The following is a 68157-nucleotide window of genomic DNA, read 5'->3' on the forward strand; positions in this document are numbered from 1 at the left end:
CGCCCCCAAATCTCCGCGGTTTTGCCCCAAACTGCCCCAAAAGCGGCGCCGGATCCTCCCCCCGGTCCCAGCTCGGCTGTTCCGGCTGAAATTTTGGTTCTTTTCCTCTTTAGAAAAATCCCTTTTCGCTTCAGCCCAAAGCTCAGCTCCTTCTGGGGCAGGGAGTGACGGGACACAGAGGCAGCGCCCCCAAATCTCCGCGTTTTTCCCCAAAAGCGGCGCCGGATCCTCCCCCAGTCCCAGCTCGGCTGTTCCAGCTGAAATTTTGCTGGTTTTTAAATTTTTCAATCTCTTTTCACCTTCCGGAGGTAACTCAGCCCAAAGCGCGGCTCCTTTTTGGGGCAGGGAGTGACGGACACAGAGGCGGCGGCCCCAAATCTCCGCGTTTTTTCCCCCAAACCGCCCCAAAAGCAGCCCCAGGTCCCCCCCCTGTCCCAGCTTTGCCGCTGTGCCTGAAATTTTGCTGATTTTCATTTTTTTGAACTCCTTTTCTTCTCCCGGTGCAACTCAGCCCAAAGCGCGGCTCCTTTTGGGGCCAAGAGTGAGAGAGGCAGCGCCCCCAAACCCCAGCGTTTTTCTGGAAACCACCCCAAAAGCGGCGCCGGATCCTCCCCCGGTCCCAGCTCGGCTGTTCCGGCTGAAATTTTCTGCATTTTAAACATTTAAATCTCTTTTCTCCTTTTGGTGCAGCCAAGCCCAAAGCTCAGCTCCTTTTTGGGGCTCATTTCCCTCTCCTCGTTTCCTTTCCCTTTTTGGGGCTCATTTCCCTTCCCTTGTTTCCTTTTCGGGATTCGTTTCCCTTCCCTTGTTTCCTTTTTGGGGTCTATTTCCCTCTCCTCGTTTCCTTTTTGGGGTTCATTTCCCTTCCCTTGTTTCCTTTTTGGGGCTCGTTTCTCTTTCCTTCTTTCCTTTTTGCCTTTTCTCCCCCTTTTTTTCCCCTCCCCAGTGCCGGACCAACTTTTCCCCTTTTTTATTGAATTTTCCCCCCCAAAAAAATAATAACAAAAAAAACCAACCCGGACCCCAACCCGGCCACCCCCAAACCTCGCCGTTCTCTCTTTCCCCCGCAAACATTTTTGTGCTTTTTTCCCCCAAATCCCCCAGCCCGAACCCTCCCAGACGCTTTAATTAAACTCCTGCAAGTCAGACACATTCATTAAGGCCGCCTGTAATTACACCCAACAAATCATTTACAGCTCCGGCCCGCGCCGGCCGCTCCCTGACAGCCCCAATTTGGGGTCCCCCCCTTTTTTTTTCCCATTTTCAGCTCTTTTTGCAATGCAGAATTTGAATTATTTGAATTATTTGAATTATTCGGCGGGATTTGGATTCCGGCCGCCTTTTTGGAGGGAACTGGGACTCGGTGGGAAAGTTTTTGGTGGGTTTTTATTTTGGGGCAGAAGCGCCTGGATTTGGGTGTTTTGTGCAAAAAAAAAAAAAAAAAATAGAAAGAGAGGGAGAGAAAGGGGGGAGTGTGGGGCACCCCCCGAGCCCTGGAAATGATCGAGGAGGGAAAGGAAAGGGCGGAAGAGCCCCCGGCAACTTCCCCCGAACTTTTCAGAGAGGAGGAAAACCGGGATTTTCTGGTTTAAAAATTAAAAAAAAAACAAAAAAAAAACACAACAAAAAAGGAACAAAACAGACAAAAAAAGGAACAAAACAGACAAAAAAAAAGGAACAAAACAAAACAAAAACCACACACAAAAAAAAATATTGAAAATAAACTACCTTAGTGGAGCTTTCAGGGAGGGCCCGGCCGTTGGTAGCGCTCGATATTTATAATTTATTGAGGAATTTGGGGACTTTGTCCCGGAGCTGCTGCAGAGATGAAAGCGCCAACCCCAGCCCGGCTTTTTTTTTTTGTTTTATTTTTTATTTTTTAATTCTCATTTTTCAATCCCTGAACTCGCCGCGCGCTGGGCCCGGCGGGGCCCCGAGGGCGCTTTCGGGGGCTCCCAGCGCGGATTTCCCGAGGTTTCTCCATCCTCATCCTCGCCCATCCAGGGCGGGGTTTGGGGTTGGTTTTGGGCTCTTTTTGGGGTGGGTTTGGGGTTCGGGGAGGGCAGGGGGGGTTTAGGGCTCGGTTCCGTGTGGGTGTTTGTGACCCGTGTTCGTGCTCGTGTTTCTGTCTGTGCTGTGGCTTTTGGATTCCTATTTTGAATAAATTTTTTTTTTTGGTAAATTTTTAAAAGAAAAGGAAAAAAAAAAAAAAAGTTTTTTGAAGAGTTCTGCGGTTGGCAGTGGCTGGAAAAAAAAATAACGAAAAAAAAAATTTTAAAAAGTCGAAATCAACTCCTCCAGTTGGCTCCGTGCGCGGAATTCGGACTCTGAGGCTTTCGAGGGGTTCCGGGCTGGGGAGAGGGGGCGAAAAAAGCAGGAAAAAGCCCCAAATTTGTGCATTTGTGCCGCAGTTTATCGGGAGGAACCAGCCCGAATCTGTTCCCTCGCTCCGGGGAAGTTTTATCAGCGGGGCCGGGGCCGCAGCGATTGCGAAACGGCCCCGGGTTTGCAGCTCTGGAAACCGCTCCGGCTGATTTTCTTTTTTCTGGGTTTTTTCCTGGTTTTTTCCTGGTTTTTTCCTGGTTTTTTCCTGTTTTTTTTCCTGTTTTTTTCTCTATTTTTTCCTTCCCCTCCCTCCGCCATCCCCAGATAAAACCCGCGGAGCTGCGCTGAAATTTCCGCCCCTCCAAAGCCTCTCAAAAAGGGTTAAAAAACCTCCCCCAAAAAAACCTCCCAAAAACTGAAATCATCTCCCCCCATCGAAAGGAAAGCAGAGCTGAAGGGTTTCGGGCAATTCTCCCCAAATTTGTTTCGTTTTTGGGGTTTTTTTGGGGTTTTTCTCGTGTAAAACTTTCCAGCCCCGAGCTGCTCCCAAATTTAACCCTCCCGCTGCCGGAGGGGCCGCGGCTCCACCCAACTTCGCTCCGGCTTTCAAACCCAGCAGCAAAATTAAAATAAAATTTCAATTTCCGAGGCGTTTGAGCTGCGGCCGGCGGGGAGATTTCTCTAAATGCTGATTTATTAAAATAATAATTAAAAAAAAAAAAAAGGGATTAAATGAATCCGAACGGGCGGGAGACGCGGTTTGAGCCGGGCGGGATTTCCCGGGTGGGTTCGGTTCCCCTCGCGTCCCCAGCGGAGCCCGAATTTGCCCAAATCCTCCTCGTTTTCATTTCCAGACGCGTTTTCCGCGAGTTCCTCGATGTTTTCGCGACCCCATCGGCCACGGGGATTTAGGAGCGGGTTTTGCTCACTTTCCTTAGAGTCGTGCTGAAGAGCGGATATTTTTAAGATGATGAGGTTCTTTGAGAATAGAGTGGAAGATGGTAGCTGATTTTATTAGGAAATACTCTTAAAAAAAAAATAAAAAAAAAAAAAAAGAGAAAATGTTGGAAAATTTTTGTTTGTTTTCTGTAGCATCAGCCCGGATGTATTTTCCAGAGATGTTTTAATGCTCCAGAATAAAAACCGGTTTTAGAACAACGAGCCGCGCTCTGTCTTTGTGTTCCTCACCCCAAAGCCCGGGATTGTTCCCGCCGTGGTTTTTCCTCCTTTTCATTTTTGGGTTCAGATCGCCGAAATTCAGCCCAGGAGAAGCGGAGACAATTCCAGAACGATCCCGCTCGGGCGTTTGCTGCTCCCACCCAAACTCGCAGCGCCCCGAATGTTCCCGAATCGAAATTGTTGATTTGATCTTGAATTCCGGCACCCGAGGCTGGGGCCGCCTTTCCCCCCTTTTCGCGGTTTAATCAATTTTTATATTTTTATTTTTTGGAGCTTTCCTCTCTTTATTCCCGCCCCAGCCTGTGTGGAAAAGGCTCAGCGTGGATTTTCTGCCTCTCCTCGCTTTATTCGCCTCTCGCCCACGGAAAAACTTTTCCCGAAAAGATTAAAAAACCCCCAAAAAAACCCCCAAAAAGCCCCAAAACCTCCCCAAAACCCCAGCCCGTCTCCCCGCTCGGCGTCACCTCGGCTTTGACGCGCGGTTCCTTTTCCAGGGGCGATTCCTGCGATTCCCTCCCGAAATTCCTTTGACCTCGCTCACGGAGCCCCGCCAGTGCCTGGAGAGCGGTTTTATATTAAAAACCAATTAAAATAATAACAACGATTTAAAAGCGCCCGACAAGCCCCGCTGGCCCCGCAGGAAACGGGGAGCGAGGAGCAGAACCCAGAATCTCCTTCCCGCTAAATTTTAACAAAATGGGCCGCTCCAAAGGGCAATATTTCACTTCTTAAGGGGGGGAAAAAAAGGGGAACAACAACAACAACAAAAAATCTCCATTCTTTGGGGCAGCTCTGAAAAGAAAACAAAAGAAGAAGAAAAGAAGAAGGAAGATTTTTGAGATTTTTGGAGCTCGCGGAGGGAAGGGAGAGAAAGGGAAGGAACTTGTCATAAAGAAAGGAAAATTCAGTGCAGTGCGCGGCCATAAAAGAATATGACCGCTATAAAACTTTATAGGGTATAAATTTCTGAAGGTTAAGGAACTGAGCGGCTGTAAAGGAAACAGCGCAAGAAAACTTTCAGGAACTCCTAAATTACTGCGAGGAGCGGGAGCGCGGGGAAGCCCCGCGCGGGAAAGCGCGCGGGCTGCTTCCCCTCCTTTTGCTTTATTTTTATTTTATTTTCCTTTTATTTTCTTTTCATTTTCTTTTTCTTTTTCTTTTTTTTTTTTTTTCCTGAGGGACGGGCAGCTCTAAAAAAAAAATCAGAATTGGGAAGGGGAGAGAAAAAAAAAAAGAAAAGCTTGGGAGGGACTTTCGCTAATTTATTCTTCTCTTGCAGATGCCGTGAAAATCCAGCGCTCGGGACGATTCCCTTTGTTCTTTTTTTTTTTTTCCTTTCCTTTTTTTAAACCTTTTTTTCTTTTTTTTTTTTTTTTCTTTTTTTCTTCTTTTTTTTTTTTCCCCCTTTAAAGCAATTCCAGGCCTGCACACAACAACAACACGGCACGCACAGAAGGCAGCCCCAGCGCTCGCACACTCCAAGTTCTGGCGAGACGTCTGGGCTGGGGAAGCTCTTTATGACTTTACAGCCCCGGCCGTGCCCCCCCTCGCCTCCCGGGCAGCAGAATGACCGATTGTTTAGTCTCGGGATTTGAAACAATAGCGCGTTTCAAAAGCGAACCCACTTCGCCTCTTTTTTCTTTTGAAATTTTATTTTTTTATTGCCGCACTTTGAGGAAACTCCAGCGAGGCGAAGAGGAGACAAAAACCCCTCATTCTCGCTTTCCTCCTCTCTTCCTCCCTCTCCTCCTGGCCTTTTTGTGGTTTTTTGCGCTGTTTCATCCTCCCAGCGAGGACGAAATTCTTTATTTTGATGTTTTTTCCCCTTTTTTCGGGATTTCCACCCCGCCGGGCGGGCTCCGGCTGCAGTTCCGCGCGCGGCCGCGAGGTGGCGCCGTTGCTCCACGCTAGAGGCGCCCCCCGGGCGCGAGCACCTTGATCCCCACGAGGTAAAAGATTGGGTTAATTATCGCTGCTCTGCCCATTTCATCGCCTACATCTCCTCTTTTCTTCCCATCCGCGCTAAATTATCTGAGGCTGGCAAGGGGAAAAACACCGCGGCAAGGCGGCGGCGGAGCTGCGGCGAGAGCCGGGGCGCGCATCTCCGCTAAATGTTGGTTGCAAAGGGAATAAAAAAGCGCCGGGTTTTGTTTTCCGCCGCTCTGGAGGTGGGAGGACAGCTGAAATTACCCCAAGCCCGCAGATTTACGTTGGCGGGGTTGAAAAAAGAGAGAGGCTCGAAGATTTCGGGGGGTCGGGACAATATTTTTCCTCTCGGCCATTAGGATGATCTGCGCTTTCCCCGCTCGATATTTTATGTGTTTTATAATCCCAGCAACCGCAGGACCAAAAAGAAAGAAATAAATAAAATAAAAAAAGCCCCAACTCAAGCATGCAACCAAACAAGAGCATTTGTTTTGTTCCAGAAGTTGAACCACTCATTTCTGGCGTGGCCGCCCCATCTTTTGGCGCTGCTGATGCTCTTCGCTTGGATTCTTCACTTTAACAGCTTCAGAAATTTTTTTTTTTCTCAATGCCACAAACGAGCAAATGAACCCAAAATGCTCTTAAACCACGGCGGTTTGGGGCACATGTAAAGACACCCCCGATGCGGCGGCAATAATGTCAACTTTTAACTCCGCCAGTTCACTTTGATTTTGGCCTTTGATTCCTCAGAATTACGAGGCAAAAAAAAAAAAAAAAATTACTCAGATGTTGTAAATTCTTCCGCTACAAACGGCGGCAATAATTTCAAGATGGGTTTTCTTTCAAATCGGTACAAACGGGGATTTTTTTCCCCGACTGAGAATTGCTCCCAAGTTCCACCAGAAACCGCTCCAAAAAAACAAATCAGGATTTGGGGTGAGGGCGGAACAATTCCAACCCACGCGCGGCAGCGCAGGGTGGGAAATCTGATTTTAAGAGGCAAAGTTTCGGCATCTCGAGGCTCCGTTTCACGGCCACGACGTGAAATACGAGCGCAAACAGAAATAAATGAGCGAAATGAAGAAAAATCTCGCCCCTGTGCATTGGGCGAGAGGCAGAGCGGAGCAAACTTGAGGTTTAGCGAGGAAAGGATTTGAGGCTCTTTCATTTCTTTATTATTATTTTTTTTTTTCCCTATGAATTCCCAATAAATCTTTCCCTCCGCCGGGTGTTTATAAATTATCTCTCCCCGACACCCACCCCGCGCACTCGCTGGGTTTTCCTTGGAATGGAAACGTTTTCCTTTCATCGGGAGCCGGCGATGATTTAGGATCAGCCATTGATTCCTGGGCTTTGCTGCGCTCCCGGAGCGCCCGAACCCTCCCGCGCTTGGGCAAAATGTTCCACGCCCGGCCCAAATTCCCAATTCCTGCCCCTTTCCCCCTTCCCAAACTTCGGGCGCGCGCGGGAGGAGAAACTTCGGAATTCCCTTCCCTCCGCCCCATTTTCATTTATTTTTTTTCCTCCCCTGAATATTCCAGAGTCTCCCCTTTGGTTCCAAAGCTCTGTTGACTTCTCCGCACCATTTTCGGGGCTTTTTTAAAAATTTTTTTAAATTTTTTTTATGAAACCCAAACCTGCTCAATGGGCAATAAAAGTGGGGGGGAAAAAGAAAACGCGAACTCGTCTTTGAGAGGGGCGAGCGAAGCTTTAATTATAGCGCTGCAAGTGCTCCGGCAGCAATAATTACCGGGAAAGGCTCTTAGGCTCGGCTGGAATTATCCCTGCACAAAATAAAGGAAGCGGATTTACTTAAATTATTTCTCTGAGGACGCCTTTAAAGTTTTATTCCGTTGCTATCTCGGTTTTCTTTCTTTTTTTTCCCTCCTGCTCCTCTCTGCCTTCCTTCGCTCCCTGCCTTTCCCCACTGAGGATTTTTAATTTTTGGTTTTAAACCAAGGTAGAAAAACTGAAATATTTCGACTTTTCCCTCTTTTTTTTCCGTGCGGGGGAGGTTGAGTTTTGTCCTCCCAAAATTCAGGTTTTGCCTCCAGCCCCGCTCGGGCGGAGGCGATGGGGAAACAACACAAACCCAGGCGGGGCAAAGCGGGGAAAAAAAAAAACCCAAATGGAGGCGGAAAAGAGAGGCTGGAAAGGCTGGAAAACCCAGCTGGGATTGCGGGGGGCTCTGGGGTTGGGATCGTTATTAACTGAGAAACGCCTGGGTGATATTTGCTGAGTGCGAGAAATGAATTTCCAAATCTACCCCCTGTGTGTTCCGGCGCTGCGAAATTGCAGCGCTGGCATCCGAGGGGCAACTTCGGCTCCGCTGTTACCAAACGCCAATAAAAGAGAAAATTTCTACGCTCTCCCCTCTCCCCACACGCGCCCCCCTCTCCTCGGGTTTTACCCTGGGAAGGATGGGGGAAAAAAATGAAATAAATAAAGATGAAATAAATTTTAAAAAATGAAATAAATAAAGATGAAATAAATAAAATAAATGAAATAAATAAAGATGAAATAAATTTAAAAAAATGAAATAAATAAAATAGAATGAAATGAAAAAAAGAATGAAATAAAAGAATGAAATTAAAAAATAATGAAATAAAAAAAGAATGAAATGAAAAAAGAATGAAATGAAAAAGAATGAAATAAATAAAAATGAAATGAAAAAGAATGATATGAAAAATAATGAAATAAAAAAAAAGAAATAAAAATGAAATGAAAAAGAGTGAAATAAAAAGAATGAAATTTTAAAAATGAAATAAGAAAGAATGAAATGAAATAAAAAAGATTGAAATAAAAAAGAATGAAATAAAAAAGAATGAAATAAAAAAGAATGAAATGGAGGATGATGAAATGAAGAAGTGGAAGTTGTGGGGGCGCGGCGGGGTTGGAGGGGAGGGGGCGATCGGAGCCCCAGATTTGGAGTTTTGAGTCAGCCCCGAGCGCGTCTCCAGCGAGGAGGAGGAGGAGGAGGAGGAGGAGGAGGAGGAGGAGGCAGCGAGGCCGGCGCTGCAGATGAAAAACGGCGCTGATTTCAATTCAATCTCGGCACCTCCGCGGCCGCGCAAGGCTGCGCTGCGCAGCGCGGGGTTTATGGCGCTGGAGGAGCGGACTCGTAAAAGCCGAGCGGCTTTTATGGAGTGCGGCATAAACAACAACAACAGCCCCGGCTTGATGGCGCTTGATCGTTTGTTAAGCAGTTTACGGCCTTTTTTGGGGCTATTACAAACGCAATTCCCTCCGTGCGATAGTTAAACCTTTATCAATAATAAGGAAATTGATCATTAAAATGTTAAATATGACTACCTCGTTTGTTTTAAAATATGTTTAGGATAAGAAGCTGTATGATTTGATAACTTGTATTAAAATACCAATTACATTTATAGGACCTTTTAAAACTGGTAGCAATTAAATCGTGTTCTTTTACAGTTTTCCAAAGCGACCCTGACATTTAAAAAGGCTCAAACTGCCTCGTTAAAATTTCCAAATTAACGACTGCGAGCGCTCCTCTTTAATTTTCCAGCACTCCCCAAAAATCAATCTTTGGGGTGGTCCGGGTGCGTGATTTGTCGCGAGGCGAGCGGTACCTCATTAATGGAGGTAGTTAAACATATTTAATCCGTATATTCACCCCACCTCCTTCTCCCTTCCCCTCTCCCTCCCTCTCCCTCGCTCGCTCCCCCTCGCTCGCTTTTCCTCCTTTATTCTCCCACACTCTTCCTCTCACAATCATGCGGTGCGGAGTCCGTGTGGAGTAAGGAGAAGCCAATAGGATGAGGTTTTGGTAATAGATGCAAATGATCATGAAAAGACACTGCAAAATATGAAACAACTCATTTGCGCCGAAGTAAATCACTGAAAACTGTTTATGAACTGGCATCTCTTCTTGGAAATGTAAAGCGAGAACTCTTTAAGTGGCGATTTTTTTTTTTTTTTTTTTTTTTAGGGGTGGGGGGGGAGGAAAGAATTCAATATCATGCAGGCTTAGAGTTTTGATTATATCCTCCTTTTATATTCCTGGAAATCACAAACTGTCGTTGCTTAGCATCTTAGCGCTTTCTTTTTTTGCTAATAGATTCTCGCGCTCTGGTTTGTTTGTTGTGGGGGCGATTATTTTTTTTTTTTAATATTTTTTTGTGATTTTTTTTTTCTCTCTCTCTCTCCGCCTGCTCAGAAAAAAAAGGGAAAAAAAAAGGACGAGGAAAAAAAATAACCATAGATTTTTTTTTTTTTTTTTTGCTATTAGATTCTCGTGGTCTGGTTTGTTGTGGGGGTGATTTTTTTTTTAATTTTAAATTTTTTTTTCCGCCTGCTCAAAAAACAACAACAAAAAAAGAAAGAAAGAAAGAAGGAGGAAAAGAAAAAAAAAAAAAAAAAACAAAAAACAAACAAAACGACCCGCAATTGAAATTAAAATGAGCTCCTATTTTGTCAACTCACTCTTCTCCAAATACAAAACCGGCGACTCCCTGCGCCCCAATTACTATGACTGTGGCTTCGCGCAGGATCTGGGGGGCAGACCCACCGTGGTGTACGGCCCCGGCGCGGGGGGCACCTTCCAGCCCCCGCCGCAGCTGCAGGACTTCTACCACGGCGCCTCGTCGCTCTCGGGCTCCCCGTACCAGCAGAGCCCGTGCGCCGCCGTGCCGTGCCATGGCGAGCCGGGCAACTTCTACGGCTACGAGCCCCTGCAGCGGCAGAGCCTGTTCGGGCCGCAGGAGCCCGAGCTGGTGCAGTACGCGGACTGCAAACTGGCCGGCGGCCTCGCCGAGGAGGCGGAGAGCTCGGAGCAGAGCCCTTCTCCCACCCAGCTCTTCCCCTGGATGCGGCCGCAAGGTGAGCCCCCAGCTCCCCGCCCGCCCCTCGGGTTTGTCTCGTTTTTTGGTGGTGTTGTCGTATTTTGCTTTTCTCTCCGTCCCCGTCCTTTCTCTTGGCTGCCTCTCTCTTTTATTTCGGGTTTTACTGCTTGATGGGGGTAAACTTTTGCACTTGTAAATTGCTTTATAGTTTAATTACCCTGAAGGAGACCTTTTCTTCTGGGGGCTGAGCGAGCCGGGCTTTCTGTGGGAGGAAGCGTCCTTAAAGTTTATGGCACTTTTATAGCCTTCAAAAGCCCCCTCGCTTCTGTTCGCCGCTCGCTCCGGGCTCTCGGCCGCGCTGCCGCCTCTCTCCGGGCTGCAGATCTTTAATTATTTGAATTTTTGGGGGTTTTTTTTGGGGGCGGCCGGGGGTGAGAATCAATGCGCAAAGCGCAGCCCCAGCCGGGCTGCCGGGGCGGGCTGAGCGTGACCCCCTCCCTTCCCCTCCTCTCCGTCCCCTTTGCCTTCTTCCCTTCCCTTCCCCGAGCGCCATCTCCCCCCTGGAACTCGGAATTCCCTCTCCTGCCCTTCCCGGCGCTGCCGCCGCCTCCGCCCGAGCCTGGTTTATGTTTTTCTCAAGCTCCTTCTCTCGTTCCCCCCCCTTCTCCCACCCCAACCTTTGCCATCCCCCAGCAGCCGCCGGACGCAGGAGGGGGAGGCAAACCTACAGCCGCTACCAGACGCTGGAACTGGAGAAGGAATTTCTATTTAATCCCTACCTGACCCGCAAACGGAGGATCGAGGTCTCGCATGCCCTGGGATTGACAGAGAGGCAGGTCAAAATCTGGTTCCAGAACAGGAGGATGAAGTGGAAAAAGGAGAACAACAAAGACAAGTTTCCCAGCAGCAAATGCGAGCAGGAGGAACTGGAAAAGCAGAAAATGGAAAGGGCCCAGGAGGTGGACGAGGAAGGGGAAGCACAGAAGGCGGACAAGAAGTAAAGGGGGTTTTGAGGACTGAAAGGCGAGCGCGGCTGGGGTGGAGGAGCCCCCGAGCCCCCCGTTAATGGCAGTTGGTGTGAGGGAGGGCTGGGGGGGACCCCCACACACACACACAGAGAAACAACAAACCAGAAAAACAAAGCCTAGAAAAGAGAAAAGGGGGAAAAAAAAACACAAAAAAAGAAAAAAAAAAGAGAAAAAAAAAAAAGAGAAAACCCACAAAAAAACCCCAACCCCGACCCCTTTTATTGCTGTCAAACAATAAAAACAAAATCGCTGCGAGCAGCACCTCGCCCGCGCCCCGCGTACAATGAGCGGCAGGCGGGAGGCACCGGGAGCTCTCGGCTGCCTTTGGCCAGTTATTAACTAGCGGTAGTGGAACGCAATAGCTTCTGTAAAACATGACTGTGAAATAAATCCCCGCTCTCTCTCTCTCTCCCTCTCTCTGTCCTTCTCTCTGTCTCTCTCTTCTTTCCGGGGGCCTGGCGGGTGGGTTGGTTACCATAGCTTTCAGCGCTAGACGAGTTATGTGATATTACATTCGTGCACTTTTTTTATTACCTTTTTTTTTTTTAATTTTAATTTCAATTCGAGTTGATTTCCCAGCCCTGCTTTTTGTTGTGGTTTATCTGTATGTACTGGAGGTAGCTATTGAGACAAACATCCCAACAACATGAAACTGCCTATTTATGCTATAGTTATCTCTCTCTTTCTCTCTCCTCTTCTTTGCCTTGGTTAGGGTTTGGTGGTTTTTTTTTTCCTTTTTTTTTTTTTTCCCAATTTTTCAATGTCTCTTCCATAAGGAAAAAAAAAAAAAAAAAGGGAAAAAAAAAAGCAAAAAAAAAAAAAAAAAGCGTTTTTCTCTCCTTTAGTTAGCATGCGCACAGTGAAGCAAGTTGTAAAGTGATCTTTAGGTTAACTGTGAAAAAGAATGTATACTGTATACGTGAATTACTTTATTGGGGGAACTAATGCTATATTTTGTTGTTCTTTCACCACTTTGTTCTATTGTCTAAACCTGGAAGCGGCGGAAGAAAAGTTACAATAAAGTTTACAAGCGAGCATTCCCTGACCTCGTTCCTTTCGCCCCGCTCCGCTTCCTCCCGCTCCGCTCGCACAGAAAGGAAATAAAAACCCAAAATTTGTGCGCGGACAAAAAGGCGAAAGCTCGGCCGGGCCGGGCAGGGCAGCGCTGGGGCCGGCAGGGGAAGGGCCCGGGGAGCTCCTGCTCCTCTTCCTCCCCTTCCTCCCCTTCCTCGCGGCTGCTGGCAGCTCCCGGACGCCCCCGCCGCAGGTAACCTCCCGTCAATTCGCGGCGGGGTTTTTCTTTTGGGGGGGGGGGGGGGATTTTTGTGGCTTTTTTTCGGCTTTTTTTCCCTTTTCTGCTGCGCCCGCCCTCCCCCGGCAGCCCGGGGCGCTCCTGGGGCCGCATTGTGAGGAGCGCAGCTGAGCCGGGGATGCTCGTAACCTTGGGGAAGGGGAGAGCAGCGCCGAGCCCGCACCATTGTCTGCTTTTCCTGCCTCGCTCGGTGCCTGCGGATTTCTCCCCGCGCCCCCCTCCCCAGCCCAGCCCAGCCCAGCCCAGCCGGGGCCGCCGCCTCCTCGCCCAGAATTTAAAAAAAATAATAATAAAAAAGATTTAAAATAAGAGGGAGATCTTTGGGTTTGGGCGGTGTGCGCGCCTGTCCTGCGGGAATTGAAGCGGGGGCCCCGCGCCCCGCGGGACCGCGGACACGCGGAACGAGCCGTCCCAGCGCTCTTGATTTCCTTTATTTCCCCCGACAAGAGCAGCAAATGCCGGCTCGGTGCGCGGCTCCCAGCCCGTGGCGCTGGAATAAATCAGCTCTGGAGCTGAATGGCATTTGGGGGCCGGATAAAAAAAAGGGACGCCTGGAACTATTAGGGATCAATGAGACATTTGTCTTTTTTTCTTTTTTTTTTTTTTTCTTTTTTTTTTTTGGGGGGGGGTGAGGAGGGGGCGAGGGTCAGGGGGGGAGGGGAGGGAGGGAATTATGGACGAGTCCGCAGAAAAAGAGAAAAAGAGAAAAAGAGAAAAAGAGAAAAAGAGAAGAAGTAGCTCCGAGCCGAGGGAATGGTGCGAAGGAGGGAAATTGAGACGGGATCAATAAAGGGATAAATAGAACTCCCTTCCCTTTCCTCCAGCAGAGAGAGACCGAGAGAGCCTCGCTGCTTTGGCAGCACAACGTGCTTGTAACCCCCTCCCCTTTTCCGTGTATTTTCTTTTTTTTTTTTTCCTTTTTTTTTTTTTTTCCCCCCTCTCTTTCTCCCTCGCTCCGAGCCGAAAACTGATTACAGGTTGCTTATCGACTCCAGCACGGTTTCACCCCTTCCAGCGGCGATCGCGCGGGGTTTTATACGGCATCAATTATTTATCATATTTTATAAACCCAGCCGCACAGTCCCGTGCCCCCGAGGAGGGGGCGGCCGGCGATTGGCGCCGGAGCGGCCACGTGCCCGCGCGTCACCGGGGCCGGGAGGAAAAAGGCTCCTTTTTGGTGTAAATCTGGACTCTAATTCCGTAATATATCACGGTACCTCGTAAAACCGACACTAAAACGTCCCGACCTACAAATCACCCGGCCAAATTATGAGTTCATTGTATTATGCGAACGCTTTATTTTCTAAATATCAAGCCGCAAGTTCGGTTTTCCCATCCGGAGTCTTCCCCGAGCAAACTTCTTGCGCTTTCGCCTCCAACAGCCAACGCGCGGGCTATGGGGCCGCATCCACGCCTCCCTTCGCCGCCTCCATGCCCGGCCTCTACTCCGGGGGCAGCTCCGTGCACCCGCAGCCCCCCAGCGTGTACCCCTCGGGCTACGGGCTGGAGCCCGGCTCCTTCAACGTGCACTGCTCGCCCTTCGAGCAGAGCCTGCCCGTGATGTGCCCGGCAGACGCCTCCAAGCAGAGCTGCGGCAAAGCGGAGCAGAGGGACCCGGAGCTGCCCGGCGACGGCAACTTCCGAATCTACCCCTGGATGAGGAGCACAGGTAGGGCCGGGGAGGGGGCTGGGGCTCGCCGAGGAGGGGGAGGACCCCGAGAGGGGTTTGGGGGTGGGGGGAGTGTGAGTTATTCGCCGGAGGAGGAGGAGGAGGGTGCTGGTGGTGCTGGTGGGTGGGGGGGGGGGGGGGTCGTCCCCAGCTCCTTTCGTGACGTTTCACTCTCGGAAAGGGAGGGGGGGGCAGGGCCGCACCCCCCACCCCCCTCCTGTGCTCGCCCCCCCCGCCCCAAAGCCGCGCTCAGCTGTGAATATTCATCCGGGCTGCGTCTGTTTGTCTGCGGAGGGACAGACGGAGCCGCAGCGGCCGCGGCCAACCCCTCCTGCTGCCGCTGCCGTGCGCGCAGGCCGGGGCCGTGCGGATGGACAGAGGGACTCGGGGGCCAAGCTCCGCACGGGGGGCGCTCCGAGGGCTCGGCGCGCTTCACTCGGGGCGGCCGGGAGCCCCCGGCGGTGTCCCGGGCAGCAGAGCGGCGCCTCAATCCCCGCTCCCCTGTGAAAACCCCGAGCGGTGACAGCCCGGCCAGGACCGGGACGGACAGAGGGACGGACGGATGCATGGAGGGATGGATGGATGGATGGATGGATGGATGGATGGATGGATGGATGGATGGATGGATGGATGGATGGATGGATGGATGCAGGGATGCAGGGATGGATGGAGGGATGGATGTCAGATAAAGGGGGACGCGTTCTGCCCCCAAACCCCCGTGGAAAACCCTTAAATCCCTTTTGGAGCTGGGGGCGCTCCGGGGGCGGCCCCGCGCCCGTCCCGACCCTCGGGAGCCTCCAGGGCCCCGCGTGCTCCGGCTCGGGGCGTTACCGTCAATTAACGATTCATAAATATCCCTTTCATTAATTACTATCCCTTTCATTAATTACTATCCCTTTCATTAATTACTATCCCTTTCATTAATTAATGTCCCTTTCATTAATTAATGTCCCTTTGCCCCGCGCGGGCCCGGGCCCGGGCAGGGCGCTCCCCCCGGCTGGCACTGCCCGTTCCGTGCCCGCCGTCACTCCCGGGCCAGTCACGGTGTCCGTGGTCACCCCTCGGGCCAGTCAGGGTGTCCATGGTCACTCCCGGGCCAGTCACGGTGTCCATGGTCACCCCTCGGGCCAGTCACGGTGTCCATGGTCACTCATGGGGTCGGTCATGGTGTCTGTGGTCACTCATGGGGCTGGTCAGGGTCTCCATGGTCACTCATGGGGCTGGTCAGGGTGTCCGTGGTCACTCATGGGACCAGTCCATGTCACAGTGTCCATGGTCACTCATTGAGCTGGCCATGGTGTCTGTGGTCACTCATGGGGTGGTCACAGTGTCTGTGGTCACTCATGGGGCTGATCACAGTGTCCGTGGTCACTCATGGGACCGGTCAGGGTGTCCATGGTCACTCATGGGGCTGGTCAGGGTCTCCATGGTCACTCCTGGTCACAATGTCCGTGGTCACTCATGGGGCTGATCACAGTGTCCGTGGTCACCCCTCGGGCTGGTCACAGTGTCCGTGGTCACTCATGGGGCTCGTCAGGATGTGAGTGGTCACTCATGGGGCCGGTCACGGTGCCCGCTGTCACTCCTGGGGTCAGTCACTGTGTCCACGGTCCCTGTGTCCATGGTTCCTCCTGGGGCCGGTCACTCTGTCCACAGTCACTCGTGGGTCCGGTCACGGTGTCTCTGGTCCCTCCTGGGTCCGCTCACGGTGTCCGTGGTCACTCCTGGGGCCGATCACGGTGTCCGTGGTCCCTCCTGGGTCCGGTCACGGTGTCCGCGGTCACTCGTGGGCCGGTCACGGTGTCCGGGGCTCCTCACGCCCCTGGGATGCCCAGAAGGGGTCCCAGGGGTCCCGCCTGGGAGCAGCACGGGTGGGACACGAGGCTCGGGCTCCCTTTCCAGCCACAGCTCCCGAGCACCATCCCCGCTCCGCGGCGGCGGAAAATCCGCGGCGGGGCCGGTGCGGAGCGCCGGGGGCCGGGGGGAGCGGGAGAGCAGCGCGGCCGCCGGGGCAGGGCGGGCAGGAGCTCCCCTCGCTCTCATTTGGTGCTCACCTCTTCCCGTTACCTGCTCCATCACTCACCCGCTTTTACAGTTGATTTATCAAAGCCCAAATATTTCTGCTCGTAAACACTTCATCCGTGCTTTTATCCCGCCTCAGATTTAAGGAGCCCCCGCCTCTCTCACTCCTCTGTCAGCTCCGAGGATCAGCCCTGGAGAGGCTTTGGAGAGAAACAGCAAATCTCAAAATAAAACCCCCCCAAAACCAGGATGTTCTGGGATCAGCTGAGCCCAAAAGCAGAAAATCTCCAAATCTCCACGTGGGGTGTAAGACGGGGGCTGCCGCCCTCGCAGCCCCCCCTTCCCTGCCGCTGCCGGTGGCCGGGCTGCGATCCCGCTGCTGGAACTCTGGAATTCCATCCCCGAGCAGGGATAGAGTTGTCATCCCCATTCAGCCTTTATGGCTCTCGCTCCTCAGCGGATTTTACAACCCCGCATTCCACGACCTGCACATTTTTACTTTACAGCTTAGCCAGGGCTATTTTCCCCTTTTTTTTTTTCCTTTTTTTTTTCTTTTTTCCTTTTCCTTTTCATGCCTGGATCTTTTATTGTTAAACAAGAAAAAACACAAAAAGGAAAAGGGAAAAAAGAAAAACCCGGTTGGGTTTTGTGGGGGAAAGGGGAGAAGAAGCAGAAGAAGCGGAGCGCGGGGGCCGCTGCCCGGGGGAAGAGCACGTTCCGAGCAGAGTTTACACCCCGCGATCACAAACACCAGATTGTAGAATAATTCCCCATCAGGAATCCAGGAAATGTCGGGTGGAGGGGAAAATCAGGAGCTGGGCCCTTTCCAAGGCAGCGGGGCCGGCGGCCAAGGCGGGCCGGGAGCTGAGGCTCTGCCCAGCCTCGCACCCCAAAAAAGAGCGGCCTGGGCGGGGAGAAACCGCCCGAAAAGGGCCCGAAATACCCCAAAACATCCCCCGGAATGACTCAAAGTACCTCGCACCTTCCGGGGGGATGAGGGGCAGAACAAACACCGGGATTTGCGGGGGCAGCCGCGGTCTCCCCCTGTTTGTCCCTCTCCTCTCTCTGCCCGGCTGCTCCCGCACCCATTTCCCCTCCAAACCACCCCGAATTCCCGGGCTCTGCATGGAAACCGAGGCAGGAAAGCGGAGCCTGGGAGGGCAGAGAACTTTGTGAACTCTGTTCTTGGCTCGGGGGCTGCGCTGGCACCCAGGTGGAGGCAAATTAAATTTGGGGGCGTTTGGGGGGTGGGGAAAGCCTCGAGCAGCAGGAAAAAAATTTAATTAAAAAAACCCCCTCAAAATTAAAGGAAATTCTGGCCAGGGCTGTGATTTTGGGTGGCACAGCAGAGGAGCAACAACACCAAAAAAAAAACCAAAAAAAAACAAACAAAAAAAAAAACAAAACCAAAACGCCCCGAGCTGACCCAAATCTGCGTTTTTTCGCCAGGGACGGACAGAAAACGCGGCAGACAGACGTACACGCGCTACCAGACGCTGGAGCTGGAGAAGGAGTTCCACTACAACCGGTACCTGACGCGGCGGAGGCGCATCGAGATCGCCCACGCGCTGTGCCTGAGCGAGCGCCAGATCAAGATCTGGTTCCAGAACCGGAGGATGAAGTGGAAGAAGGAGAACAAAAGCGCCTGCCCCGGCTCCGCAGCGCAGGAAAAGGCAGAGGCCGAGGAGGACGAGGAGGAGTGAGGTGGATGCAGGAAGCGAGAGAGAGAGAAAGGGGGGAAAAAAAGGGGGGAAACCCGCAAAAAAACCGCATTAAAAACGGACTACGGATAAAAAGAAACGAGAAACGCCTCGATATTGAACCCCTAGGAGCGATACCTTGTGTTTGATGACACTGAGAAATAAATACTACCTATATTAGAGCCTCTTTTTTTTTTTTTTTGGTTTATTTTATTTTTGCTTTTTGTACGATAGGATATCTACCTATTAAATGTGGCTTTAGAGTCGGGATAGGCGCATTTCTCCTGTGTGAGCCTCCCTCTAGCAGCAGTAATTTGTAAATCGCTGTCCTTTGTACTTTGGCTGTGTACCGGGGGTTTTTGGGGGGGGTTATGCAGTAACGTGGTCGTGTTTAGCACCTTTAATTTAGAAAATGTGGCCCGAAAAGCCCGAACGCAAATGACATTTAGCGCGTAGAGTCTCTCCTGTACATAATAGGAATTATTATCCCTCCTTCCTCCCCGGAACCTCGGCCGTTCTTTTCGCCTTGCGATGCTCTTTTGTCTGTGGATATTTTTACCTTCGTCGTTCGAGCCTCTATGGGGAGGGGGAAGAAAAAAAAAAATTAAAAACACAAAAAAAAAAGAGAAAAAAAAAGCAGAGGAATTAATATTGTGCCACGTCAAATGTTGTATATCAAAGTAGCAAATTTTATTTAATGGCGGCGCCTTGCTTTTTTTTTGTTATTACTAATAATAATAATTATTATTATTATTGTTATTTTCCTCCGTCTGTGATTATTATTCTTGGAAATAAAAAGGAGATCTCCAGCAATCCGCAGCGCCTCGGGTGCCTCCCTCTTTACCTCGTTAAACCCCCACGTTTTTTGAAATAAAGGTGGTGAAATTTCCCTTTAGCCCGGTTTTACCACCTGAATTTCTCCCCTTTTCCTTGGCGCAGCCAATCCCGCCGAGATCTGGGTGTTTTGCCGCGGGTTTGCTCAGGATCCTGAGCAAGATTTGATTCTCGGGGCTCTGGGGGCGCGGGCTGGGCTCTGGCCCCTCGCTCCCCCTGTTCCTGGGGTTATCCCTGAGGAAAGGAAAAGCAGAAAGAAAAAAAGGGAAAAAAAAGGAATTGAAAGAACCCGGACTGGCCCCAAACACTCCCCCCGCTCCCCGCTTCCATTCTCTGCCTCTCCGAGCCCATTTGCGCTCCATTCCGCCGCGCCTTTGGCCATTTTATTTATTTCTTATTTTCTTCTTTAAGCTTCTCCCTCCGCCCTTCAATTACTTCAGCGCGGACTGGAACTCTTTCATTAGCACCAAATAACGCCGGGCATCAAAGCGCGCATAAAATAAATTAAAGCAATTAAAGGCGCGCGGGGGAAGAAGGGGAGAGAGAGAAAGAGAAAAAAAAAATATATTTAAAAAATCAACAAGGCAAAACAAAAGGCGAGGAAATTGGAAATTGAAGCATTTGCGCCTCGGCCGCGCTCTGCCCCTTCCCCGCCTTCTTCTTTTAATTTTATTTTTTTATTTTTTTAATTTATTAATTTATTTATTTCTTTATTTCCGCCTCGCGTTAAGGCGCGGAGGCTCGGCGGGATTTTTTGCTCGGCGAGATGCGGAGGGAAGGGGATTTTTAAAAAATAAAAAAATAAAAATAAATAAAATTAAAATAATCGTGAAAGGAGCAAAATAAACGCCAAATTCAGGGGGCTCGGGGAGGAGCTGGCGGTGGCAGCCCCGCACCTTCCTCCTCCTTCCTCTTCCTCCCCTCGCTCCTTTTCCACCTCCCACCACCCCCGGGTGATTTCGTGCCCCGCCGCATCCTCGGCCACGTTTGATTTTTAATTTTTTTTTTTTTTTAATTTTTTTCCCCCCAAAATCCGGCGCCACCTCAGGGAGCTGCGCGCCCCCAGATTCGCTGCTGGCCCTAATTATGGAAATCCCGTAATTAAGAAATGAATAAAGGATCCGCCCGCCCGCTTTTCCCCCCAGATTCCCGTCTGGAGGGGAAAATCCGGGGAAAATCAGGGGAAAAATCCGGGGGAAATCAAGGGAAAAATCCGGGGAAAATGAGGGAAAAATTCGGGGAAAATCACGGAAAAATCCGGGGAAAATGAGGGGAAAATCGAGGGGAAATGAGAGGAAAATCGAGGGGAAATGAGGGGAAAATCCAGGGGAAATGAGGGGAAAATCCAGGGGAAATGAGGGGAAAATCCAGGGAAAATGAGGGGAAAATCCAGGGGAAATTAGGGAAAAATCCAGGGGAAATTAGGGAAAAATCCGGGGAAAATCAGGGACAAATCCCCTTTTTCCGCAGCAGCGCTGGGTGCAGAGCCAGGCTGGGCTGTGGGGGTGAAATAAATAAAAAACGGAGCCATTCCAGAATTTTCTGGCCCCTCTGCTGCTCCCGGAGCCCCCCCCCCTCCCGGGGCGAGCGGGAATTGAGGCCAATTCCAGGCAAAAAGGGCAAATCCGGCCTGGGGGCGGCCCGGGACACCCCAAAATCCCCCCGGGGACGGCGGGGGCGCAGGGCGGGGTCCGGGGGGTTCGGAGCCCCCCAGGCGCCGCTCCCGAGGCTTTTCCTGCCTCCCTTTCACCCCCCCGGGCTCCTTTCAGCCCCTCTCAGCCCCCGAGGTGCCAATTGCGACCCAAAAAAGGGGAAACGAGCCCAAAATCGCCAGCCCCGCTGTTTTACTGCGCCTGTCCCCGCTCCCGTCCCTCCCAAAGCTGCAGCTCTTTATTCTGGGGGGGTTTTATTGTTCGGGAATTTCAGGCGCTGTTTCATTTTATTTTATTTTTATTTTTTTTTTCTGTCCCAAACGATCCCCCCCCATACCCAAGCCAAGTTTGGGGTGACGGGGGGGGGGGTGAAAAAAAATAAAAAATAAAACAAAAATTCCCTTTTTTGCCCTTTTTTGATAATTTTTTTTTCCTTTTAATATTTTTTTTTGTGTTAAAAAAAAAAAAAAAGAAAAAAAAGATGGCGGCTAAGAAAAAGCCTGCTGTTAAACCGGTCATGAAGAAATGCAATAAATTCCTTGTTGTTTTATGAAAATTTACAACTTTGTGATAGAACTTTATGAGTGGCTGGGTTCTGGGATTGGCCAGAGCCGGTCATGTGGACTGCTAACCGTGAACATGAACTTTTTATTATTTCCCATGTGGCTATATTGCACCATTCTTCTGTCCGCTGCACCTTGGGTCGGATCAGTGTCCTCCGTAGGGCTCTCGCCCTCTCTCTTTGCGTTTTTTTGCTCTCGCGTGCGCGCTCGGCGGGGCCGGAGCGGGGCAGAGGCGCGGGGGGGCCCCCGGAGCCGCTCGCACCCCCGGGCTCCCCCCTCGGCTCCATCCCAGCACCTCCGGCCAATTCCGCTTTTTTAGTATTTTTGTTTTCTCCCTTAATTATTACCACCGCTTTCCCCGCTATTTTTAATATCATTCTTTAAATATTTTAATTTTTTTTCTCTAATTTTTTTTTCTCTAATTTTTTTTTTAATTTTAATTTTCAAATCCCACCGCCCCCCCCCACACCCACCATCCCCACACCCACCCTGAGTTTCCCCCGCTGCTTTTGGGATCTCGGTGCTCACGGAAGGGCAGAGGCGACTCTGCGGCACCGCCAGCGCTTTTTGCTCCTTTTTCCGCGCAAGTGACGGGAAAATGCGAGCGGCCCCGAGGAGCCCGGGGGGCGACGGACGGCGCTCAGCTCGGGACAAGCCTTGGCAGCCGCCAGATAAGCCCAGGCTTATCTGGGCTGGCCCAAAATCCCCACCCCTGCCGCAGGAAAGGACGGCAAAAGGTAAGGGCAGAATGCGTTTCTCTTCCTTTATTGTGATGTATATAACTCTATGTGGTTTATATTTTAATTTTTCCAATGTAAAAATGGTTTTGTCGAGATGCTTTTATGTTTGTTTTTCCTGTTTTGGTCCTCATCTCCTGCCTGGGGAGGAGGTGTTGGAGGGGGGGGATGGAAAAGGGTGGGGTGGTGAAGAAGGGAGGAATGAAAGGCTTTGGAAATTTTTGGAAATCTGCTCCAGCGACAATTGCAGCCGGGGGGAAAAAAAAGAGCGGAGATTAGAGGTGAGGAAAAGAGAGAAATAAAGGTGGAAAAATAAAAATTAAAAAAAAAAAAAGGGAAAAAATCATCGAGAGAGAAATAAAGGTGGGGGGAAAAAAAAATTGAAAAAATAATCGAGAGAGAAATAAAGGTGGGGGAAAAAAAAATTGAAAAAATAATCGAGAGATAAATAAAGGTGGGAAAAAAAAGGGAAAAATTAATCGAGAGAGAAATAAAGGTGGGGGAAAAAAAAGGGGGGGAAAGAAAGAAACCGAGGGGAGGAAAGGAAGAAATAATGGGGGAAAAAAAAGGAAAAATAAAACGAGGAATGAAAGGGGGAGGAAAAACGAAGAAAAGAAACAGAAAATAGGAAGGGAAAGGCAACGAGGGGCTGGGAGGAGGAGCAGGAGCCGGGCGAGGGCACCTGGAGGCAGCGGCCGAGCGAGGCTGGGCTCGCTGGGCAGGGCTCGGACCCTGCCCCGACCCTTGGTGCCACTGGTGGCGTTCGCTCGGTTCTGTCGCTCTGGGCTTGGTTTGGGGTTTGGGTTTTTGTTTTTCCCTCCCCCTGGCAGAATCCGGCGCCAGTTCCGCCGTCTCGGGGCGGGTTTGGCGGAGGTTCCGCGGGAGCCGCTCGGGGTTTGCGCGGCTCTCCAGGGGCGTTCGTTGTGCGCGTGGTTTTCCCTTCGAGGAGAGGGCGGCTGGCGGAAACCTGGAAAATCAGCCTGGGGAAAATAAAAACAAACCGAAACAACAACAACAACAAAAAAAAATTAAATAAAAACAACGAAAAAAGGAGGGGGAAGGAGAAAAAAAAAAGGGAGGAGGAAAAGAATTAAGAATGGAGGAATGGAGGCAGCGCAGAGCGCAGCGCTCTCATTATTGTGATTTCTCTTTTCCTCTCCCCAAGCCCCAGATGAAGCTGACGTTGGGAAGCAATTAAAGCTCCTCGGGTTTTAATTGCGTTCTGCAGCTCGAAGGCGCCTTCGGGGCCGGGGTTCAGCCCCGGCTCTTGCGGGGCTTCCCCTTCCCCGCCAGGTTCCGCGCAGGTCGCGCTCTCCTCCCGCGCCCCAATCCCCGCTGCTCTTCCAGGGGAAAATTCGCCCCGAGGAGATGCCGGGTTCAACCTCATTCATTTCATTGGCTCCCCTCGGCATTTCGAGGGTGCGTTGTGAAATATCCGCGTGGAGGTGGCTGTGAGAGGGGATAATGAAGGAGCGGGAGGGAGGGAGGGGGAGCGGATCCGCGATTTCAGCCGAAACCGCCCCGTGAGGCGAGGGTGGATCTCAGCCCCGCCGCGATGTCGTGCGCGAGGGGTCAGCGATGGCGATAAACACAAAGACGGTTTTAAAGGCGATTTCTCCCCCGAACCTGTTCCGTTTTTAAAAGCGATTTCTCCCCCGAACCTGTTCCGTCTTTAAAAGCGATTTCTCCCCCGAACCTGTTCCGTTTTTCATCAATCCCCGGCCGAGGGGGGCAGAAAAAAAACCCCACGAGGGTTCAACCTCCTGCCCTCCCTTTTCCCCCCCCCATCTTTTCCCTGCGGTGCTTTTGTTTCTTCCCGTTCGCGCAGGGGACGGGAAACCAAATGAGAAACAAATAACTGAAGGCAGGAATCTGGATTTTTATGCCGATTCTTCCACACCTCGCGTGGGCAACCACTTGTGGAACCCCGAAGGATTTTCAACCATTTCCCAGCGGAGCCGAGCGAGACCAAACCCCGGGGCTGGAGGAGGGGGGATTTGGGGGTGATCCGGGGGTGATCCGGGGGTGTCCCCGCCGGTTCATTTGGGGAGAAGTGAATTCAACGTCCCGCGGGGGCCCCGGTGCGCGGCTCGCCCATTCCCCGCCGTCTGCTGCCATCTACCGTCGGCGGCCGCGGGCACGGGGGGCACCGGGGGCACCGGGGGGGCTCGGGGAGCTCTCGGGAGGCTCCCCCAGCACCGAGACCCCTCCCGGGGGGTCCCCACCCCGCCCGGCCCCGCCCGGCCCCGCCCGGCCCCGGGGGGCGCGGAGCGTTCGCCTCCGCCCGGAGCCCCCGCGGGTTTTGTTCCGCCTGGAGCGGGCGGGAATTCGGATTGGGAGCGAGCTGAGGATTTTCTCTGTCGCGACAGCCCCGAAGGTGCGCGCGGCGATGGGAAATCCCGCCGGGATGGCGGCGCTCCGTGCGCGGGTGCGGAGGGGACGCGGCGGGGACGAGGCGGGCGGAGCGAGGCCGGAGGGGCCCGGGGGGTTTGGCAGCGCAGCGTTGGATAAAAAGGGGGAAAAAAATAGGAAAAATAATGGGAATAAAATAAATAAAATTAAAAAAAAAAAAGAAAAAATAAAGAAATAAGGAGAAATAAAATGAAATAAAATGGAATAAGATGGAATAAAATGAAATAAGATGGAATAAAATGAAATAAAATGAAATGAGATGGAATAAGATGGAATAAAATGGAATAAGAGGAAATAAAATGGAATAAAATGAAATAAAATGGAATAAGATGGAATAAGAAGGAATGAAATGAAATAAAATGGAATAAGATGGAATAAGTTGGAATAAAATGAAATAAGATGGAATAAAATGAAATGAAATACAATAGAATGGAATAAGGTAAAAAAAAGGAAAAAAAAGAAAGAAGAATAAATAAAATGAGAAAAAATAAAATAAAAAGAAATGAAATGAAATGCAATAAATTAGAATGGAAAAAAAAAAAAAAAGAGAAATAATCCGCAATAAAAAGCAATAAAATGTAATAATCCGCAATAAAGTGCAATAAAACGCAATAAAACGCAATAAAACGCAATAAAACGCCAGGCAGGGGAGCCTCGGCCCCTCTCTCCTGGCAGCGGCCGCTCGGGGCCGGGCCCGGGCGGGGTCCGGGGGGGCTCGGGGGTCGCTGGGGACAGGGGCAGCCCAGGGGTCACTTTTAAGTTCCTGTAGGCCCGGCAGGACAATGCGCGCCTGTTGTTTTAAAAGGTTCCTCCCTCCCGCTCCTTTTCCCCCTTCTCGTTTTCTCCTCCTGCCCCGCAGTTTCCTGGCAACTGTTTGGCCCCCGAATCCTCCTGCTTTTCCCCCAGAAAGCGCCGCGCCCGGGGGCTCCGCGCCGCCGCGAGAAACCCCCAAAGTGAAAGCAGAGAAAGGAGGGGAAGAAATGAATTTGGAGCCCGGAGCGGCCGCGGCCCCGCTCGAGCCGTTCCGTGCCGCAATCCCGGCCTCTCCCTCCTCCGTCCCCCCTCGTTTCACCGCCCCTCCCTCCCCAGGGGGGAGCCTTGGGGTCCGGGCGCCTTTGGGTCCCCTCAAGGTCCCCTCGTTCCCCGCTCCCCCCGCTCGCCCCCGCGCCTTTTCTGATTTTCGCGTTAATAATTAGCCGCGCTGCTTAATGGAACAAAGGCGGGTTATTAGTGCTGCTTTTCCGAGCTGCCATTAACCAGGTTATTATGCACGGCACGGGAAGTCAGGTAAATTAAACTTCAATTGCTGGAAATTAACTTTCAGGCCGTTTTGCGCTGCCAGAGAGAGGCGATTTATTTTATTATTATTTTTCTTTTTTTTTTTTTTTTTTTTTTAATTTTTAATTTTAACACCTTCGGGGCTCGTTGTTTTAAACGAGCAGCTCGGGTTTATTTTCCGAAGCGGTTTTGGGTGTGCAGGGCAGGCTCGGCGGCCGCCAATGGGTTTCTGTGTCTGACTTCCAAGAACAAGGGGTTTGTTCAACTCTTTTTCCTGCTCCGGGCTTGACTTTATGGCCGCAATAATTCCCTCGGTGGGGAAACCCCCGCTGCGCTCTCACTTCACAAGGGCCGGCAATTCCAGCTCTCCCCCGTGAAAAAATAAAAGGGGGAAAAAAATAAATTAAAAAAAAATTAAAAAAAAAAGAAAAAGTAAAAAAAGAGTTTCATTTTTTATTGGAAGCAGCAGCACGGAACTTTCCCAGCGGCTCCAGCTCCGCACAAGCCGCGCTCTGTTCTGCCGGCCTGGCCAAATATTTGGGTGTTGTTTTAATGCCCTCATCCCCCCCCTCCCCTGCTCCGCTCCGGCTGCGGGCCAGGAAAAACCACGCGACAAAAAGGGCGAGGGGAGCTCGGCCGAGGAGCCCCAGAGGCTCCTCTCGGCCCGGGTTTGTCGCTGTTTGTGCCCCGAGCCGCGGCTGCCACCGGGGCTGCGCCTTCCGCCGCCCCCGCTCTGCTCCGCCGCCCTCCCGCGCGCACCTCGAGCCCGGAATTTGGGGCTTTTTGGGGAAATGAGGGCAAAATCGGGATGAAGATGAACCCCCCTCACCCCGTTATTGCTGCCCCTCCTATTGCTGGAGCCTGGAATTTGGGTTTTTTTTGTTTTTGGGGGGGAAATGAGGCCAAAATCTGATTAAAGCTGAGCCCCCTCCCCGCTTTATTGCTCCCCCTTTGCAGACCGCGCGCACCCGGAATTTGGGGTTTTTGGGGAAATGAGGCCAAAAGCGGGATAAAGATAACCCCGCTCACCTCGCTATTGCCACTCCTTTTGCTGGAGCCTGGAATTTGGGGTTTTTGGGGGAAATGAGGCCGAAATGTGGCTAAAGATAAACCCTCTCCCCGCTTTATTGCTGGAGCCTGGAATTTGGGGTTTTTGGGGGAAATGAGGCCAAAATCCGGCTAAAGATAAGCGCCCTCCCCGCTTTATTGCTGGAGCCTGGAATTTGGGGTTTTTGTTGGGGGGGGAAATGAGGCCAAAATCTGATTAAAGCTGAGCCCCCTCCCCACTTTATTGCTCCCCCTTTGCAGACCTCGCGCCCGGAATTTGGGGTTTTTGGGGAAATGAGGCCAAAATCCGGCTAAAGATAAGCGCCCTCCCCGCTTTATTGCTCGAGCCTGGAATTTTGGGGATTTTGAGGAAATGAGGCCAAAATGTGGCTAAAGATAAGCGCCCTCCCCGCTTTATTGCTGGAGCCTGGAATTTTGGGGTTGTTTTAAAAGATGAGGTCGAAATCTGATTAAAGCTGAGCCCCCTCCCCGCTTTGTTCCTCCTCCCATTGCTTGAACCTGAATTTGGGGTTTTTCAGGGGGGAAATGAGGCCAAAATCTGATTAAAGCTGAGCCCCCTCCTCGCTTTATTGCTCCTCCTCTGCAGACCTCGGGTCTGAATTTTGGGGTTTTTGATTTTTTTTCTGTTTTGTTTTTTTTTTAAGATTAAACCAAAATCTGATTAAAACCGAGTCCCTGCCCACTTTATTGCCCCTTCTCTGCAGACCTGGAATGTGGGTTTTTTGTGGGTTTTTTTTGAAGAAATGAGGCCAGAACCCGGCTAAAGATAAGCCCCCTGCCCACTTTATTGCTCGAGCCTGGAATTTGGGGTTTGTTTTGAAAAGATGACGCCGAAATCTGATTAAAGCTGAGCCCCCTCCCCGCTTTATTGCCCCTTCTCTGCAGACCTCGAAGCTGGAATTTTGGGAGGTTGCTCTGAGGAAATGAGGCCCAAATCTGGTTCAAGCCGAGCCCCCTCCCCGCTTTATTGCTCGAGCCTGGAATTTTGGGGTTTTTATTGATAAGATGAGGTCGAAATCTGATTAAAGCTGAGCTCCCTCCCCGCTTTATTGCTCGAGCCTGGAATTTTTGGGGTTTGTTTTGAAAAGATGAGGTCGAAATCTGATTAAAGCTGAGCCCCCTCCCCGCTTTATTGCTCTCCCTTTGCAGATCTCGAGCCTGGAATTTTTGGGGTTTTTTTTTTTCTTTTTTGGGGAGGGAGGTGAGGCCAAAATCCGATTAAAGCCGCGCCCATGGGAGCCCCCAAAGCCCGGCTTAAGTCCAGGGCTCCTGTCTGAGCCCGGCTGCCCCCGCCCGAGCCGAGGCAGCCAAAAGAAACAGAAGCGGCCCAAACCCAGCCTGGCCCGGGACTGGAGGCGCTTGGAATTTCAAATTCCGCCTTTGGAGAGCCTCGGACGGGGAATGGGATGGGAGCCACCCCTGAGCCGAGCGCTCAATTCCGGGAGATTTAGTGCGCTTTAAGCCCTCGGCTCGAATTTAAATGGATCATAGGTGGCAAATCAATTACAGCGCGGGCCTGACCCTCGCCAGATGAAAACTGCCCCGGCCTTCGGCGTTTTCGTGGGGATTTTTTCCCACCTGGGCAGTCAAGTTTGCGCCTTTTGCCGCCCCGAGCGAGCCCCGCCGGGGTCGAGTGAGAGGAAAGATTTTTTTTTTTTAATCTCCAGAGATGTCAGCGACGCGCAATTAGCGAGCGGCCGGCTTCAATTAGCGCGGTTTTATTTTCTTTTTAAAACCAAAAAAAAAAAAAACCAAAAAAACAACTCAGCCAAGAGCCCCTTTCGACCGCAAATTATCGCAACGAGCAGCGCTGCGAGCCGGCGGCCGTGAGAAATTTGAAATTTTTTTCCCCCCCTTTTTTTTTTTTCCCCCCTGCTTTCCCAAAGTATTTCGAGGGATTTATTGGCCAGGAGCGGCGGAAAAACCCCAGGCAAACATTTTCATTGCGGCGGATCGCTGCGCTTGCAGGACATCGCATTTCTGTGCCCCTTTGCAGGAAATCCCATTTCTGTGCCCCTTTGCAGGACATCGCATTTCTGTGCCCCTTTGCAGGAAATCCCAATCTCTGCCCCTTTGCAGAAAATCCCATTTCGCTGCCCCTTTTCAGGACATCCCATTTCTCTGCCCCCCAAAAAACCAAAGCCTGCGTGCGGGGCTGCAGGCGCCCGATAATCGCCGGCGTTTCGCGGAGCCACAGAAATTGCGTAACTCATCCGCCGCCCCATCCGCCCGGCTCCTGCTAAGCCCTTCAGCCTCTTATCCCACTTTTCTTTTTTTCATTTCCCCCCTTTTTCCCCCCGCTTTTTTCCCCACTCATCGCGCTCCCTCTCGACCTGATTTTATTTATTTTATTTTATTTATTTTATTTTATTTTTCCCGAATTTTTTTTTTACTTTAATCCTGGCAACTTGGGGCGCGCTCGGCGCACAAAGGGGAAACTCTGCAAGGAGAAACAGCAGCGCTATCGCGGGGAGGGGGCGGCGGCCGCGCAGCCGCTTCCTGCTCCTGTTATTTCCTTCAATTCTGGCATCGCCGGGACGCTCCCGCGGCACGGAGCGCTCCCAAACCCCCGAGCCGCGGTCCCGGCCGCCTCTCGGAGCCTCTCCGGGCGCTGGCAGCTCGGCGGAGGCTGTGCGACCGTAGATTTGTGGCACAGATTTCATTTCGGGCCCCACAGACAGATGGTTACAAATTCGGACAGGAAACAACCCCTTGATAAACGCTGCGGATCGGGGGGATGGTGCCGGGCGGAACTGAGGTGGATTCGCTTTTCCTTTCTTTTAGTTTTCTTTTCCCTTTTTTCCTTTTCATTTTCCCTTTTTCCTTTTCATTTCCCTTTTTTCCTTTTCATTTTCCTTTTTTCCTTTTCATTTTCCCTTTTTCCTTTTCATTTTCCTTTCTTTCTTTTCATTTTCCTTCCTTTCTTTTTTTTTCCTTTTCGTTTTTTTTTTTTCTTTTCCTCTTATCTTTTTTTTTTTAATTTTATTTTTATTTTCTTTTTTTTTTTTTGGTAATTTTTGGATTTTTTTTATTGGCCACGTCTGTCCGCTGCCTCGGCTGATTTTCCCCTTCGAAAAGCCAAATTAGAAAAGAAAAAAAACAACAAAAAAGCGGCGAGAGGAGCCTCAACCCCACCTTGAGCCAGCGAGGAGCTCGGGGGGGGATGCGCAGGTAGAGCCAAGCCAGGAAATCCGGGCGAAGCAAAAATAACAAAAAAAAAAAAACCCAAAAAATAATTAAAAACCCCAGCGCAAAGCGGAGCTTTCAGGGGCACGGGGACTTTCGGCGTCACCTTTGGCGGGGTTTAAATGGGCGAAAATCGGTGTTTGGTGGTGCGGAGGGGCTCGAACGGGGGGGCTCCGCTCCCCTGCACCCCCCTCGATAAATTCCGCTTTTCCCCTCGCCCCGAGCTCGGCTTTGGCCATAAAAGGTCGGGCGCGGGTCTGGCATTAACAAAAAACGCAAGAGGGCACAATGCGGGGGAGAGCGGCTCCGGCCGGAGCGCGGAGGAAACATTCCCATTATTTTCCAGCATTTTCCAGTGTTTTCCAGCCTTTTCCATTTGCCATTTCTCTCCCGAACCGCGGAGCTTTTCCGACGAAAGCGCGGAGCCGCGGCGGAGGCTGCGCTGGGGCCGCGCGGAGCGGGCGGCGTTAATTAGCGCTAATTAGCGCGGCGCGGAGCCGCCGAACTTGTCCAGAGCCCGGCGCAGCCCCCGCCGCGGGGTCTCGTCCTTGCGAACTTGGCACAGAGCAACTTTTGACTTTTGAGTTTCATTTCTCTGCTCTTTCCCCGCCCCGTCCCCCTGAGCTCATTTCGGGACCGGGGTTAAAGTTTGGCCGCCGCCGGGAATGAACTTTTTAAAAATTTTTTGTTCTTTCTCTCTTTACCCCCCCCACCCCCCCCCCCCCCCCAGCTCCGCACGGTTCCGCCGGGGACCCCGCGCGCGGGTTTTGGGCGCAAATACGAAAATTTCGGCGCTCGCAGCGCCATCCGCGCGGACGGGCGCGCTCCGGGGGAGGGAGAGGAAGAGGGGAGGGCGAGGAGGAGGAGGAGGAGGAGGAGGAGGAGGAGGGGAGCGGGGGCACCGCGCGTTTATTTATTTATGAAGCTCGCGGAGCGCCGGGAGAAGGCTCCTTTCGGCAGAGGTTTTCTATTTGGTTAAGGGGGTGCCTCTCTGTTGTTTAAAAGGGAGGGAAAAGGGGGTGGACGGTTTGTTCTTGGGGGTCCCTGGTGCAATCTCGGCTCCTCATGGGTGCTATTTTGCAACCTCAGGCGCCTGCTATTGGTCAGCCCGTGATCAGATGGTTGTATTTCCTTGTGTCCCTCGCTGGCACCACGCCATCTCCCTTCAGCTAAAACCCAATCTCCGATATACCGCTAATAGCTAAACCACTTGGACTATAAAACACAACAAATCATAAAGCCCGGGCAAAAAAAAGGACGGCACGCACACGCACACACACACGCGGCAAAAAAAAAAAAAAAAAAAAAAAAAAAAAAAAAAGGAAAAAAAAAGGAAAAAAAAAGGAAAAAAAAAAAGAAAAAAAAAGGGGGGAAATCTCTCTCCTCTCTGTCTCTCTCCTTTCCGATGAGTTCTTATTTTGTCAACTCGACCTTCCCGGTGAGCCTGGCGGCGGGGCAGGAGCCCTTCCTGGGACAGCTCCCGCTCTACCCCTCGGGCTACGCGGACCCTTTGCGGCACTACCCGGGCACCTATGGAGCCGCGCAGGACAAGGGCTACTCCTCCTCCTCCTCCTCCTCCTCTCCTTACTACCAGCAGAGCTCCGCGGCGTTCGGCGGCCGCGCCTCCGCCTGCGACTACGGGCCCGGCGGCTTTTTCAGGGACAAGGAGCCGGCGTGCGCCCCTCCCAGCCTGGACCAGGTGCCCTCCTTCGGCGCCGAGGCGCGCAAGGACTGCGCGCACGGCAAAAGCGCCTTCGGAGAGAGCGAGGAGCAAAAGTGTTCCGCGCCGGTTTACCCCTGGATGCAGCGGATGAACTCTTGCAATAGTGAGTTTTCTCTTTTCCAGCAATAAATGCATCAATCTCCTCCTCCCTCCCCTTTTTCTTATTTGTTACCGCCAGGGAGGGGGAGAGAGAGAGAGAGAGAGCGCGAGCGAGGGGAGCAGGAGGAAGGTTCGGTTTTAGAGCCCAAACTTCCAGCGGGGGAACTCGGGCTCCGAACACGCAGCAAAACTTCCGAGCGCTCCGAGATCGCCCCCGCTCCACCCCGAGCTAGAAACGCTCCCACCCCAGAACTGAATTATTATTTCTAAATTCCTGAATTCCTGAATTTCTGAATTCCTGAATTCCTGAATTCCTGAATTCCCGAATTCCTGAATTCCTGAATTCCTGAATTCCTGAATTTCTGAATTTCTGAATTTCTCTCCCACTCCCTCCCTTGGTGTGTTTGGATTTTTTTTTCTGGTTTTCCCCCTTTTTTTCCCCTCTCTTTTTGCCACATTCCTGTTCGCGTGTCACTCAGCGACAGCGATTTGTCTCTGTCTGTGCCCCACACGCACACGGAGATCTCTCCTCTAAATCAGATCTGGATGGCTTTACACACACGGCCCCGGCCCGCGCCCCTCGCAGCTCCTCTCCCTCTCTCCCTCTCTCTCTCCGAGCCAGAATTAAATGATGGAAAAAGTGTTTAAAGGCAGACGGTTGCATTTGTAATGCGGCTCGCACGTAATGAAAAGTCTGCCTGGGGAGGATTTTCCTGGTTTTCTTCCCCCCCTCCCCGGTGATAGATGGCTTCTTTAAGTGCTGTTTCCTCAATCAGAACTGCAATAATAATTTTTTAAAAATCAGATAAGTGGAGGCGGTGGGGTACGGGGGGGGGGAAAGAAAAATACCAGCAGCCTCCCTGCTCTCCTTGCCCATGTTCAGACGCATTTGTTGCCTTTTAAGTTCCAAATTGGTGTCCATTAGCGCGGGGACATCGAGTGTTGCGTCCTCTTTAACGCGGGCTTGGGGCAGATCGATTCACTTCATTATGGCTTAAATGCCCCCATCTATTCCGGCCCTGCCGCGGGGCGGGACGGGCGCGGGGGGGCCGGGAACACCTTGAGGTGCCTCAGGACCCCGAACGAGATGGGTCTGGCCTTGTCTGCCTGCCCTGAGCCCGGCTTAAATCCTCCCTTTCCAAAGCCCGGCTCAAACCCCCCTGCCCTGAGCCCGGCTCAAACCCCCCCTGCCCAAAGCCCGGCTCAAACCCCCGTGCCCAAAGCCCGGCTCAAACCCCCCCTGCCCAAAGCCCGGCTTAAATCCTCCCTTTCCAAAGCCCGGCTCAAACCCTCCCTTTCCAAAGCCCGGCTCAAACCCCCCTGCCCTGAGCCCGGCTCAACCCCCGTGCCCTGAGCCCGGCTTAAATCCTCCCTGCCCTGAGCCCGGCTTAAATCCTCCCTTTCCAAAGCCCGGCTCAAACCCCCCTGCCCTGAGCCCGGCTCAACCCCCCCTGCCCAAAGCCCGGCTTAAATCCTCCCTTTCCAAAGCCCGGCTTAAACCCTCCCTTTCCAAAGCCCGGCTCAAGCCCCCCTGCCCTGAGCCCGGCTCGAACCCCCCGTGCCCAAAGCCCGGCTCAACCCCCCCTTTCCAAAGCCCGGCTCAAACCCCCCGTGCCCAAAGCCCGGCTCAAACCCCCCTGCCCGGCCGGGCCGCCCCGAGTGCCCTCCTGGAGCTGTTCAGGGCCCCCTCCGCACCGTCCCCAAAATCGAACTCCGTGTTCCTCCTTCCCCCCTCCTCTATTTCCCTCCATTTTTCTCTGTTTCCCACTTATTTCCCCCTATTTCCTTCTATGCCCCCTTATTTCCGCTGTTTCCCCTCATTTCCCCCGAATTCCCCCCTATTTCCCCCTTATTTCCCCTATTTCCCCCTAACTCCCCCTATTTCCTCTCTTTCCCCCCATTTCCTTACATTTTCTTCTATTCCCCCTCTTTCCCCTCTCTTTCCCCTTATTTCCCCCTAATTCCCCCTATTCCCCCTACTTCTCCCTTAATTCCCCCCATTTCCCTTTATTTCCCCCCAAATTTTCTTCCATTTTCCCCTTATATCCCCCATTTCTCCTATTCCCCCTGTTTCTCCCTTAATTCCCCTTTATTTTCCCCTTAATTCCCCTTTCCCCCTTATTTTCTTCTATTTTTTAATACTGCCCCTTATTTTCTTCCATTTCCCCCTATTTTCTTCTATTTTTTTTATATTTCCCCCTCTTTCCCCCCTATTTTCTTGTGTCCCCCCTATTTCCTTACACATTTCTATATTCCCCCTATTTCCCCCTATTTTCTTGTGTTTCCCCCGATTTTCTTCTATTTTTTTATATTTCCCCCTATTCCCCCCTATTTTCTTGTATTCCCCCCTATTTCCTTACACATTTTTATATTTTCCCCCTTTTCCCCCCTATTTCCTTACACATTTTTATATTCCCCCCCTATTTCCTTGTATTTCCCCCTATTTCCCCCCTATTTCCTTGTATTCCCCCCTATTTCCTTACACATTTTTATATTTTCCCCCTATTTCCTTACACATTTTTATATTCCCCCCTATTTCCCTGTATTTCCCTCCTATTTCCTTACACATTTTTATGTTTTCCCCCTATTTCCTTACACATTTTTATATTCCCCCCTATTTCCCTGTATTTCCCTCTATTTCCCCCCTATTTTCTTGTATTCCCCCCCATTTCCTTACACATTTTTATATTCCCCCCTATTTCCTTGTATCCCCCCCTATTTCCCTACACATTTTTGTATTTTCCCCTATTTCCTTACACATTTTTGTATTTTCCCCCAATTTCCTTACACATTTTTGTATTTTCCCCCTATTTCCCTACACATTTTTATATTCCCCCCTATTTTCTTGTATTTCCCCCCTATTTCCTTACACATTTTTATATTCCCCCCTATTTTCTTGTATTTCCCTCTATTTCCCCCCTATTTCCTTGTGTCCCCCCCTATTTCCCCACACATTTTTGTGCTTTCCCCCGCATTCCCCGGGCCGTTTCCTGCGGGGTTTTTTTGGCTGATTTTCCCCTCTCGGGCTCCCCCAGGTTCGTCCTTCGGGCCGAGCGGCCGCCGGGGCCGCCAGACCTACACGCGCTACCAGACGCTGGAGCTGGAGAAGGAATTTCACTTCAACCGCTACCTGACCCGGCGGCGCCGCATCGAGATCGCGCACTCGCTGTGCCTGACCGAGCGCCAGATCAAGATCTGGTTCCAGAACCGCCGCATGAAGTGGAAAAAGGAGAACAAACTGCTCAGCTCCGCGCAGCTCAGCGCCGAGGAGGAGGAGGAGAAAGCGGCCGAGTGATGCGGGAGAAAATGTCAAAATTTAAAAAAAAAAAAATTAAAAAAAAAATTTAAAAATTAAAAAAAAAAAAGAGAGAGAAAAAAGCAACAACGACAACAACAAAAAAAAAAAGTTATTTAAAACTCAGAAACCGCTAAAGAATTGGAATTGAGGAGGGAATGTGTGAGAGGAGGGGATGAGGGGCGCGGGCTCCCGCTCCTCGCTGGGGCAAATCCCGCAAAGTTTGGGCCGCAGCCGCCCCGGGCTCCGATCCCCGCTGGTTTTGTCCAGGAACAAACAAAAAAACGCGAAATTAATCGGGTTTCTAGCGGCGTTTTGAGGGGGTTTTGTTGCCCTTTCCCTCCCGCTCTGCCCCCCCCCCCTTCCCTCCCATTATTATTCCACGAAATGGAATAATAATAATGATAATAATCACAAGAATAATAATGAAAAAGTGAAGAGACGGAGAGAGAGAAGGAGGGAAGGGAAGGGAAAGAGAAAAAAGGGGAAAAAATTAAAAAAAAATTAAAAAAAAAAAAAAAAAAAAGGACTCCTAGCCGTGTTTCTACCCTTGGTGTCACTGTTAGTAATCCGCTAACTCTTGTATTTAATGGAAGTGCTGCAATATCTGTCATTTGGGGTGTTTATTGTCCTAATTTTGTACAAATGGTTCATGCACGGTTGACATAAGTTGGGGTTTTTTTTCCTTTTCTTTTCTTTATATTTTTTTAAATTTTTTTTTTAATTTTTTACTGCTTTGGTAAATTAATCCAACCCTGAGGTTCTTTGTAATTAGTTTGGGGGTGTTTGTTTTTGGTAGGGTTTTTTGGGTTTTTTGGTTTTTTCCTTTTTTGTTTTTTTTTTTTTGCCTTTTTTTATTTTTTATTTTAAAAAGGAGAAATCTACTGAAAGAACTGAGTACTACCTACGAGGCTGCAGGAAAAAAAACAAGAAAAAAAAACAAGAAAAAAAAAACCCGAGAAGAACAACGACAGAAAGTTCTATTTTATTAATTTTTGTACGTGTTGTGTTTGGAGTTTGTCTTAGGTATGAACATGGAATTCTCTAATAAAAGCCAAGGCTTCGATCTCACCCCACAGCCCTCCCCTGTCGTTCTTGGCGCTGCTTGGAGGGGAATTCTCCCTTTTCCAGGGGGTGAAAAGGAGAATTTTCGCCGCCCTCTGGGTGACGATGTCCCCTGGCCCTGCGCGGGATCGCAGAAAATTCTGATTTTCCCCCCTTTTTTTGGAGCCCTCTGGCCAGGAGCATTTCCTGGCTGACATCTCTGCCTCAGCACCGCTCCCTCTCTCTCTCGTTCTCTCTCTTTTTCTTTTTATTGTTACAGTACAAAGAGTTATGACGAAACGCCCGTCCCATCTCCACAATAAATCAAGGGAACGGGCAAAAACGCGCTCTCATTTATCCGCCGAAGCCACCTAACATTTGCCCAGCATCTTTCAAACATCTGCTCCCCTCGCTCCGTGCCCCCGAATCGAAGAGAAATGTGGCGCAAAAAAAAAAAAAAAAAAATTAAAAATATTCCAGCTTTCCAAGGAATTTACCCCCGGAAAAAAAAATTCTCATTGAAAATTCTCATTGAAAATTCCCGTTGAAAATTCGCGTTGAAAATTCGCATTGAAAATTCGCGTTGAAAATTCGCATTGAAAATTCGCATTGAAAATTCTCATTGAAAATTCGCATTGAAAATTCTCAATGCCAGGAATGAGCGCCCGTTTAAACTGGAGGAAAAAAAGTGGGGGAAATCCTGAATTGCGCTCCTTGGAAAGGGCAGATTTTTATTTTCTCCGGCCAGCGGCTCCTTGCCTTGGCTGGCGATGGGACGGGGAAGGTTTCGCGCTCCTCAGCGAGGAATTTCCTTGCGAAATCCCCAACTTTCGGTGTGCGCCTGTGGGGGAATGGAATGAGAGGAGAGGAATTTTTTTGCGGTTTTTTTGCTGCGATCTGCTGAGGGATCTGGGGCTGGGAAGGCTCCGGGAAGGGGCGAGCGGGGCGCAGCTCGTGGCCACCAGAAAGCCCCGGGTGGGAGCGCGTCCCCCCCGCGCCACGAGGCGCTTTTAGTGCCAGCCACTCTTAAAATCAATTCATGCAGAAGCTTCACAGCTGTAGGACATTTGCTATTATTGCCACGCTTTTCATTGCCCGTAATTATTATAATTATATGTCACTTTCAATATGGCGCATAATTCCCAACGAGTTGCAGGCGAGCGCACGAAATTCCGAAAGTGCCTCGGAAGGAGGGAAAGGAAAAAAAAAAATTAAAAAAAAAAAGGACAAAAAGAAAGAAAAGAAAAATTTAAAAAAAAAAAATCAACAAGGAGAGAGACGGAGAAAAGAGAAGAAGGAGAGGAAAAAGAGGAAAGTAATGCCTAAAAAACTCCAGCTCTTTCCCCACGCTCTCCCCGGCTTCCGAGCGCTTTTGCTCCCCGATGTTCCTCGCAGGGCAACAAACGGGGAGGGAAAACCTCGCAGCCCAAGGCTCAAAGAGGACCTGGAGACGCTCAGGAGCAGGAACATCCTAAAAACCAACGCTGCCAACCACTCCAGCGGCCGGATTTCGCCTCTCTTCCCTTTCTCCCGCCCGTCTTTCCCCCCAGTTTCTTTTCTCCCCTCCAGAACTGAGGTGCGAGCTCCTGGCCGAAGGAACCTCGACTTTTCCACGGAGAAACCGCCCCAAAATCACCCGCAGCTCCTCCTCGCCACCCCTTCCAACTGCGGACCCCCCAGAGGCCTCCCAGGCACCCAAAACCTCATCCCAAACTTCTCCAGCGCTTTTCCAACACCGAGACTTCTCCAGGAAAACCCCGAGCCCGGGGACGCGCCGCACCCTCTCCTCACTCCCCTGCTTTTTTCTTTTTAAATACATTTTTCTCCTTTTTTTCAAAAAAGCCAAACGGAACTGAACCGAGTGGGGGCGACGGGGATTTTTTGAATTTTTTTTTTGGTTTTTTGATTTTTTTTTTTTTGGGGGAGAGGAGGAGGAGGAGGAAGGGGGGGGGGCGCAGGCTGCAGTGGCGCGGCGCGGCCGGCAGGTGGCGCGCTCCGCCCAGGCGGGGGGCGATGGCGGCGGCGGATTTGGGGCGACTTTGGGCCTAAAGCGGCTCCGCGCTCGTCATTATTTGTAACCATAGAGCATGAATTACCTCTTGAGGTCATCAGCGAGAATTTACGACTGGTCAACAAAAGCACGTGACGCCCAAACGCACCCCCCACCCTCCCCCCATATTTGGCCGCATACATAGCAAAAACGAAGTACAGTGCATTGCTATAATTCATTAATACATCATAAATCGTCAAGCACGGGGTTATAACGACCACGAGCCACAAATCAAGCCCTCCAAAATAACCCAAATGAGCTCTTACTTTGTAAACTCGTTCTCAGGGCGCTACCCAAATGGCCCCGACTATCAGTTACTAAATTATGGGACCGGCAGTTCCATGAACGGTTCTTACAGAGATTCAAGCACCATGCATTCCAGCTCTTATGGCTACAACTACAATGGGATGGACCTTAGCATCAACCGCTCAGCCTCCTCCAGTCACTTTGGGGCTGTGGGCGAGAGCTCCCGCGGTTTCCCTTCTCCAGCTCAGGAGAGCAGGTTTAGACAGGCGTCCAGCTGCTCCTTATCTTCTCCCGACTCCCTGCCCTGCTCCAACAGCGAGAGCCACGGAGGCAAACCCGCCCCGTCCCCCTCCGAGCCGGCTCCTGCTGCCAGCAGCACCAACACAAATTTCACAGAACTAGACGAGACCAGCGCGTCCTCGGGAGCCGACGAGGGCACTCCAATAAGCAGCAGCATCCCCCGAGCGCAGGCAGAGCCCATCGCGACCTCCACGGCAGCGACAGAAGGGCAGGCACCTCAGATATTCCCTTGGATGAGGAAACTTCACATTAGCCATGGTACAGCTCCTTCTTTTTCCGTCCTTGTGCCTGTTCATTTCTTGCCGCACATCCCCCCCACCCCACCTCGCTCCTTTTCTCCGCTGTTTCTTTCTCTTTTTTCCCCCCCTTTCCCCTCTTTTTTCCCTCCCCCCCCCCCCCAGCCCCGCTCGCTTTTTTCTTTTTTTCCGCTCTCTCCTTCCCTTTATTCCGCGGAGGCGCTTGCTTTGATCAGAATCGCAGCTATTTATTGCTTTTGTATTTCTCGCTCTAAAGCTGCCTCTGGCGCCTGCGGAGGGCCGGGGGGGGGGCTGCGTGTGTCCGTGTGTTCGTGGGGGCCGATTTTATTTCCCCTTTCGCCCTCCCCGCCGCCAAACCGGCGCTTTCCCGAAGCCCTGGGCACCGCGCGGGTGCTGGGAGAAGGTGATTCAAAAACCGAGGCCGGGGGGGTTTCTCGGGGTGGGTGGAAAGGGAAGAATCGAGCATCAAAATGGAGCTGGAGGCGCAGATGGGGCTCGCAGCCCCGTCCTGCCCCGGTTTCCTTTCGAGCCGCCCTTGCCAAAGCCCCAAAGCCGCCAGGGGAGGCAGAGCCGCCCCCGAGCTCGGCTCCGAGCTCAAAAATCCCCGATTCTCTGCCCCAAAGCTGCGAGGGCGCAGCCGGGAGGGAGAGCAGAGCGAGGGCAGCGGCGCCCGGGGCTGCTCAGTGATGGACACGAGTGGGGAATCGGGGTCTGGAGGGGCCGGGGGGCTCCACACGTGGGCGAGGTGGGGTGGGAGAAGAAGGAGACACGGGAGGAAGGGGGGGGGGTGGGGTGCTGTTAATTGGGGGCAATTCGCAGCTTTCTACTGTAAAAAAAAAAAAAAAAAAAATTAAAAGCGCGAAAAATAGGCCTGAAAATTTAAAAATAGGCGGAAAAAAAAATAAAAATAAAATTAAAAATAGAGGAAATGCGAGCAGAAAGAGCAAACCCCAACCCCGGTGTTGTCCGTGTTACCCAGACATGACTGGACCAGACGGGAAGAGGGCGAGGACAGCGTACACGCGCTACCAGACGCTGGAGCTGGAGAAGGAATTCCACTTCAACAGATACCTCACCCGCAGGAGGCGAATCGAGATCGCCCACGCGCTGTGCCTGAGCGAGCGCCAGATCAAGATCTGGTTCCAGAACCGGCGCATGAAGTGGAAGAAGGACAACAAACTGAAAAGCATGAGCCTGGCCTCGGCCGGCAGCGCCTTCCAGCCCTGAGCCTCGCCGGCCACAAACCGCGGCCGGAACGAGCAGGAGGCGAAGAGGAAGGAGAGGAGGAGGAGGAGGAGGAGGAGGAGGCGAAAAAAAAAAAAATAGAAAAAAAAATTAAAATAAAAAAAACACAAAACCCCAAAACCACAGCGAAAGCCCCGAGTGAATAATGAAAAAAAAAGCGAATAATGAAATAAAGCGAATAATGAAAAAAAGCGAATAATGAAATAAAGCGAATAATGAAATAAAGCAAGGAGCGGCAGATGCGCGGTTTGGGAGGACGGCGCAGCGAGGCACCCTCGGGGCTGATCGCCCCCCAAAGCAGCTCCTGGGGGTGCCCTCAGCCCAGGACTGAGCTCCCTTCCGCAAGTTTTTGTGGGGTTTTTTTTTGTTGTTTGTTTGTTTGTTTAAAAACAAGGAAAAAAAAATATTAAATTTTATTTCCAGATGCTCCTCCTGCTCTCGTTGTTCTTCTAAATGTGTGTGTCCGTGCTCTCTTGGTGCTTTCTGGAAAGCTGGCATGTGTTCTGTGAGCCCTTGAATGTGATAACTTATTTATGAATCCAGAACAGATACGGTTCTCGCTTTATTTGTTGGGATTTTCTTCTTTTTTTGTTTTTTTTTGTTTTTAATTTTTTTACCCCCCCCTCCGCTTTTTTTTTCCGAGTTTCCTGCTCTCGGGTGAGTTTTTCTCTGCCTAAGCGAAAATCGGGGCTTCCTGCACTACAGTCGCAGAAAAAAAAAAAAAAGTCTTTAAAAAACCCAACAAAAAATGGAAAAAAAATAGAAAAAAATATTAAAAAAAAAATAAGAGAAGCAGCTCTTGTATCTTTCTGTCTTAAAATTGTCCAGTCTGTGTTTTAGTCCAAACTCCAGGCCGGGATTTCTAATCCCAGCCTCATTCCAAGGCGTACTCTTAGACGTGGGTGAACTTCACTATTAAAAATTGATAATGATACCAATAATTAATAACTCAAAAAAACCAACAAAAAAAAAAGGGAAAAAAAAGAGAAAAAAAAAAAAGAAAAAAAAAAAGAAAAAAAAATGTACAAAAGCGGAGGGCGACGCTGGAGTGCTCTGGTGTTTGTAAATATTAGAAATATTTCTGCCGTGAGTCATAGCCGGGTCGTAGTGGGCAGAGTGGATGCGGTGTTCTGTGTAAAAATGGCCTCTGTCGTGTCTCGCAGCCGGGGACTGCTCGGCCAAGCAGCTTTTTGTATTTGTTTGTAGCTTTACTCGAACTCCAATAAACGTTTCCCCGACTCTCAAAGGCTCCCGGTCGCCTTCTTGTCCCCTCCGAGCCCCCCGAACCCTCAGCCTGCCCCGGCCGCCGGGTGCCCGGCAGCTCCTCAGCCTCCGCTGGGCGTCAGGAACGCCCCAAAACGCCCCAAAACGCCCCAAAACGCCCCCAAACCCCCCGGGTCTGCCCCGAAATCCGCCCAGAGTCGCCAAACGCCGGCACCGCGCGGGCTGCACCGCGAGCATCGCCCCCAAAAGCGCCGAGCGCGCCCCGAGCGCCGCGGCCGAGGGGAATTTCCCTGCCCCGAGCGGCCCCGGCACCATCCCCGAGCCTTCGGGGCCGCTCGGCCCGGCCGAACCCCCCGGAATCCGCGCTGGCATCGGCGGAGGCGGCAGAGGCCGCGCCGAGCAGCGCAGAGCCGCGGTTTTGGTAGAGCAGGGTTGGAAATCGGGTCCTTCCTGGCTGGAGCTGAGCCCTGCGCTGCTGCTCCGGGCGGGTTTTACCTCTTAGTCCCGGCTTAGCTCGGCAACCGCGGCCGCCGCCCCCGCGCACCGGCAGCGATGGCCAAAATCGGCCCCTGGGCCGGCCCAGAAAAGCTCGGTCTAAAGCCGAGCTTAGCGCGACGCCTCTGGCACCTCCGCAGCCCCGCTCAGGCTCGCAGCAAGGAAAGTTGAGCTCGGAACTTACCAAACTTAATCTCTGCCACTGTTTGGGTACTTCTTAAGTGATTTTGAGAGGGATGTGAAGTGGACTGTCAGATCCCAAACCATTTGCTCGCCTTCCCCTTGGTAATCATTATTTTTTTCCTTAATTTTTTTTTTCCTTTTTGGTTTTTTTTTCTTTTTTTTTTTTTTTTTTTTTTTTGGTTACCGATCGCGAACTCTCCCAAAAGTGGCTCCGTGACATTTAAAGATGTCAAAATGGACAGGGGGGGGATTTTATCTCGAAGTTAGATCGTAAAACTCGCCCGGAGCTCAGCCAGATACCCCTCACTGGCTCCCCGCGGTCACGTGAGCCCCATAAAGTTTAGTTTTATGGTTTTGGGGAGTTGACAATGTCCAATATATTTCACATTCTCCAGAATGTTAAGTGACACTTTAAGCGCTCGCTTTGCCTCGTCGGGGGCAGCGCCGGGTGAGCGCTTTTCCAGATGAGAGATGAACGCTGCAGCCGCGGGGTGACCAATGTTGTGCGCGGCCCGGGGACTGCAGCGCTCCGAGTAAGTTCCTCAAATATTCTCTGCTTTAAAAGACAAACCCCCCCAAAAAAAAACCCCAAAAAAAACCTCCAAAAAACCCTAAAAGGTCTGTTTGCGAGCGTTGGCGGGGCTTGGTTCGACTCTGGCAGTTTTCATCCCGGTTTTAAGGAGGGGTTTCCAGCCCAGCTCCCAGGCCCGCCTGGGAACTCGGGCTGGAAAATGGGGGAAAATAGGGGAAAAAAAAGAGAGAAATCGGTGAAAATTTGCTGCAAATCCCTTCTGCGAGGCCCGGCAGGGACGCGAGGCCAAGTTTGGGGCTGGCGCTGTCCCTGAGGGGGGACAGGAGGCGGCTCGGGGCCATTTGCATCTCAGCGCCCTCCGGCCTCACCTTCCCCGCTCACCTGCTCGCCCGGAAAATTCCGCTTCTCCCTCCTCCTCCTCCTCCTCCTCCTCCCCGCCTCCCCTTGGCTGCCTGGGCTCTTTGGGCTTTCTTTGCTTTATTTGCGGTGCTTTTTGTGCTTTGCTGATTTTTTGTGAATTTTTTTTAATTTTTTTTTTTTTTTTTTTGCCTCAGGCCTTTATTTATTTTTTTCTCTCTTTTTATTTTTTCCCTTATTTTTTTTTCTCTTTTTTTTCCGTTCCCCCTTGGGTTTCCTCCCCCCGAGCAAGCGCAGACACTGAGCAGGATCGAGTGTCCTCGCATTTCCGCGCTCCGGCCCTGCCATCTGGAGACCCTGAATGACCGCTCTTGTGTCTGGGGCTTCGAGTGCTACAGAAAAATAATAAATAACCCCAGGAGCTGCTGCGCCTGCATCTGGAGCCCCCCGAGCCGCCTTCGCCCCTCTCCCTTCCCCGCCAAAAAAAAAAAAAAAAAGAAAATTCGGGAAAATTTGGGGCCATTGGCTGAGCCGGGCAGGTGGCCCCGCAGAATTTGGGCAGGTGGAGCAAAAAAATGGGGGAAAAACCCCAAAATTCCCAGCCTGGAGATGCTGGAGATGCCGCTGTGGGGTTTTTTTTGGGGGTTTTTTGGGGTTTTTTTTTTTGGGGGGGGGAACTTCAGTTGTGGCATCTTCACACCTGAAGCGGCTCCTCCCTCCCTCCCTTGGTAAAAATCCAATTAAATTTAAAATACGAGCTCGGAGCCAAAGCGCTGCTGGGGCTTGGGGCGGGTCTGGGATTCGCAGCAAACTTTGCTTTTTTTTTTTTTCCCTTTTTTTTTCCCCTTTTCTTTTGTTTTTCCTTCTCCTTCTCCCTTTTTCTCACCCTCGCGCCACATTTGGTGGACACATGTCCGTCTCCTTTTGTATTTTTTGTCATTTTTTTCCCCATTTTCGCGCACTTTGGAGATCGTTTTTCCTCCCTCGGGCTCGTGTTCCTCTCCTGCTCCATGTGGCTCCCAAAATCTCCGGCCCCACCAGCAAAATTCGGGGCCGAGCCCCCCCAGCTCTGGAAATTGGGGATTTGGGGCCCTCGCCAGGGGAAAAGGAAGAGATTTGTGGGATTTTCAGGCCGAGTTGCTGTTTGAAGGGGATTTTCGGCCTCAGAATTGAGGATTTGTACCCAATTTTGGGAAGGTTTGGTGCTGTTGGGGTGGGATCGGCCTTGGCCTTGGCCTTCTTCACCCTCCCCGGCCCTTCTGGGGTTAAAAATGGAATTGTCCTGATCCCAAATCCCGTCCTGATCCCAAATCCCGTCCTGATCCCAAACCCCATCCTGATCCCAACTCCCATCCTGATCCCAAATCCTGTCCTGATCCCAAACCCCATCCTGATCCCAAACCCCATCCTGATCCCAAACCCCATCCTAATCCCAACTCCCATCCTGATCCCAAACCCCATCCTGATCCCAACTCCCATCCTGATCCCAACTCCCATCCTGATCCCAACTCCCATCCTGATCCCAACTCCCGTCCTGATCCCAAATCCCGTCCTGATCCCAAACCCCATCCCGATCCCAAATCCTGTCCTGATCCCAAATCCCATCCTGATCCCAAACCCCGTCCTGATCCCAAACCCCATCCTGATCCCAAATCCCGTCCTGATCCCAAACCCCATCCTAATCCCAACTCCCATCCTGATCCCAAACCCCATCCTGATCCCAAACCCCATCCTAATCCCAACTCCCATCCTGATCCCAAACCCCATCCTGATCCCAAACCCCATCCTAATCCCAAATCCCATCCTAATCCCAAATCCCATCCTGATCCCAACTCCCATCCTGATCCCAAATCTTGGCTTTCGTGGGGATTTGGGATGTGCCTGGACCCCAAAACCCTCGTGTTCCCAAAACTCCAGGACCATCCATCCATCATCCATCATCCATCCCTCCATCTGTCCGTCCGTCCATCCCCACTCTCAAAGTTTCGTTTTTTGGGGATTTCTGGACAAAGTTCCCTCCCAAACCCGCTCGTCCCACAGGAGCCCCAGTTTGGGGTTTTTGACCTTGAATCCACCTCGTGCCTGCAGCCACTGTGGGGTTTTGAGGGGGAAAAAGCAGAGTTTGGGGTTTGTCCCTACGGGGTTTTCAACTGTGGGGTTTTTCAGTGGGGTTTTTGGCTGTGGGGTTTTCCAGTGGGGTTTTTGACTGTGGGGTTTCCCAATGGGGTTTTCAACTATGGGGTTTTCCATGGGGTTTTTGACTGTGGGGTTTCCCAATCGGGTTTTTGGCTGTGGGGTTTTCCAGTGGGGTTTTTGGCTGTGGGGTTTCCCAATGGGGTTTTTGGCTGTGGGGTTTTTGACTATGGGGTTTTCCATGGGGTTTTTGGCTGTGGGGTTTCCCAATGGGGTTTTTGACTGTGGGGTTTTCCAGTGGGGTTTTTGACTGTGGGGTTTTGCAATGGGGTTTTTGGCTATGGGGTTTCCCAATGGGGTTTTTGACTGTGGGGTTTCCCAATGGAGTTTTTGGCTGTGGGGTTTCCCAATGGGGTTTTTGTCTGTGGGATTTTTCAGTGGAGCTTTGAGCTATGGGGTTTTTCAGTGGGGTTTTCCAGTGGGGTTTTCAGCCATGGGATTTTTTTCAGTGGGGTTTCCCAATAGGGTTCTTAGCTTTAGGATTTTTCAGTGGGGTTTTTAGCCATGGGGTTTTTCCATTGGAGTTTTTGGGCTATGGGATTTTTTCTGTAGGGTTTTATCTATGGGATTTTCCAATGGGGTTTTTAACTCCGAGGTTTTTCAGTGGGGTTTTTAGCAATGGGATTTTTCAGTGAATTTTTTTATCTATGGGATTTTCCAATGGGGTTTTTTATCTATGGGATATTTCAGTGGAGTTTCCCAATAGGGTTGTTAGCTATGGGGTTTTTCAGTGGGGTTTTTAGCTATGGAGCTTCCCAATAGGGTTTTCAACTATGGGATTTTCCAATGTGATTTTTCACTATGAGATTCTTCACTATGGGATTTTCCAATGGGGTTTTCAGCCATGGGGTTTTTCAGTGGGGTTTCCCAATAGGGTTTTTAGCAATGGGATTTTTCAGTGGGGTTTTTGGCTCTGGGATTTTTCAATTGAGTTTTCCAATTGAATTTTTACCTATTGGATTTTCAGTGGGGTTTTCCAATGGGGTTTTTATCTATGGGATTTTCCAGTGGAGATCTCAGCTATGGGATTTCCCAGTGGGGTTTTTGGCTATGGGATTTTTCAGTGCTGTTTCCCAGTGGGGTTTTTAGCAATGGGATTTTTCAGTGCTGGTTTTGCCATGGGGTTTTTCAGTGGGGTTTCCCAGTGGAGTTTTCCAATGGGGTTTTGGTTATGGGGTTTTTCAGTGGGGTTTTTGGCTGTGGGGTTTTCCAGTGGGATTTTTAGCAATGGGATTTTTTCAGTGGGGTTTCCCAGTGGGGTTTTTAGCTGTAGGATTTTTCAGTGCTGTTTTTGCTATGGGGTTTTTCAGTGGGGTTTTTGGCTATGGGGTTTTTCAGTGGGGTTTCCCAATGGGGTTTTTAGCTATGGGGTTTTTCAGTGCTGTTTTTGCCATGGGGTTTTTCAGTGGGGTTTCCCAATAGGGTTTTTAGATGTAGGATTTTTCAGTGGAGTTTTGGCCATGGGATTTTTCAGTGGGGTTTCTCAATAGGGTTTTTAGCAATGGGATTTATCAGTGGGGTTTTTGGCTATGGGGTTTTTCAGTGGGGTTTCTCAATAGGGTTTTTAGCAATGGGATTTATCAGTGGGGTTTCCCAATAGGGATTTTAGATGTAGGATTTTTCAGTGCTGTTTTTGCCATGGGATTTTTCAGTGGGGTTTCTCAATGGGGTTTTTGGCTATGGGATTTTTCAGTGCTGTTTTTGCTATGGGGTTTTTCAGTGGGGTTTCCCAATAGGGTTTTTAGCAATGGGGTTTTTCACTGGGGTTTCCCAATAGGGTTTTTAGCAATGGGATTTATCAGTGGGGTTTTTGGTTATGGGGTTTTTCAGTGGGGTTTCTCAATGGGGTTTTTAGCAATGGGATTTTTCAGTGGGGTTTTTTGCTATGGGGTTTTTCAGTGGGGTTTCCCAGTGGGGTTTTCAGCCATGGCACGAGCTCCTTGCTGGGGTGACCCCGGGTCCCACCCTGTGCTGTTCCCTTCCTTGCCTGGAGCATCCCGGCTGCAATTCCCGCCCCACCTCTCTGCCCCCCACCCCAGGATCTCTGATTTCTACCTGCAGCGTTTCTGGGGCTGTTCATGGAGGCTTTCCCTCCCAAAAAGCTGCGGTTTTAGGGATTTATTGGGGTTTTTTATGGTTTTTTTTTGTGTGTGTGTGTGTTTTTCTCGGCCCAGCCTCCCTCTTCCTGTGAGGTGTCACCGGCTCCCATTTCCCACCCTGCGAGGGGTCAGGGGCTGAGCGCGGGCCCGGCCCAGGCTTCCTTTTCATAAAGGAAAAAAATGAATCCCGACCGCCGCAAAAAAACCAAAAAAAACCCCAAAAAACCCCCAAAAACCCCGCCCGTTTCGGTGCGAAAGGAAGCGCGAGGAGAGTAAACAGGAAAGCGCAGCTCTGACCGTGCAGGTAGGCGGGGATTTGCATTTTCCTGGGCATTTTTCATCCTTTCTGCCCCTTCCGTGGCACACGTCAGGCACGGGACAATCGCTCCTTCCGCAGCTGCAGAGCACAGGACAAACACAAAGCGCTTCAGGCTCGGGCCGCACCCCCGGGACAGCCAAATCCTGGGGCGAAAACCGAATATTTGTGCCAAGCTTTCCTGCTCCGGGCTTTCAGGGTCCTGGGAACGCCCGGCGCTGAAATTCGGGGTTTTTTGCCCCAAAAAGGCCGCGTGAGGACCCTCGCTGGGAGCTCACCTGGCTCTGTCCCTAAAAAAGTCCCATTAGAGCAAATTCCCCTTTTTCTGTCCCCTTGTCCTCTGTGCTCGCCCCGAAGGTTTCCTGTCATCACCAGGGATTTAAAGGAGGGAAAAAACCCCTAAATCACCTTCTTTTCCCCCAAACCCGAGGTTCCCCAGGCTGCCAGAGCCCAGATGAGGATCTGCATTCATTACAACCCTCATCAAGCCGCCTCTATTGGGGGCGCTGGGCAGGACGGGCCCCCCACGCCCAGGGTGCTGCTGAAAGGTGAAAAAAAGGCGAAATTTCGCCCATAAAATTCAATTCTGGGTTTATTCAGCAAGAACTTGGGGATGGGGGGGAGAATTTGTGAGGTTCGGGGGTGCAAAAAGCAGCTCGAGGTCGCGATGCCGTGCTGGGGCCATCTTGAACGCCATTGATTTATTTTGTTTTATTTTATTCTTTAAGGGTTTTTTTTTTATTTCGAGCTTTCGCGCTGTTTAGGCCTTTCCCCGCTCGCTGGGTGAGGTGCGACGTTAAATTCCGATTGAAATTCGAATTAGAGCTAAAATTTCAGGTAAAATGAGAATTTCCTCCCACCCAAAAAAATTCCACCCAGGAAGCCTCGGTTGGCACTAAACCCTCCCCCCCCCACCAGAGCCGCCTCATTTACACACCCAGAAAAAAACCGATTAAAATCACTTACAGCGTTTAATTAAGAGAATTAAATGAAAACGGAGGGGCACAAATGAGAAAGAGAGAGAAGAGAGGAGGGAGAGCGCTTAAAAAAAAAAAAAAAGGGAAAAAAAAAAAAGAAGCGCTCAGCAGAGCTATTCTAAGCGATTAAATCGCCATTTGAAGGGCAGAATGGGGTTTGCATTCTGAGCAGCGGGCGCAGCTCATATCTCATCAATAATTCATCGCGGGATCACGCCGAGGTCAGCGCGCCGGGGCCGGGCCCGCAGCGCCTCCAGAGCGGGGCCGGGGCAGCTCCGCGGGCCCGCAGCGCCTCCAGCCCGGCCTTTCGGGCTTTTGGGGCTTTTTGGTGGCTTTGTTGGTGGTTGTTGGTGTTGTTGGTGTTGGTGGTGTTGGTGCTGCCGGCGGAGCGAAACTCGGCCCGCGGTGCCGGCAGGGAAGGGAAGGGAAGGGAAGGGAGGGAGGGCGAGCTCCGATCCACGGAGAGAAACGGCAAAACCAGCAGCGAAAACAGCAGCGAAAACAGCAACAAAACCAGCAAAAACAGCAAAAACAGCAACAAAACCAGCAAAAACAGCAACAAAACCAGCAAAAACAGCAAAAACAGCAGCAAAAACAGCAGCAACAACAGCAGCAAAAACAACAACAACAGCAACAACAGCAGCACCAGCACCGCGCTGCTCCCGCTGCAGGCACCGCGAATTCCCCCCTCCTTCTGCTCCTCTCCCTCCTTCTGCTCCTCTTCCTCCTTCTGCTCCTCTTCCTCCTTCTGCTCCTCTTCCTCCTTCTGCTCCTCTTCCTCCCCCTCCTCCTTTTTCCCCCTTTTTTTTCTGTTTTCCCCATCCCCTCCTCCCTATTTTTCCCCCTTTTCTGCTTTTCCTCCCCTCCTCCTTCTTTTTTTCCCCCTTTTCTGCTTTTTCCCCCCCCCTTTCCTCCTCCTTTCCCCGTCTTCTGTTTTCTCCCTTTTCCCTCCTTTCCCCTCCCCTCCTCCTCCTTTTCCCACCACTTTTCTGCTTTCCCCACCCCCTTCTTTCCCCCTTGTCTCATTTTCCCCCCTTCCTCCTCCTTTCCCCCTCTTGTTTTTCTCCCCTTCTCCCCTTCTTTTTCCCTCTTTTTCTGCTTTTTTTTCCTCCCCCTTTTTCTCCTTCCCCTCCTTTTTTCTTCCTCCCTCCTGATTTTCCTCCCCTTTTCTGTTTCCCCCGTTGTTTCTCCTTTCCCCCTTCTTCCTTCTTTCCCCTCCTCCTTTTCTGCTTTTTCCTTCTTTTCCCCCCTTCTGCCTTTTCCCCTTTCCTTCTGCTTTTCCCCCCCTTTTTGCTTTTCCCCCCCTTTTTGCTTTCCCCCTTTTCCTCCCTTTCCTTCCCCTCCCTTTTCATTTTTCCTCCCCTTTCCATTTCCCTTTTTCCTTTTCCCCCCTTCCCCAATTTCCCCCCTCCCTTTTTCCTTTTCCCTCCTCCTCCTTCTTTCCCCCCTTTATTTTTCATCCCCTTCATTTTTTATTACCACAGCACCGAAGCTCAGGGGAGCCCGGGCTGCAATTCCTGAATTTCACTTTATTTACCCCGAGTATTTTATTTACCCCGATTATTTTTATATACCCCGATTATTTTATTTCTCCCGATTATTTCTCCCGATTATTTTATTTACCCCGATTATTTTATTTACCCCGATTATTTTATTTCTCCCGATTATTTCTCCCTATTATTTTATTTACCCCGATTATTTTATTTACCCCGATTATTTTATTTCTCCCGATTATTTCCCCCGATTATTTTATTTCCCCCGATTATTTCATTTCCCCCGATTATTTCATTTCTCCGGATTTTTTCTCCCGGTGTTTCGCCCCGGTTGCCCCGGCCGAGCCCGGCCCCGCCGTGACCTCCCCGCTCCTTTCCCAGCGGATCCTTTCCCTCCCCCAGGGGCCCGTGGCAGCCCCAGCGCCGCTCCCAGCCCCTTCCCTCTGCCGCTGGTTTTCAGCTTTCCCCCCCATTTTTAAATCTTTTCCCCTCTTTTTCCCTTTAACCCCCCCCGTTTTTCAGGTTTTCCCTCCTTTCCTCCCTTTTTTCCTGCTTTTCCCCCATTTCCCCCCCCTTTTCCCTCTCTTTTCCCCCTTTTCTTTCCTTTTTTCTCTTTTCCCCCCATTTTCCCATTTTCTCCCCTTTTCCCCCCATTTTCCCATTTTCTCCCCCTTTTCCCCCTATTTCTTTCCCTTTCCCTCCTTTCCCCCCCTTTCTTTTCCCCTTACTTTTCCCCCTTCTTTTCCCCCTTATCTTTCCTTTTCCCCCTTTTTTCCCCATTCATTCCATTTTCTCCCCTTTCCCCCATTTTCTCCCCCCTCTCCCCCCTTTTCCCCCATTTTCCCCCTTCTTTTTCCCCTTTTTCCCCATTTTTTTCCATTTTCTCCCCCTTCCCCCTATTTCTCCCACTCTCCCCCCTTTTCCCCCTTCTTTTTCCTCTTTCCCCCCATTTTCCATTTTCTCCCCTTTTCCCCCTATTTCTCCCACTTTCTCTCCTTTTTCCCCCTTCTTTCCCCCTTCTTTTCCCCCTTTTTCCCCCCTTTTTTCCCCCTTCTTTCCCCCCTTCTTTTTCCCCTTCCCCTCCTTTTTTCCCCCTTTTCCCCCTTCTTTTTCCTCTTTCCCCCCCATTTTCCATTTTCTCCCCTTTTCCCCCTTCTTTTCCCCCTTTTCCCCCTTTTTCCCCCCTTCTTTTCCCCCTTTTCCCCCTTTCCCCCCTATTTTTCCCTCTCCTCCCCATTTTATAACAACCCCCCACCCCAAATCCCTCATTTCCAACCCTCTCCACGAACACCTCTCCATTCAAAAAACCCCAAAAACCCCAAATTGGCTTTCGTGGCTTTGAGCTCCTCCTCCCCGGGATCCCTTCCGTGCCTTTGGCAGTGAAATTTCCTCCCCGAGCCGATTCCTGCCCCTTCCCCGCCCCGTTTGGGGTGAAATCCGTGACATTTGGACATTTGGAGGTTGAGAACTTCACGCGCTTCTCCCGTGTCCTGTTGCCCTAAACAGCCCCACAAAGAAACTGTTTTGACAGCCGGCGTTGAAAGAAGGGCAGGGTTTGGGTTTTTTAAGGGTTTTTTGGGGTTTTTTTTTGGTGATTTATCTCTTTTTAACACGTGCGGGATATATACACCCTGGCCAGAAATATAAATATCTCTATCTCACATACATAAATAGCTCCAGCTCATATGTGTAAATATCTGGCTCATACATTTCAATGGAGATTTCTTTTATTTATATATATATTTCGTTTATTTATATATATATTTCATTTATTTATATATATATTTCATTTATTTATCTATATATTTAATTTGTTTATATATACATATAATTTATTTATATATATTTAATTTATTTTTATCTATATATTTAATTTATTTATATATATTTAATTTATTTATCTATATATTTAATTTATTTATCTATATATTTCATTAATTTATCTATATATTTCATTTATTTTTATACATATTTAATTTATTTATCTAAATATTTCATTTATTTATCTATATATTTCATTTATTTTTATACATATTTAATTTATTTATATATATATTTAATTTATTTATCTATATATTTCATTTATTTTTATATATATTTCATTTATTCATCTATATATCTCATTTATTTTTATGTCTATCCCATTTATTTTTCCACCCCTGGAGTCCAAACAAACCCCAGCGCTGGGGCTTTGGGCTGGGACATTCGGCTGCTGATTTTGGGGCAAAAAAAGGGGTTTTTTGGCGGGCGGGATTGGGGCTTTTTGGGCTGGCCTGTAACGCCCCCGAGCAGCCAGCAGAGCTCGCTTCACACCAAGTTCACGGCCGGGCTGCGGCCGAAAGCCCCCGGGACCGCCCGGATTCACCCCAAAAACCACCCGCGAAAAATACCCGGAAATTCGAGTTCTACAAATCATCAACCGGCAAAATTCGCTGCATAATGAAATGAAAACATCGCTAAAATGTTGTTGTGTATAGCAGGAAAAGTCATAAAATTGAAGCGAAAATATCGGGGACGAGGGGAAATTACTGGATAAAAAAACCCCCTAGAAATATCAGTAAAATGTTGTTATTTACCGTAATGGAAGTAACATAAATAATTCAAATAAAAAGATCGTTGTTTATGGCAGTAGAAGCAATAGAAATAAGAAAAAAAGTCAAAATAAGAAAAGTCAAAATAAGAAAAGCCAAAATAAGAAAAGTCAAAATATCAGGGCGCAGAGAATTCAGGGGGTGACAAAAGTAAAAATCCCCTGAATAAAAAAAGTAAAAAAATCAGATGGAGGCGAATTCGGCGAATAAAAATAAAAATGCCTTGAATGATAGGAGCAAACCCAGCAGGGCCTTGGCGTTATTTGTCTTTCATTCCTCGCCAATAAAAGGGAAATAAGGCCAGGAAATCTTCAGGGGATTCTTTCCCCCCTCCCTTCGTGAGATTTCAGATAAAAAAGGCAAAGGGAAATCGGAACTGTCTGAGATTTGGGATTAAAAAAGGGAGGGGAATAAGAAATATCTGAGATTTGGGATTAAAAAAGGGAGGGGAATAAGAAATATCTGAGATTTGGGATTAAAAAAGAGGGAGGGGAATCGGAACCATCTGAGATTTCAGATAAAAGAGGGAGGGGAATCAGCAATTTCTGATATTTCGGATTTAAGGCCAAAGAGAATCAGCAATTTCTGAGATTTCAGATTTAAAGCAAAGGGGAATCAGCAATTTCTGAGATTTCAGATAAAAAGGTAAAGGGGAATCAGCAATTTCTGATATTTCAGATTTAAATAGGGAGGGGGATCAGCAATATCTGAGATTTCAGATTTAAAGCAGAATGGGAATCAGCAATTTCTGAGATTTCGGATTTAAGGCCAAAGAGAATCAGCAATTTCTGAGATTTTGGATTTAAAGCAAAGGGGAATCAGCAATTTCTGAGATTTCAGATAAAAGAGCAAAGGGGAATCAGCAATTTCTGATATTTGAGATAAAAAGGTAAAGGGAAATCAGCAATTTCTGATATTTCGGATTTAAATGGGGAGTGGAAATCAGCAATTTCTGATATTTCAGATTTAAGCCAAAGAGAATCAGCAATTTCTGAGATTTCAGGTTAAAGAGCGGAAGGGAGGGATAAAAACCAAACCCCCCCAGGGCTCTGCCCCAGCGCTGTGCGGCCCAAACTCTGATTTTGGGGCTTCTCCGCTGGGGACGGGGAAATGGAGAAGCGAGGAGAATGCTTGGGAATGCTTGGGCATTATTGGGAATTCTTGGGCATTATTGGGAATTCTTGGGAATTCTTGGGAATTCTTGGGCATTATTGGGAATTATTGGGCATTATTGGGAATTCTTGGGAATTATTGGGAATTATTGGGCATTATTGAGCATTATTGGGCATTATTGGGCATTATTGGGCATTATTGGGAATTATTGGGAATTATTGGGCATTATTGAGCATTATTGGGCATTATTGGGCATTATTGAGCATTATTGGGCATTATTGGGAATTATCGAGCATTATCGAGCATTACTGAGCATTATTGACCATTATTGAGCATTATTTGGCATTTTTGAACATTATTGAGCATTATTGAGCATTACTGAGCATTATTGGGCATTATTGGGCATTATTGGGCACTATTGGGCATTATTGACCATTATTTAGCATTATTTAGCATTTCTGAGCATTTTTGAGCATTATTGGCATTATTGGCATTATTGAGCATTATTTAGCATTATTTAGCATTATTTAGCATTTTTGAGCATTATCGAGCATTACTGAGCATTATTGAGCATTATTTGGCATTATTGAGCATTATTTGGCATTACTGAGCATTATTTAACATTTTTCGAGGCGCATTTAGCATTTTTGAGCATTATTGAGCATTATTTGGCATTATTGAGCATTATTGAGCATTATTGAGCATTATTTAGCGGTTTTTGAGGCACATTTCGCTGTTTTTGTCCCTCGGGGCGCAGGGGGCGCGCAGGGAGCGGCGGCCGCGGGGTCAGAAAGCGAAGGTCAAAAGTTGAGGCGAGCCCGGGCCCGGAGCTGGGAACGGAACACGGAGAGAGAAAAGAGAGGGGGAGGAAAAGGCCAGGGCGCAGGGACGGGAATAAATGCGGGGTTTGGGTGGGAAATGCACGGGAATTGAAAGGTGGGAAGGGAAGTGAGAGGGGGCGAAAAGTAGAAATGGAATTTAAAAAAAAAATAAAATTAAAAATGGAAATGAAATTTGAAATGAAAAGAAGCAGAAGTTTAAAATTAATAATTAAAAATAAGAATTAAAATGGTAATTAAAATTAAATTAAAATTTAAAAAAAATTAGGAATCGAAGTAAAAATAAAAATAAAAATAAATTAAAAATTAGAAAATAAAATAAAAGTAAAAAAATAAAAATAGAAGTAAAAATAAAAAATAAAAATAAAATAAAAATAAAAACAAAAATAAAAATAAAAAATAAAAAATAAAAATAAAATAAAAATAAAAATAAAAATAAAAATAAAAATAAAAATAAAAATAAAAATAAAAATAAAAATAAAAATAAAAATAAAAAAAAAAAAAATTAAAATTAAAATTAAAATTAAAATTAAAATTAAAATTAAAATTAAAATTAAAAAAATAAAATTCAAAATACAAATTAAAAAATAATGGGGAATAAAGAATAAAGAATAAAGAATAAAGAATAAAGAATAAAGAATAAAGAATAAAGAATAAAGAATTAAAAATAAAAATGAATCTAATAACTCAAAATAAAAAATCATTACAAATAAATACAGCTTGAGAATAAAAAGAAAATTTAAAATTAATAAAAAATAAGATAATGAAGAATTTTAAAAGCAGGCTGGCTCAGGTCTCTCCCGCGAGGAATTCGATGCAATTTTTAGGATAAGCCCCGCAAGGCCGTTTGGGCTGGAACGAGCAGAATCCCAGGGAAATGCATTTATTAAATCCAATTACGCCCAGGTCCCTCTAGGATATTAACGCGAGCAGTTAAAAAATAATTTTCATTCCGGCGTCAATTTTGTTTGGAGAGGGTTTAAATTATCCGAGGGGGGAAAAAAAAAATTAAATAAAATAAATTAAAAAAAAGGAAAATGTGCCAGGGTCGGTGCGGATCTGCTCGAACATCGCGGCTCGGAAACGGCCGCCAGGGGTTTCAAACCAAAGAACTGGAAAGGAATCGGATGGGAAAGAAACGGAATTGTAGGAAAAGGGAATGGTAAAAAAAGGGAATGGTAAAAAAAGGGAATGGTAAAAAAAAGGAAGTGTAGAAAAAAGGAATTGTAAGAAAAAGGGAATTGTAAAAAAAAAGGGAATTGTGATAAAAGGGAATTGTAAAAAAAGGGAATTGTGATAAAAGGGAATTGTAGAAAAGGGAATTGTAGAAAAGGGAATTGTGATAAAAGGGAATTGTAGAAGAGGGAATTGTAGAAAAGGGAATTGTAAAAATCCCTGCGCGATTTCTTCCCCTTCCCACCTCAGCGTGGGAAACCTGCGGTGATTTATGGGCGGCACCGGGGGCCGAGGGCTGGAAAATTCAATTTATTGCGGGATTGGAGGGCGCTGGTTTGAAGCTGGCGGAGCCCGCTCGGGTTTTGTTCCATTTTTGGATCATAATCTCGTTTTGCAGCCGGAATGGGGCTGAAATGCTCTTTGTGCCCCACGGGCTGAGGGAGTGAAGGTCGCCCTGGGCTCCCCAAGTCATTTCTGCGCCGCGGGGCTTTGGCAGCCCCGGGCCCTGCGGTGTCATTGGCGCTGGGGCCGGGGATCCTTCCCATGGCCCTCGAGCAAACGCCCCGAGCGAGGCGAACCCTCCGGGAAAACGGAATTAAAGATAGATCTATGTAAATCTGGGCTTTTAAATCCCTGCCAATTGTCTCGCCTCTCCACTTCTTAAAACAATTATATTTCTTTTTTATTTTAGTTTTATTTCTGGTTTTAGATTTCTTTTTATATTCCTTTTTTGTTTCTATTTCTATTTCTATTTCTATTTCTATTTCTATTTCTATTTCTATTTCTATTTCTACTTATATTTATATTTTTATTCTTCTATATCTATTTTTCTCTTTCTATTCCATATTTGGTTTATATTTATTTTATATTTCTATTTATCATTTTTGCTGTTTCTTTTCCATTCATTTCTATATTCATAGGCATCTAATTTTGCTTCTATTTTTATTTTATTTATTTATTTCTATTCATTTCTCTATTTGTACCTATTTAATTTTCTTTCTATTTTATTTTATTTTATTTTATTTTATTTTATTCTATTTTATTTTATTTTATTTTATTTTATTTATTTCTATTAATTTCTATATTTATAGGCATCTAATTTTGCTTCTATTTTTATTGTATTTATTTATTTCATTCTATTCATCTCTCTATTTATAGCTATTTAATTTTCTTTCTATTTTTAATTTTTATTTATTTATTTATTTCTATTAATTTCTCTATTTATACCTATTTAATTTTCTTTCTATTTTTATTTTATTCTATTCTATTCTATTCTATTCTATTCTATTCTATTCTATTCTATTCTATTCTATTCTATTTATTTCCATTCATCTCTCTATTTACACCCATTTAATTTTCTTTCTATTTTTATTTTATTTTATTTTATTTATTTATTTCCATTCATTTCTCTATTTATACCCATTTAATTTTCTTTCTATTTTTATTTTTATTTTATTTTATTTTATTTTATTTATTTCATTCCATTCATCTCTCTATTTCTAGCCATTTAATTTTCCTTTCTATTTTTATTTTCTTGTATTTATTTATTTCCTCCTCCCCGCCATCTTTCCAGCCTTTCAGGGCTCCATTCCCCTCTCGGGGCTCGTTTTTCCCCTCGGCACAGAGAGGAGGGCGCACATCGGAGCCCTGGCAAAGGCGCTCTGGCAAATCCAGAGCTGGGAGGTGAAACCCCCGGGGCGGAGCCGCTTTCTTCGGCCCGATCGGGGGGGGAAATTTGGATTCATTCCAATCAATGGCCGCGGATTTCCCGCGCATCTCCCGACCCGCGCCCGGCGCGGGCATTTCCGCGCTGATCTGCGGCCCGCGCCGCTCCGCGCCCGCGCAGGTGGCGGCCGCCAAGCCCGGTTTGTTCCGCGCGGATTGAAGCCAGGAGGTCTCGCTCGGCCGCAATAAAATCCTCAAATCCTCCCTCCCCCCCCAAAAAACAAAACCCGGAATTTTCTGCGCCTTCGTTCGCCCGCCCGGCCCCTGCCCGCCGATGTTTAAATTTCAATTTAGGGCCGCGAGGGGCGGGAGGGGAAATTCAAGGGATCATTTTCCAGGGTGTTTCTCATTTATCTCCCTGCCCGAGCGCGGGGTCAGGGGTTGTTTTTTGCTGGCGTTTCTGGGGTTTTTGCTCCTATTTTGGGGTTTTTTTTCCGCCCGGCAATCGATTGAATACGGTTTTTAATGGCGATTCACGTCCCCAGTCGCCCTTTATGGCCGTGTCGGAGCTGGTGGTAAAAGCGGGGCTGAAAAGGGAATTCCCGCAGGGCCGCGGAGCCCGAGCCTGCCCGCGGCTCCTCGCGTGCCGAAATCTCCCGTTCACCCAAATATCCCAATTTTGGGGCGTTCGGATGGGTTCAGAGCGGGTTTAAATCGCGATTTCCCCCTCGCAAAGCAGGTGTGGGTCCGTGCCCACCTCTCCTTGCCTGCCTTTATCCTCCTCAAAGATTTTTAAAATTCATTTCAAATTCTGCCCTGGTTAAAACCCCTCAGACCTCCAGCGGGAGAAATCCCACCCAGATTTAAAAAAAAAATAAAGAAAGAAATAAAATCAGAATCGCCAAAATCTTCGGAGTTTCTGAAGGGCTGAGTGTGGGGGAGAGGCAGCAAAACCAAAATAAATAGAATTAAACCAAATAAATCTCCATCTTCGCAGAGGGGAAAAGACTGGAGAGGGGAAAACACCTCGGGGCGGGTGGAAAAGGAGAAAAAAGAAGCAAAAAAAAAAAAAAAAAAAATTAAAAGTTCGGGGTGAAGCGCGGGTCAGCGCGGCTGCGGACACGCCTCGCTGTTTAACAAAGACTGCCAAAGTATGAGATTAATACCAAAACTTGCGCCTTTCCCAGCCCGCAGCGCTCCGGGGCCTCCGCGGCAGCGCCGGGACAATGCGGGGCGGGGGAGCGGCCCCGGAAAGAACCCCAAAAATAACCCCAAAAACCGGGGAAAGGCCGGAGCCGAGGAGGAGGAGGAGGAGGAGGAGGAAGGAGGGGAGAGAGAGGGGAATGGGGACGGCGAGAGGGGAATTTGGGGACGGCGAGAGGGGAATTTGGGGACGGCGAGAGGGGAATTTGGGGGTTTGGGGGCAGCGAGAAGGAAATTTGGGGACATCGAGAGGGAAATTTGGGGGTTTGGGAGCAGCGAAAGGGAAATTTGGGGACAGGGAGAGGGAAATGGGGACAGCGAGAAGGAAATTTGGGGACAGCGAGAGGGGAATTTGGGGGTTTGGCCAAAGCCAGAGGGGAATTTGGGGGTTTGGGAGAAGCGAGAGGGAAATTTGGGGACAGCGAGAGGGAAAATTGGGGGTTTGGGGAAAGCCAGAGGGGAATTTGGGGGTCTGGGGGCAGCGAGAAGGAAATGTTGGGGTTTGGGGGCAGCGAAAGGGAAATTTGGAGACAGCAAGAGGGGAATTTGGGGGTTTGGCCAAAGCCAGAGGGGAATTTGGGGGTTTGGGAGCAGCGAAAGGGAATTTTGAAGGTTCAGGGGAATTACCGCGATGTAAAAGCGGAGCGGGGGCAGCGGGGAGGGGCCCGTGCGGGGTTCGGGGAGGATTTTGGGGGGGTTTTTGGGGGTTTTTGGGGGGTTTTGGGGGATTTCGCCTCCAAAGCTCCCCCGGCTCTGCGGGAGCGCCCCGAGGAGAAGGAGCCGCGCTGAGCCCAGGTAGGAAGCGCGGCCGGGCGGGCCGGACCCCCCCTCTGGGGAAGGGTTTGGGGATCCCCTCCTCAAAATGGCCAATCCGGGGGTGTCCCCGAGGTCACCCCGCGCTGCCCGAGGCGGCTCTGAAATGGGGCCAGGAAAAAAAACCCAAAAAACCAAAAACCCAACCCAATAAAAATTCAGCGAGAAAGTTGCTCCAAAGGTAAAGGGCGGGTTGGAAATTTGGGATCGGGGGAGATTCCTCGGAGGTGTTTTGGGGGAAAATAAATCCCGGCAGACGCTAGGGGTGCTGGTTGGCAAAGGCCGGCCCTGCGCTGTCAGAAAAACCCCGATTTATTTATTTTATTTTTTTTTTTAAAGGGATGTGGGAGGGGGTTAAAAATCGAGAATAAGGCCTGGCTATTCCTAGCGCCGGGGCGGGAGAAAATGGAATAAATAAATCGGCTTGGAGGGGCCGGGACGGAGGAATAAAATCTAAAAGAGCTAAAGAGGGGATTAAAGTGAAATTAAAACCCAGAAGGAGCCGTAAGGGGATTTATTCCGGTGTTTTATGGCGTCCGTGGCCGCGGTGTTGGTTCGGCTCCTCACTTTCCGGGCAGGTTTTAGAGGAAAAGGTGAATTTGGAGGTGGGAAATGTGGGGGTTTCTAAAGGGTCTGAAATGATTTTGGGCTTTCCTTGGATGCTTTTGGTTTGTTCTCCGAGCGCCGCTGGGTTATTCGGGCTTTAGCTGGGAGCTTTTAGCAGGAAAAGCGATTTTTCACCTGAAAGTGCCTGAAAAATCCAGCACGGGGTGAATTCGAGGATTCGAGGATTTTATTCTTGGCCAGAAATTTTAATTTTTTTTTTTTTTAATGGAAAAATGCGGGAGTTCTTGGAATCTGCCGAATGTATTGACAGGAATTGTAAATGCAGCTTTTCCCTGATGCCCTCTCCGCTGCGGCATTTAAATGCAATTAATTCGGGAGATACTTGACCTGAAAATGTTCTGCCTTTTGAAATACAAAAAAAAAAAAAAAAAAGAAAAAGAAAAAAAAAAAGAGAAAAGAGAAAAGAAGGAAAAAAAAAGACAGAAAAAAAGGGGAAAAAAAGAGAAAAGAAAGGGGGGGCTGCGCTACTTTGAATCTCTTGGGCAACTGTAATTTTAAAGGAAATCTCAACATGATGCTACCCTCATTAGTTCCGAATGAAGGTTCATTACCTAGACAGTATGAATATTTTATTGCTTTATATCCCTTTTTTCGGAAATGAAACGCCTTTGATCTTTTTCTCGGGTTGTAAAAAGAATTGCCTGTCATTAAAAAAAAACCTGTCGTCCCATCTGCCTTTACATTCTGGATTTCTTTTCATCTGCTTCTTTCTCTTTTTTTTTTTTTTTTTTGCCTTTTTTTGCCTTTTTTTTGCCTTTTTCCCTTTTTTTTCTTTTCCCATTTCCCCGCACGGCTAAACCCAAACCTTGGGTGACCTCCAGCAACGAGAAATGGGTGAAATCTTTGCGCTGCCCACCAGAAAATCGTGACGAGGCTTCCAGGGCGGGGTGGGCGCGGAGCTTGGGGGGTTTCTCTATTCAAAGGCGGAATTTTGGGTCCGCGTCTCCTTGCGCGCCCGCACCTCCACCTTCACCCCAGGACCCGATTTTTTCACCCCAAAATAACGCCCAAGGTGTGCGGGGAGAAGGTGGGAAAATCCCGATTTTCCTCTCTGCGCGCTCTGCAGCCTCGCTGCGTTAACGAATCGCGCTTCCCCCTCTGCAGGGAATTTTCCTGAGGTGCAGCCCCGATCTCCCAAAAACCCCAAATTTTGCCCCAGAAGAGAATTGTGGCGGTAGGAGAAGATCTGAGACCGAGGAGGACGCAACTGTCTTCTATATGTACCCTGTAGATCCGAATTTGTGTAGAGGAAGTTGGGTCACAAATTCGCATCTAGGGGAATATGTAGTTGACACAAACACTACAAACCCCGAAGCCATTAAACCCCCCCCCCCAAAAAAAACCCTAAAAATCCAAAAACCGGCAGGGTGGGAACGAGGGTTTGACCAGAACAGCGCTTTAGGGCTCCAAAGAAATCCTCGGGTTTGACCTCAGCTCAACTCCGGCGCTGCTGCGATAAAACTTTATCAGGGCTCGAGCTGATAACGGCGGAGCTGCCGGGGGGGATTTGGGCTCTGGGGCATTTGGGGCATTCGGGGCATTTGGGGCATTTGGGGGTCGCGGGCGTCGTCGCTGCCGTTTCAGAGCGGGGCTCGCCCGCTTTGCTTTAATTTGTGTGGTCTGGGCGCTGGCGCGGAGTCGGGAATCAATGAAATCCCCTCGCTGCCGCCGCCGCTTTCCTCGGGCGCCCTTGGGCTCTGCCCGCAGGAATTGGGGGATTTCAGGGGGGTCTCGAAGCCTTTTAGAGCCTCTTCATGGCCGGCAGGGCGAGGCCAAGCCGCGCCGGGGCTCGAGTTAATTTGGTTTGTGATCGTTTTTGTCGTAATTTTTTGTCATAATCGTTCCTCAACGCGCGCTCCGCCCGGGCGGCCGCGCTCCTCTCGGGGGGGAGGTTTTGGGGTCCCCCTCACCCCGAATTCGCCGCCGCGTTTCCTATCGATCCCCGGCCACGGCCCCATCCATCTCTGCCAGCCCCGCTCGGGGGGCGGCGACCCCGGCCCGGGGGTGGCGAGCGCGGCTCAGCTGCGCCTGCGGGGGCCGGGGGGAGGCAGCGCCGCGATGCCCCGGAAAATTCCGCTTGGAAATTCCGCTTGTACCGGGCCGCGCTCTCGTTATTCCCTTCCTGAGGCGGGGGGCGCGGCGCCCCCAGCCCGGGACACACCCCCGAGGGGCGGCCGGGGCTGAACGGGGCTGAACGGGGGTGAACGGGGGTGAACGGAGGCGGCCGGGGGTGAACGGGGGCTGAACGGGGGTGAACGGGGGTGACCGGGGCTGAACGGGGGTGGACGGGGGTGAACGGGGGTGACCGGGGGTGAACGGGGGTGAACGGGGGTGAACGGGGGCGGCCGGAGGGCAGCGGGCGCCCCCCGAGCGCCTCCCCGGGGATGCCGGGGGGCCCCGGCGGAGCCCGGGCTGCGCAGGTTTCCTCATTTTCCTTATCCGGGGCTCGGCGTGGCCCTCGCCATTGGCCCGCGCTGTCACATGGAGCCAACTTTGTTCACTTGACAGCAAAGTAGGAGGGTTCGGCCAAACAGGAAAAGCACCAAAGGGAGGCGGGGGGGTTGGGGGGCGCACGAATAAATTTTAAGCAGAGAAAGAGAACGGAGGGCGAGAGGGACATACATATAGATATAGATATAGATATAGATACAGATATAGATATATAGATAGAGATAGATAGAATTGTTTTCCTTCCCCCCGCGTTCGTGCGCGCCATTCCAAGAAATTCATGGCCATGAGCTCGTTTCTGATCAACTCCAACTACGTGGACCCCAAGTTCCCACCCTGTGAAGAATATTCCCACAGCGATTACCTTCCCAATCACTCGCCGGAATACTACGGCGGCCAGAGGCACCGGGAGAGCTCTTTCCACCATGAGCCGATGTACCACGAGCCGCGGGCCGCCTGCGCGGAGCAGCCGTACCCGCCGTGCCCGGGCTCCGCGCAGCCCCGCGGAGCGGCCGAGCCGCGGCCGCGCAGCCCCAGCCCGGCCCCCGCCTGCAGCCGCGGCCCCGCCGAGCCCGTGCTCTACCCCTGGATGAAAAAAGTCCACGTAAGCTCGGGTGAGTGCGGGCAGAGGGAAAAGGGCTTCGCTTTATAGTTGGAGCAGCGCCTCGCGGCCCGGGGAAGGCTGTGAAAGGAGCGCCCGGCGGAGATTTACGAGCGCCGCTTTGCAGAGCGCTATAATTACATCCTCCATAAATTTTTATTGCTCTGCTTGGCCATGTGCCTTTGAAGTCTCTGTTACCATCCTCCTCCGGTTTCTTCCAGGCTACTTCGCTGCTGCTTTTTTTTTCTTTTTTTTTTTTTTTAAACTTTTTTTTTTTTTTTTTTTACGGCTGTTGAATCTTCCTAAGTGAAGTTTTATGTTTTGGTAATTTGTATTTAAGTGGCGGATTGAGTCGAGTTTTACTGGTTTCCCCTCCCCTGCCCTCTTTTTTTTTTTTTTTTTTTTTCCCCTCAGTTTCTTTCCCCCTCCCTTTTTTCCTCCTGTTTTTTTTTATATCTCTATTTTTTTTCCCTTTTTTATTTATTTATTTTTTAAAGGAGGCATTTACCAACCCGCAGCCCCCGCGCTCGCCCCTTGCCCAGCGCGCAGGCGGAACTTTCGGCGATAATTCCGCGCTGCTCCGGCCGAGCGCAAACGCGAATTTCCACCCGCGCGGGGCGCGGGGAGCGCGGCCGGGGGGAGCCTTGGGAAAACCTGGAGTTCGTCAGGAACCCGCGCCCGCCGTGAGGCGGAGATCCGCGCTTCACTCTGGGGGCATTTTTAGAACTTTTCCATTTTATTTATTTATTTATTTATTTTTAAAAAAAAAGCAAATCTCCCCTTCCAAAGGATGTGTGACGGTTCTACTCTTTCTTCTTTTTCTTTTTTTGTGATTTTTTGAGGGGGGAAAGAACCCATTAAAGGAACGGCTCGGTAATTCTGCTTTTCTTTTTTTTTCCCTCCTTTTTTATTTATTTTTCCCTTATATTTTCTCCTTTCTTCTGTGTGTTCTCCCTTTTTTTTTTGTGTTTTCTCCTCGTTTTTTCCCTTTTTTGTGTGTGTTTTCACATCTTTTCTCCCTTTTTTCCCTTTCTTTTGTGTGTTTTAATATATTCTCCCTTTTCTTTTCCTCGTGTTTTCACATCCCGCCCCCCCATTCTTTTGTATTTCCAAATATTTCCCCCTTTTTCTGTGTGTGTGTGTATTTTCACTTTTTTCCCCTCCATTTTTTTGTATTTCCCCCTTTTTAAAATATTTCCACATCTTCTCCCCCCTTTTTTCTGTATTTCCACATCTTTCCCTCCTCACTATTCTATACTTTCACATCCCCCCATTTTTCTATATTTCCACAACTTCCTCCCCCATTTTTTTGTATTTCCACACCTTTCCCCATTTTTCTATATTTCCACATCTTCCCCCCCTTTTTTAAAATATTTTCACATCTTTCCCCCCCATTTATCTATATTTATACATTCCCCCATTTTTCTATATTTCCACATATTTCCCCCCCCCATTTTTTCTGTTTTCACATCTTTCACCCCCATTTTTTTTAAATATTTCCCCACCACTTTTTTTTTTGTATTTCCACACATCCCCCCCCCGTTATTTTTCTATATTTCTACATATTTTCCCCCCATTTTTTGTACTTTCACATCTTCCATTTTTTGTACTTTCACATCTTTCATTTTTTGGTATTTTCACATCTTTCGCCCCCATTTTTTTAAATATTTCCACACATCCTCCCCCCCCCGTTATTTTTCCATATTTCTACATATTTTCCCCATTTTTTTTTTATTATTCTCACACCTTTTCCCCCCCTTTTTTCCCCCCCCTTGTGCCCCCCATTCCCGGGCAGTGGCCCCCGGGCTGTGCGGCGCGGAGCCCAAGCGCTCGCGCACGGCCTACACGCGGCAGCAGGTGCTGGAGCTGGAGAAGGAGTTCCACTACAACCGGTACCTGACGCGGCGCCGGCGCCTGGAGATCGCGCACGCCCTGAGCCTCAGCGAGCGCCAGATCAAGATCTGGTTCCAGAACCGCCGCATGAAGTGGAAGAAGGATCACAAATTGCCCAACACCAAGGTCAGGTCCGGCTCCTCCTCCGGAGCCCTGCAGGCCCCGCAAGGAGGATCCCAAACGCAGATCCCGCAGGGAGGAGGAGGAGGAGGAGGAGGAGGAGGAGGAGGAGGAGGAGGAGGAGGAGGAGGAGGAGGAGGAGGAGCCCAAACGCAAATCCCACAAGGAGGATCCCAAAGGCAGATCCCACAAGGAGGAGGAGCCCAAAGCCAGATCCTGCAGGGGGGATCCCAAACGCCGATCCCACAAGGAGGAGGAGCCCAAAGGCAGATCCCACAAGGAGGAGGAGCCCAAAGGCAGATCCCACACGGAGGAGGCAGATCCCAGAGCCAGATCCCTCGAGGAGGATCCCAGGGTCACGTCCCACAAGGAGGATCCCAAAGCCAGATCCAGCAAGGATCCCAAAGGCAGATCCCGCAAGGAGCAGGAACCCAAACTCGATCCCATGGACCGGCCCCCACCCTATAACCGCCCCCATGGATGCGTGTGCGTGTTTGGGCCGTGAACTCGAGCGAGTGCAGGGAGGGAAACGCGATAATTTTAATTTTTAATCTTGATTTTTATCATTATTTTAATGATTGTTTGAACCGTGGGGAAAGGTGGGGCTGCTCCTCATCCCCCAACGCCGAGATCGGGACAGCTCCTCCTCCAATCCCAAAGGCAGATCCCACATGGAGGAGGAGCCCAAAGGCAGATCCCACATGGAGGATGATCCCAAACTGAGATCCCACATGGAGGAGGAGCCCAAACTGAGATCCCAAAAGGAGGAGGATCCCAAACTGAGATCCCACAAGGAGGAGGATCCCAAACACAAATCCCACAAGGAGGAGGATCCCAAACACAAATACTCAAGGAGGAGGGTCCCAAACTCAAATCCTTCGAGGATGATCCCAAAGGCAGATCCCACAAGGAGGAGGATCCCAAACTCGATCCCTATAACCGCCCCCCATGCACGTAGGTGCGAGTTTGGGGTGTGACCTCGTGCGGGTGAAGGAAGGGAAATGTGAGAATTTTAATTTTTATCATTATTTTAATTATTATTTGAACTGTGGGGAAAGGCGGGGCTGCTCCTCATCCCCCAGCGCCGAGATCGGGTCAGCTCCTCCTCCAGATCCCAAAGATAGATCCCACTGGGAGGAGGATCCCAAACGCAAATGCCTCAAGGAGGATCCCAAACTGAGATCCCGCAAGGAGGAGGATCCCAAACACAGATCCCACATGGAGGAGGATCCCAAAGGCTGAATCTTCAAGGAGGAGGATCCCAAACTGAGATCCCACAAGGAGGAGGATCCCAAACACAGATCCCACAAGGAGGAGGATCCCAAAGTTACATCCCACAAGGAGAAGGATCCCAAACGCAGATCCTACAAGGAGGAGGATCCCAAAGGCAGAACGTTCAAGGAGGAGGATCCCAAAGGCCGATCCCACAAGGATCCCAAACTCAAATACCTCAAGGATGATCCCAAAGGCCGATCCCACAAGGAGGAGGATCCCAAACTCAAATCCCACAAGGAGGAGGATCCCAAACCCGACCCCACAGAGGGTCTGCTGCCCTATAACCGCCCGCATGGATGTGCGTGCATGTTTGGGGTGTGCAGAGCAGGAAATGGGATAATTTTAATTTTTGTCATTATTTACACTGATGTGAACAGCGGGGGCAGACCGGGTGCTCATTATTTATGGCAAATCGTCTGAAATTTTTGTTTTCAACCACAGGGACAGGCGGGTGCTGGTTATTTCCCCCAATAATTTGAATTTTGATCATTTTAATCCCAATTTGACCCACAGGGCCAGGCGGGTGCTGGTTATTCCTACCAATAATTTGAATTTTAATCATTTTTACCCCGATTAGACCCTCATAGACAGGCGGGTGCTGGTTATTCCCACCAATAATTTGAATTTTGATCATTTTTACCCCGATTTGACCCACATAGGTGGGTACTGGTTATTCCCACCAATAATTTGAATTTTGATCATTTTTACCCCAATTTGACCCACATAGACAGGCGGGTGCTGGTTATTCCCCCCAATAATTTGAATTTTGATCATTTTAACCCAAATTTGACCCACAGGGCCAGGCGGGTGCTGGTTATTCCCACCAATAATTTGAATTTTGATCATTTTTACCCAAATTTGACCCACAGGGCCAGGCGGGTGCTGGCCATTGCCCCCAATAATTTGAATTTCGGTGGTTTTTACCCCAATCCGAAGCGCGGGGCCGGCGCTGGGCTCAGCTGAGCACAAAGCCCAGGGAAGGGGAGGCTGCTGGGGTTTTTTTTTGGGATTTGGCTGCGATGGATCCTTGTTTCATCTTTAATCACGCCGAGCTCGGCCCCATTTGTCATGTTTACTCTCCCGTACAAAGGATGGACCTTATGTCTGCTATTACCCCCGACAGCAGCGCCCGCTTTAATAAATGAGCCTCAGCTCCTTCCCCACAACTGCGGTTTCCACACCACCCCCTTTTTGGCCTTTTTTTTTTTTTTTCCTCCATTTTTTCTTTTTTTTTTCCCCCCTCATTTTCCCTTTTTTTTTGCCCTCCTTTATTCCCCCTTTTTTTTTTTTTTTCATTTTTTTCTTCTTTTTTTCCCCCTTTTTTCCTTGGTTTATTTTCTTCTCTTTTCTTTTTCCCCCCTTTTCCCCATCTTCTTAAATTTTTTTTTTTTTATTTTTTCCCCTTCTTTTTTCTTTTTTTTTCTTTCTTTGTTTTTCTTTGTGTTTTTTTGCCTTTCTTCCCCTTTCTTCTGCTTTTCCCCTCTTTATAAAAGTTTTCTTTATCAGTTTTCTTCCTCCCTCCTTCTTTCCCCTTTTTTCACCCTTTTTAAATTCCTTTCTTTCCCCTTTATTTTCCCTTTGTTTTTCTTTCTTTATTTTCCTTTTTCTCCCTTTTTTTCCTATTTCTTTATCAATTTTCTCCCCCTTCCTCCTTCCCCTCCTCTCTTTTCTTCCCAACCCCGAAGTTTCTGCCCCGTTGTCCCAAAGAGACGAAATTGGAGAGGCGCAAAAAAAAAAAAAAAAATCCAAAAAAAATTGACCAAAACTCAACAAAAAACCCCAAAATCTCCTCTGGGGAGTTGAGAACTTTGCAATATCAGGGAGAAAAAAACAATTTAACAAATGAGAGTTTGGTCAAGGAGGTGTTGGACAAAGAAATGAAGGGAACGGAGCGGGATCAGACCCTGGTTTTTGGGATTTATTTGGGTTTTTTTTTGGAAACCCAGCAGGTTCATTGCGAGTGAGGGGG

General features: G+C 49.5%; 5 protein-coding genes across 6 annotated transcripts; all 5 read left to right on the forward strand.

Moving 5' to 3' along the window:
- Positions 1-9848: 9848 nt before the first annotated feature.
- HOXB8 (homeobox B8) lies at positions 9849-11236 on the forward strand. Of its 2 annotated transcripts, none has more exons than XM_036404884.2 (2): positions 9849-10272; positions 10932-11236. In XM_036404884.2, exons 1-2 carry the CDS (start codon positions 9852-9854, stop codon positions 11234-11236), a joined length of 726 nt encoding a protein of 241 aa, XP_036260777.1. In that variant the 5' UTR covers positions 9849-9851. The 2 variants fall into 2 exon arrangements, with proteins under 2 accessions (XP_036260777.1, XP_036260776.1); XM_036404883.1 differs by having other exon boundaries at positions 9852-10272; positions 10929-11236.
- Positions 11237-13813: 2577 nt separating this feature from the next.
- On the forward strand, positions 13814-18169 carry HOXB7 (homeobox B7). The gene is made up of 2 exons (XM_036404885.2): positions 13814-14244; positions 17716-18169. The coding sequence occupies exons 1-2, from the start codon at positions 13845-13847 to the stop codon at positions 17967-17969; spliced, it is 654 nt and encodes a 217-aa protein (XP_036260778.1). The 5' UTR covers positions 13814-13844; the 3' UTR covers positions 17970-18169.
- A 12911-nt stretch (positions 18170-31080) lies between these two features.
- Positions 31081-34829, forward strand: HOXB6 (homeobox B6). Its single transcript, XM_036404880.2, has 2 exons — positions 31081-31522; positions 34554-34829. Exons 1-2 carry the CDS (start codon positions 31102-31104, stop codon positions 34811-34813), a joined length of 681 nt encoding a protein of 226 aa, XP_036260773.1. The 5' UTR covers positions 31081-31101; the 3' UTR covers positions 34814-34829.
- Positions 34830-38123: 3294 nt separating this feature from the next.
- On the forward strand, positions 38124-39937 carry HOXB5 (homeobox B5). Its single transcript, XM_036404881.1, has 2 exons — positions 38124-38711; positions 39690-39937. Exons 1-2 carry the CDS (start codon positions 38162-38164, stop codon positions 39935-39937), a joined length of 798 nt encoding a protein of 265 aa, XP_036260774.1. The 5' UTR covers positions 38124-38161.
- A 22311-nt stretch (positions 39938-62248) lies between these two features.
- Positions 62249-65381, forward strand: LOC118700419 (homeobox protein Hox-B4-like). Its single transcript, XM_036404882.1, is given in 5 exon segments — positions 62249-62336; positions 62339-62358; positions 62574-62913; positions 64696-64948; positions 65321-65381. Coding segments are annotated over 5 exon segments (678 nt in total). The 5' UTR covers positions 62249-62332.
- The last annotated feature ends 2776 nt before the right edge of the window (positions 65382-68157 follow it).

This window comes from Molothrus ater, unplaced genomic scaffold, assembly GCF_012460135.2.
Source record: "Molothrus ater isolate BHLD 08-10-18 breed brown headed cowbird unplaced genomic scaffold, BPBGC_Mater_1.1 matUn_MA556, whole genome shotgun sequence".
NCBI classification, from domain to species: Eukaryota; Metazoa; Chordata; class Aves; order Passeriformes; family Icteridae; genus Molothrus; species Molothrus ater.

Bases quoted from the DNA above. Each gene is read 5' to 3' on its own strand.
- HOXB5 (XM_036404881.1), top strand. From the start codon at position 38,162: ATGAGCTCTTACTTTGTAAACTCGTTCTCAGGGCGCTACCCAAATGGC. The intron at 38,712-39,689 runs GTACAGCTCCTT...CGTGTTACCCAG, and splicing joins GAAACTTCACATTAGCCATG to ACATGACTGGACCAGACGGG.
- HOXB6 (XM_036404880.2), top strand. From the start codon at position 31,102: ATGAGTTCTTATTTTGTCAACTCGACCTTCCCGGTGAGCCTGGCGGCG. The intron at 31,523-34,553 runs GTGAGTTTTCTC...GGGCTCCCCCAG, and splicing joins GCGGATGAACTCTTGCAATA to GTTCGTCCTTCGGGCCGAGC.
- HOXB7 (XM_036404885.2), top strand. From the start codon at position 13,845: ATGAGTTCATTGTATTATGCGAACGCTTTATTTTCTAAATATCAAGCC. The intron at 14,245-17,715 runs GTAGGGCCGGGG...TTTTTTCGCCAG, and splicing joins CCCCTGGATGAGGAGCACAG to GGACGGACAGAAAACGCGGC.
- HOXB8 (XM_036404883.1), top strand. From the start codon at position 9,852: ATGAGCTCCTATTTTGTCAACTCACTCTTCTCCAAATACAAAACCGGC. The intron at 10,273-10,928 runs GTGAGCCCCCAG...GCCATCCCCCAG, and splicing joins CCCCTGGATGCGGCCGCAAG to CAGCCGCCGGACGCAGGAGG.